Source organism: Lathyrus oleraceus, chromosome 1 (genome assembly GCF_024323335.1).
Source record: "Lathyrus oleraceus cultivar Zhongwan6 chromosome 1, CAAS_Psat_ZW6_1.0, whole genome shotgun sequence".
Lineage (NCBI taxonomy): Eukaryota > Viridiplantae > Streptophyta > Magnoliopsida > Fabales > Fabaceae > Lathyrus > Lathyrus oleraceus.
Genome location: NC_066579.1, coordinates 121,895,812 through 121,967,900, shown reverse-complemented (window position 1 = coordinate 121,967,900; position 72,089 = coordinate 121,895,812). Strand labels below are relative to the sequence as shown.

Sequence of the window (72,089 nt, the reverse complement as noted above, 5' to 3'; positions counted from 1 at the left end):
TTTTATATTAACGTACATGTCACTTATAGTTAAGTCAAAAACCACTTTTTGAAAACAGTAGAATCCGTAGAAACTCTTTTTAAGAAAACACTAATCGTTTAAACACCCTTATCTCAAACTCTCGCTCTGTTGACTTAGGTTATATAATTAAATTCAAATGCTTAACTCTCGTCCTCACATTCAATCTTTAAAAATACTTTTTGGAAAAGGTTAGAATTTAATTAACTCTAAAAATTGCTCTCGCCCTGATCTAGAATTAATGTCCAATTTACACTGTCCAGTCAAAACCTCAAACTCTCGCTCTATTGATTTTAACTTCTTTATGTCTTTTACTTTCGTACAAAAACTTTGTTATTAAACCTGTAAATTGAGACCTATAAAGAGTGATTTTAATTTTAAACTTAATTAAACCAACTTAGTTTTGATTCCTTCATTCCGCTTACTTTACATACCGATACCTAAATAAATCAGTCAGACATGCTAAACAGACTTAAATAAATAACATGCATAAACAGATTCATCACAGGCAAGCAGCAAAAATTAATAATAAAAACAAGCATATATAAATTCAACAAATAAATAAAGAACCTGAATAATTAAATAGCAGTCTTGAACACTCCACCACAGACCGGTTGGATTTGTTCTTGAGTTCTTCAATCAGGCAGAAAAATAAAACGAAGGAATAAAAAAAACTAGATTCTAACGTAAGGTTAGATCCGGTAAAAGGTACACAATAGTTTCCAGTGTAGAAACTATTGTGCGAAAAATTAATTAAGAGCTGGAAAAGAAAATAGAATTGCAAAAGGAAAACAATATAAAAATTTGTCAAAGTAATACTGTAAAAATATGCCTAAGCTGCTGGAAGAAGAGAAAATGCGAAAACGGCAAAAATCTGGAAAAAGCGTGGTACCCTGAGCTTTCCAAAAAACTACTATTTATATGCCACCTCCTGCAACTGCTTCCGCGTCAAAAGTCTTCAACGTGCAGAATAGTTGGGCGTGGAAATAGGGCTCAACTCTCTCTCAACGTCTCTGAAGCGTTCCTTGTGCCTCAACTATAGGGGAATGGTGTGACGTCCGTCACACCATGTGTGACGCTCGTCACACAAGTGCATATAGCGTGACGCTCGTCACAACCTCTGTGACGCTCGTCACAGGCACAACGCCTGTGCCTTCTTTGGGCTGGGCTTGGCTTTTGCTATTTGTTTCCAGAAACTTCTTTTTGCACCTCCTTTTCTTCCTTTTTTTTACTTTTGCTTCAAATAGATACCTGAGATAAATAGAAAGGAAATACCGCGTAATATCTGATAAAATGAAATAAATTAGAGTAAATAATAATATAATTTAATTGAATTAAGTCCTAAAATGTGATACAATTTCATTTTATCAAACTCCCCCATACTTAGATATTTGCTTGTCCTCAAGCAAAATACGGTATAGAACTTAAAAAATTTAGCCAGATGAAATTTCAAAACACGCATCAATTCGTATTAGGTTGCATGTAAACTTTGTTTAGAAGTGACCTGAGTTTAATCTTGACATTGACAACCACCGCCACAACCTCAGATAACCTCACCTCATGCAAAACCAGTTCAAGTAATGCCCTTATAGCTGTCCTAGTTCCTTTACTTTATTTCACCCGTTTTCATTCTAGCGAAATCACATTAAGCCCTTTATCTTTTCGCGCACATAGTGGAGTAACCGGTTAGTGATTCTGATCCCCTTTTAGCTAGAAGTTCTGGTACATAAGTCGGATAACTTCGTTATTCAGTCCATTGCAAATTGCGGGGGATCGGACCGTAGTCCGCCCTACCAAGTTCAGTACCAGATACCTACTGAACCAACTCATAATGGATCTCTCGTATTATGCTTTTGTACGATCTGCAACCTTTAGATTAAATGATCTGGTAAGGATCACCTAACTTAATTAGTGCATTTCCTGATATATATATATTTTTTTATGTTACTTTGGGAATCATTCACTTATATTCATCGGCTCTCCACGTAGTTTGCTATTAAGATGGTGCTGACTTCTCATATAAACTACTTGGGGTTACTATAAGGTTAAAAGTCCATGGACTTGGTATAATAGGTGCTTATCCTGATCTAACGTGTTGAGGTTCTCAGAGCGTTGTTATGGTAATAATTTTTGTTTTTGATTTCACTCAAGTTTTATAAAATAAGCAACCTTTATACTTATCGGGTGTGTTGAATTTCTGTTATGGCTCATGAAAATTTGAGGGGAAATAGATAATAGAAAGTTTTTTTCACGCTAGGGACTTAACTTAAAATAAATCTATATTATTATTATAATTTTTTTTTTTTTTAAATTAGAAAGGGAAATAACAATGAAAGGAAAAGTACATACTTGAAAAGGAAAGTGGAGGATAGAAAGAACATGGTTTCCCCCCCCCCCCCCCCCATACTTAAATTAAACATTGTCCCCAATGTTTTAAGGAAACGAAGTGAAATATGAAAGAGAAAGGAAAAAGGAAAGTTAAGGTTGCCTTCCGCCTCTTGTTCTTGGGCCTGGTGATCGCTGACGTAAGTCTAAGTTGTCGAACCTGCTAAACAACTCAGTGAACCGCTGATTGGTTATGGTATTCCTCTCTTCCTGCTGTTGTTGCATTTGATGCATCATTTGCATCATCCCGACATTCTGTGCTTGCATACCTTCAATAGCATCCATGATGTCGTCGTTGGTTGCAGGCCTTCTTCGTCGACGACGTCGGGAGGATGGGCCAGCTGCAGTATCGGAAGGGTTGAGCGGAACTGATTGTTGTGCAGGAGCGTTATCACCTTGCTCCATTTCTTCGAACTCGTCTGCAGACGGGTTTGTATGCGAAGGCTCGGTAGCTTCGGGAGCATTCAGATCATAGAGGTGGCGGTTGGGATTGGTGACATCGGTTAGGGAAATGTTGGGGAGAACAACGCTTGGGACGGCCTGGTTATTCACCATAAGGTAATATTTTCCGCCTATTCGGTTCTTTATTAGGCGGCTAGACCGACAGTAGCCTATATCCATAAATAGGGGAGGTAAAGATTCTAAATTTTGGAGTCGGTCCCCTAGGTTTAAGCCAAGTGCTATGGTGGTGATTAATCCACCAATTATAAAAGGTTGTCGGCCTCTAGCACATAAGGTGCGGATATGATGAAATAGAAAGGAGGCGGCGTTTACCTTAGTATCCGGTTCGAAGACGCAATGGAGGAAGAATAACTCCTTTGAGTTGACCTTGCTGTTGTTCGGTCTTCCAAAAACGGTGTTTTGCAAGATGCGGATAAAGTACCGGATAGTTGGGTTATGTATGTGGGAAAGAAGGAGCTATTCCCAGTTGTTGGCATCAATACCGGAAATTCGCTTGAAAAGATCGAAAACGGCAATTGTGTTCCAGTTTGAGTTTGGAGGTATTCTGGGGTGTACCTGACCTTCTATGGGAAATTGTAGCATGGTACTCAATTGGTTTTGGGTTAAGGAGTACTCGGTGTTGAACATACGGAAGGTTGCGGTACCGGTTAAAAATTCGTCTTCACCGGCGGGAGTGGTGTAGTCGTATGAACTTAAGAATTCTAAGGTTAGGGAGGGGTAGGTGGGTTGATTATGAGTGCAAAGGAAGGTTAAGTCGGCAAGGCGGAGCATCCACTCGATACCTTGGAGTAATCCTAATTGTTGTAAACAAGTTAAATCGGGATACCTGGTGGAGACGACGCCTCGCTGTTGGAAACGCTCGAATTGCTCCCTTTGATAATTTTCATCTTCGGATCGGAAGATGATATTTCCGAAATTCTGGTTTTCCGCCATAGTGATGAATGAATTTGAAGGAGTAATTTGGAAAGAAAAGAAATGTATTTGATATTAGAGAATGGTTTGTGGTGAATGAAGGGAGGTTTGGTGGGTATTTATAGGAAAGAAATTTGGAAATTGGAAAGGAGGTGGTTGAAAAGTAAATAAATGTGGGTAAATGTGAATAAATGGGGAAGATAAAAAGTTGAAGGGTGTAACGTTCGTCTCCAACGGCACTGTAACATTCACCTAGTCTGGAGGGTGTTACGCTCGTTACAGATGCATGACGGGCGTCACAAGTACTTGGCGTGCCGTTCGTCATAGATTGTGTGACGCTCGTCACACAGTCTTTTTGGCAAGGCTTCAGCTAGCGTTCTTCATAGTTACTTTGGTAATATATTTATTTTTATTATTTTGTTTTGCTTTTGATTATTTTATTTTGCTATTTAATTTTCCTGCACGTCATTCTACTTTGCACAATGATGCATATATATATTGTTCTTTAATAAGTCATGTAGGCAGCAACAGTAGAGAGCATAATAGATATTACATAATAAAATGAATAAATAGCTTCAATAAAATAATCATAATGTAACAAGGAGAAAAACAAAAAGTGCGAAAGAGAAACAAATACGAATATAATTTGAAATAACATTAACGAATTAATCTAGCTTAAGACTAAATAACTAAGAAAAACAAATAAATTCTATCCATCTGCACGATCTCTGGCCGGAGGAGCAAAGGAGTTAACACGGTATAGCAACTCGTGAAACTGGTTTGTCATACTGTTCATGTATCCCAGAAATTCGTGCCTCAAGCTAGTGAACTCTTCTCTGAGGGCATCTTGTTCTGACATCAAAGCTTCCATGGCAGTGTTATAATCAGTCCCGGGCATATGATGTCTAAGGTCGGGTATTGCCGATTCTTCGGTCTGAGCAGGTTGAGGAGGAGGATCAATATCATGATATCCAGATGGTGTCTGAGGATCTGATTCAGCATAAGGAATCTGGTCATCATGAGTCTCATAGTCATCACAAATCTCATAGTCCTGGATGGATTCAGTGGATCTAGCAGGAGAGGGGGTTTCGTTCAGATTGTAGAGCTAGTTGTTGCGGTTGTGAACACTAGTCCTAGGATCGGGCATGGTGAATAGGCAAAGAACTTGGTTATCAATAATAAGCTCAAACTCATCAGACCCTAGGTTTGCTATAAACAAAGTGTTGAAGAGGAAGGGTATACTCATAGTAGTAATGCCACAAAAAGGGCTTAAGTCAAGTATAGGCTGACGTAATCCAATAGCATTACCTATCATAGTTATCAAATCGCCTATTCGGATTGGTGCTCGCTCATCCTGGATAAGGTGGTCCAAATTTGCTAACATAAAAGTGGCACCATTTACTGGACGGTTCTGGGAAGCACAAAATATGATGAAGAGTTCATCACGTGAAACTGTGGTACTGTTTGGCTTCTTCCCAAATAAGGTGTGGGTCAGGATCTTATGGAAATAGCGAAAGGCCGGGTTATGTATGTTTCCAGAGAGAAACTCATGTTCCTCGGGATCGTCATTTCCAGTCAAGTTACCCCAAAAGTGTTCAAGTTCTCTATATTCAAAAAGTTCCTCTTGGCTCACTGTGAATGTGTCAAAGGATGTAGGGAAGCCTAAAAGGTTGGTAAAATCTTGAATATTAAATTGGTACTCCATGTTAAGCATTCTGAACTGTATAAAACCTCTGCTTATTCCTTTTCCATGGCTAGGTAGATAGATCAGAGAACTAAGGAATTCTAGAGTCAGTCTCCGGTAAGTGACAAATTGTCTACGGATAGGAGCGGTTTCCCACCCTATCTGATTCAGCAAATACAGGACACTTTGTCTTAGTCCAAGGGCAGTCATTGCCCAGTCATCAACATATAGGCTAGGTAGCATCTCTCTCGTGGCTAGTTCCTCAAACTTTTGTTTCTGAGCTGTTCCTCTGAATTTGATACCCATACGATCAATATGTCCCATCAGGTTAGTGTTAGCTAGAGAAAAGAAAAACAATAGTTTTAGTCAGGATTTGGCCAAATGCCGAAAGAAGAGAAAAGTTTTTAATAAATTAAAATAAATTAAGAATGAATACTAAACAGAAATTAAAAGAATAATTAAGGAAGAAATAAAATAATAATAATAGTAGAATAAGGAAATAAGGAAATAATTTGTGGGTTGTCTCCCACTAAGCGCTTTGTTTAATGTCGCAAGCTCGACATAAAAACAATCAATTATAATCTATGATTTCTGGAGGCATTTCGTCTAAGTGCAAGATTTGCGAATCTTCATTGTTTTCTGCATAGTGATAATGTTTTAGACGTTGCCCGTTTACGGTAAATTGTTCCATAGATTTACCTTTAATTTCTACTGCTCCACTGGGAAAAACATTAGTGATTTGAAAAGGACCTGACCATCTAGATCGTAGTTTTCCCGGAAATAACTTTAGTCTGGAGTTAAATAAAAGGACTGTATCGCCTTGTTTGAAGATTTTCCTTGATATGCGCTTGTCATGCCATTGTTTTGCTCTTTCTTTGTAGATTCTAGCATTTTCGTAAGTGTCTCTTCTGAGTTCCTCTAATTCGCTTATATCAAGGATTCTCTTTTCACCGGCGGCTTTATAGTTTAAATTTAGATTTTTAATAGCCCAATAGGCTTTATGTTCTAATTCTACCGGGAGGTGACAGGATTTTCCATAAATTAGCTTAAATGGGGTTGTCCCTATGGGTGTTTTGTAAGCAGTTCGGTATGCCCATAAAGCTTCTGGTAATTTCAATGACCAGTCTTTCCTTGAAGTGGCGACTGTTTTTTCTAGTATCTGTTTGATTTCTCTGTTAGATACTTCCACTTGCCCACTGGTTTGAGGGTGGTAAGGTGTCGCTACTCTATGTCTTACGCCATACTTAAGCAGTAGTTTTTCGAGTACTTTGGATATGAAATGCGATCCACCATCACTGACAACTATTCTTGGGACACCAAACCTTGAAAATATTATATTCTTAAAGAGTCTAGTTACTACTCGTGTGTCGTTTGTTGGAGAAGCTATAGCTTCAATCCATTTTGATACGTAGTCAACTGCCACGAGTATGTATTTGTTGCCGAAAGAGGATGGAAAAGGTCCCATGAAGTCTATTCCCCACACGTCGAAAATCTCGACTTCCAAAACGCCCTTTTGTGGCATCTCGTCACGTCTAGATATGTTTCCTGTGCGTTGACATCTGTCACATTTCTTAATAGTTGCATGTACATCCTTCCATATACTTGGCCAATAAAAACCGGCTTGTAGGATTTTAGAGCAAGTCTTGGATGTACTTGCGTGTCCACCATAAGGAGCGGAGTGACAGTGTTGGATTATACTTTCTACCTCTTCTTCAGATATACACCGACGGAAAATACCATCGGGACCTCTTTTAAAAAGTAAGGGGTCATCCCAGTAATATTGTTTTATATCATAGAAGAATCGTTTCTTCTGTTGGTACGATAAGGTAGATGGAACTATTCCGGCAGCTAAATAATTGACGAGGTCAGCGTACCACGGTGTAACAGATATTGCTAAGGTAGTTTCTACCTGTTTATCAGCGTTATTTTCTTCTAAAGTAGCTATAAGCTTATCGTACGAGAAATCATCGTTAATTGCTGTTCTTTTCGGTTCAAGGTTCTCAAGTCTAGAGAGGTGATCTGCTACTACGTTTTCAGTTCCTTTCTTGTCCTTGATTTCCAAATTGAACTCTTGTAGTAACATGATCCACCTTAGGAGTCTAGGTTTTGCATCCTTTTTAGTTAAGAGGTATTTGATAGCAGCGTGGTCAGTGTAGATGATTATTTTGGCTCCGACTAAGTAAGAACGAAATTTATCTAGCACAAACACTACTGCTAGAAGTTCTTTCTCTGTTGTGGCGTAATTCATTTGTGCTTCATCTAGAGTTCTACTTGCGTAATATATAACATGAAGCTTTTTATCTTTTCGTTGTCCTAAAACAGCACCTACAGCGTAATCGCTGGCATCACACATTATTTCGAATGGTTCATTCCAATCTGGTGTCTGCATTATGGGTGCGGAGATCAGTGCTTGTTTAAGCGTTTGAAATGCTTCTAAACATTTATTGTCGAATATGAATTCAGCGTATTTCATCAATAATCCGGTCAACGGTTTAGTTATTTTAGAGAAGTCTTTAATGAATCGTCGGTAAAAACCGGCATGTCCTAAGAAGCTTCGTACTTCTCTCACAGTCTTCGGAGGTTGAAGGTTTTCGATTACCTCTATTTTGGCCTTGTCTACTTCAATTCCTCTATTTGAGATGATGTGTCCTAAAACAATTCCTTCTTGTACCATAAAGTGGCATTTTTCCCAATTAAGTACTACGTTTACTTTTACACATTGCTCTAGAACTTTCTCTAGGTTTTCAAGACATTCTTCAAAGCTTTGTCCGCATACGGAAAAGTCATCCATAAATACTTCCATGATATTTTCTAGAAAATCGGCGAATATTGCCATCATGCATCTTTGGAAAGTTGCAGGAGCATTACACAAGCCAAACGGCATTCGTCTATAAGCGAAGGTACCAAAAGGGCACGTGAACGTTGTCTTTTCTTGGTCATCAGGGTGAATTGGTATTTGAAAGAAACCTGAGTAACCGTCTAGATAGCAGAAGTGTGAATGTTTTGCTAATCGTTCTAACATTTGGTCAATGAATGGTAAAGGGAAATGATCTTTTTGGGTTGCTTTGTTTAGTTTCCTATAGTCAATGCACATTCTCCATCCCGATTCGATTCGTTTGGTTATAGTTTCTCCTTTTTCATTTTCAATGACTGTTATGCCTCCTTTCTTTGGTACTACGTGTACAGGACTAACCCATTTGCTATCAGATATAGGATATATGATACCTGCCTCTAATAACTTGGTTATTTCCTTCTTCACTACCTCACTTAGGATCGGGTTTAGTCTTCTCTGGTGTTCCCTAGAAGTTTTACAGTCTTCTTCTAACATGATGCGGTGCATACAAATAGAAGGACTTATTCCTTTAAGATCGGTGATGTTGTAACCTAGTGCGGTTGGATATTTTCTTAAGATATGCAGGAGTTTTTCTGTTTCGAGTGTTCCTAGGTCAGCATTAACTATCACTGGTCGTTCAAGCTCTAAGTCTAGGAATTCATATCTCAGATTCTTGGGAAGTGTTTTCAGGTCTAAGGTTGGTTTCTTGAGGCATTGCGTAGGGTCCGGTGTTATTGCTAAACATTGGTTAAGTTTGTCTTCTACAAGGTAATCAGATGATTTGTCTTTTTCTAACTCCGTTTCTTTTATGCATTCATCGATGATATCCATGAAGTAACATGTATCTTCTATTGCAGGTGCTTTCAAAAATTGGGAAAGGATGAACTCAATTTTCTCTTCTCCTACTTCGAAAGTGAGTCGTCCTCGTTTTACGTCTATGATTGCACCGGCGGTTGCTAAGAACGGTCTTCCCAGTATAATGGGCGTAACTTCATCTTCTCTAATATCCATAATTATAAAATCAGTTGGAATGTAGAATTGACCTATGCGCACTGGAACGTTTTCAAGAATTCCTACAGGATATTTTACGGAACGATCTGCTAGTTGCACAGACATTTTAGTTGGTCTTAATTCTCCCATTTTAAGTCTCTTGCATATGGATAAAGGCATAACACTAATACCGGCTCCTAAATCGCATAAGGCTTTGTCAATGACAAATTTTCCTATGTGACAGGGTATAGAGAAACTACCTGGGTCTTTAAGTTTAGGAGGCATATTCTGTATTATAGCGCTACATTCAGCAGTAAGTGTAACGGTTTCGCTATCTTCAAGTTTCCTTTTATTAGAAAGAATTTCTTTTAAAAACTTGGCATATGAGGGCATCTGCGTAATAGCTTCTGTAAACGGAATAGTGACGTTTAATTGTTTTAGTAGGTCGACAAATTTTTTAAATTGGCCCGCATCTTTGGTTTTAACAAGCCTTTGAGGGTAAGGGATAGGTGGTTTATAAGGTGGTGGAGGTACATAAGGTTCCTTCTTTTCTACGGTTTCCTTATTACTCTCTGCCTTTTCCTTAGGTTCACTTTCCTCAGTTGACCTTTCAGAGTTTTGGTTTTCTATCCTTGGGTCAGACGGTCCTTCCACTTCCGTTCCACTTCTCAGTATAATTGCATGAGCGTGGCTTCTTGGGTTAGGTTGGGGTTGGCCAGGAAATGTACCAGTTGGGGCAGCAGTAGGCGCTTGTTGTTGAGCTACTTGTGATATTTGCGTTTCCAGCATTTTGTTATGGGTAGCCAGGGCATCTACTTTACTTTCTAGTTGTTTAATTTGTTCGCCAGTGTGTACATTCTGGTTTAAGAAATCTTTATTGGTTTGCTGTTGAGAAGCTATAAAGTTCTCCATCATGATTTCCAAGTTGGATTTCCTAGGGGCGTTATTGTTAGATGTAGATGGGGTCGGCTTCTGATATCCCGGAGGTATAGCTGGGGCTTGATTTGGAGATTGTCCAGGTGCGTATAGAGCGTTATTACTCTTATATGAAAAATTTGGATGATTCTTCCAATTTGAGTTATAGGTATGCGAATAGGGGCTTCCTTGAGCATAGTTTACTTGCTCCGCTTGGATTCCTGTTAGGAGTTGACAATCTGCAGGAGTGTGACCTTGGATTCCACAGACTTCGCAATTCTGAGTTATGGCAACTATTGTGGCTGGAGGTGATACATTTAAAGTTTCAATTTTCTGGACCAGAGCATCCACTTTTGCATTAACATGATCAAGGTTACTTATCTCGTACATGCCAGTTTTCGTTTGAGGTTTTTCCACCATTGTTCGTTCGGTTCCCCACTGATAGTGGTTTTGAGCCATGCTTTCGATAAGTTGGTAAGCGTCTGCATAAGGTTTGTTCATTAGCGCACCACCGGCGGCGGCATCTATTGTTAACCTCGTGTTGTACAGGAGACCATTATAGAATGTATGAATTACTAACCAATCTTCTAAACCATGGTGTGGACAAAGTCTCATCATGTCTTTGTATCTTTCCCATGCTTCGAAAAGAGACTCGTTATCTTTCTGTTTAAATCCATTTATTTGGGCTCTTAACATAGCTGTTTTGCTTGGCGGAAAATATCGAGCAAGAAAAACTTTCTTCAACTCGTTCCATGTGGTGACTGAGTTAGAAGGAAGAGATTGAAGCCATCTTCTAGTGCTATCTCTTAGTGAGAAAGGAAAAAGACGAAGTCGAATTGCCTCTGAAGTGACACCATTAGCTTTAACAGTATCAGCGTATTGGACAAATACGGATAAGTGAAGGTTAGGATCCTCGGTAGGATTCCCAGAGAATTGGTTCTATTGCACTGCCTGCAACAGTGAAGGTTTGAGTTCAAAGTTGTTTGCTTTGATTGCGGGTGGAGCAATACTTGAATGCGGTTCATCTTGCGATGGAGCGGCGTAATCTCTAAGAGCACGAGCTGGTACTGCCATCTCGGGTATCGAAGGGAAAATATTTTTGAAATCAGGAAGTTCTACAGGAGGGAGATTGTTTGCAGCACGATATTCCCGAATTCGTCGTAAGACTCGGAGATATAGTTCGATATCGTTGATTCGTAAGTAGAGCGGTTCGCCTTGAGAGCGAGTGCGTGGCATACAAATCAACGAAAGAAAGAAAAGAAAAAAGAAAAGCCTTAGTCTCTACAGCGTAACAGGAGAATTACGATATCGACTAAATAAAAGTCCCCCGCAACGGCGCCAAAAACTTGATCGCGACTTTATGAGTCGAATTGGGGTACAAACTGCAAGTGCACAGTTCTATCGCGTAGTTTTAAAAGATATCGATCCCACAGGGACTTATGAATCGATATACCGTTATCTAAGGTTACTTCGTAAAGCTAAGGCAGATGATATTTTGATTGTTTGGGGGAAACGTTAAAACTAAAATAAGATCTAAAATAAATATCTAATAAGCGGATATCGGTATGTAATTCGTCGTAATTAGGGAATCAATTCTTTATTGGTTTCTTGGTTTTAAAGTAAATCTTTTCAGTTGACGCTATTGGTTAAAAGTTTTATCTCAAACTCTCGCTCTGTTGAATAAACTATGATTTTATATTAACGTAGCTGTCACTTATAGTTAAGTCAAAAACCACTTTTTGAAAACAGTAGAATCCGTAGAAACTCTTTTTAAGAAAACACTAATCGTTTAAACACCCTTATCTCAAACTCTCGCTCTGTTGACTTAGGTTATATAATTAAATTCAAATGCTTAACTCTCGTCCTCACATTCAATCTTTAAAAATACTTTTTGGAAAATGTTAGAATTTAATTAACTCTAAAAATTGCTCTCGCCCTGATCTAGAATTAATGTCCAATTTACACTGTCCAGTCAAAACCTCAAACTCTCGCTCTATTGATTTTAACTTCTTTATGTCTTTTACTTTCGTACAAAAACTTTGTTATTAAACCTGTAAATTGAGACCGTAAAAAGAGTGATTTTAATTTTAAACTTAATTAAACCAACTTAGTTTTGATTCATTCATTCCGCTTACTTTACATACCGATACCTAAATAAATCAGCCAGACATGCTAAACAGACTTAAATAAATAACATGCATAAACAGATTCATCACAGGCAAGCAGCAAAAATTAATAATAAAAACAAGCATATATAAATTCAACAAATAAATAAAGAACCTGAATAATTAAATAGCAGTCTTGAACACTCCACCACAGACCGGTTGGATTTGTTCTTGAGTTCTTCAATCAGGCAGAAAAATAAAACGAAGGAATAAAAAAAACTAGATTCTAACGTAAGGTTAGATCCGGTAAAAGGTACACAATAGTTTCCAGTGTAGAAACTATTGTGCGAAAAATTAATTAAGAGCTGGAAAAGAAAATAGAATTGCAAAAGGAAAACAATATAAAAATTTGTCAAAGTAATACTGTAAAAATATGCCTAAGCTGCTGGAAGAAGAGAAAATGCGAAAACGGAAAAAATCTGGAAAAAGCGTGGTACCCTGAGCTTTCCAAAAAGCTACTATTTATATGCCACCTCCTGCAACTGCTTCCGCGTCAAAAGTCTTCAACGTGCAGAATAGTTGGGCGTGGAAATAGGGCTCAACTCTCTCTCAATGTCTCTGAAGCGTTCCTTGTGCCTCAAATGTAGGGGAATGGTGTGACGTCCGTCACATCATGTGTGACGCTCGTCACACAAGTGCATATAGCGTGACGCTCGTCACAACCTCTGTGACGCTCGTCACAGGCACAACGCCTGTGCCTTCTTTGGGCTGGGCTTGGCTTTTGCTATTTGTTTCCAGAAACTTCTTTTTGCACCTCCTTTTCTTCCTTTTTTTTACTTTTGCTTCAAATAGATACCTGAGATAAATAGAAAGGAAATACCGCGTAATATCTGATAAAATGAAATAAATTAGAGTAAATAATAATATAATTTAATTGAATTAAGTCCTAAAATGTGATACAATTTCATGTTATCAGACTGTATGCGGGTGCACATACATTCCATAGATAGAAAAATATGGAATGTTATTCTCAATGGTCCAATTCAAATAACCATGACCAATGAGAACAACGAAGTGGTGCCTAAGCCTGAAGCACAATGGACCGATGATGATGAAAAGAAATACAATTATGATTGGAAAGCCAAAAATATCCTAATCTCCTCATTAGGTGTAGATGAATACTATCGTGTATCCCATTGTCCTACTACTAAGGCTATGTGGGATTCACTACAAATTGCCCATGAGGGGACGAATGATGTTAAATTGGCTAGAATCAATACACTAACACAAGAGTTTGATCTCTTTTTCATGGAGCAAGGGGAAACCATTGCTGACATGCAAAAGAGATTCACTCATCTTATCAATCGATTACATTCACTTGGTAGGCCTGTTTCCAATGATATTGCTACTAATAAGATCTTAAGATGTCTTAACAGGGAATGGCAGCCGAAAGTGACCGCCATCAAAGAGGCAAATGATCTTACCACATTGGACTTGACAACATTGTTTGGTAAACTGCAAGAGCACGAACAAGTTCTCTTGAGCCTGGAACAACACGAAAAGAAAGATAAGAAGGACAAAGCAAAGGTGAGTGAAAAGAAATCAATAGCTCTAAAGACTTCCTCCTCAAAGTCTCAAGCAAAAGAGCAAAGTGATTATTCATCGAGCGACGAAGAAGAAGAGGACAAGAGTGAAGATATGGGGCTGTTTGTTAAACGCTACAACCGTTACGTGAGAAAGAACGGCATCCAACATTCCGAGAAGAACTTGGTAAACTTCCGGAAGCAATCTAGGTACTCTAAAAATGATGACTCAAAAGGAAAAATAACTAGAGGGTCGTGCTATAAGTGTGGAAAGTCGGGTCACTACAAACCGGACTGTCCGATGAACAAGAAGACAAAAGAAAAAGAATCATACAAATCACACAAGAAACCATCAAAGCCAAGGAGGGCATACATAGCTTGGGAAAGCGATAGCGACTCCTCCGATGATGAAAGCTCTAGTGATGAAGATGAAAATGCAAACCTATGTCTCTCTGCTCATCAAAAGAACAAAAAAAAACAGGTACGACATGCTAAATATGAAAAATCCTCCAGTATGTCTCATCATGAATTGCAAAATGCTTTTGATACTTTACACTGTGAAGCGAAAGAGGCCTTTAAAAGGCTTGCCTCAAATAAGAAAACTTTTTCACATTTGGAACATAAAATTCAACAATCCGAAAGGAAACTTGAGGCACTTAAAGCTTCTATAGTGGAAAGCACAAAAACAAGTTATGAGGACCTTAGAAGTAAAATGATGAACTTTGGGTGTGATACTTGTTACATTTGGCAAGGTGAAGTAAGAAACCTAAAGGCCAAACTTGACAAGGCTCTTGAGCCCAAGATTACTTTTGCTATCGACAAATCAAACTTTCGAAAAAGTATGGTTAATCCATATCAAAAATATAAATATGTTATAAAGGATAAAGATAGCAAAAGCAATCCAAATGTAAATTTCTCTTATCTCTATTGTTGCAAGAAAGGCCATTCCATTGCTAAATGTAGATTTAGGAGGTTTTTAGTTCCTAAAGGCATTTATCAATGGATGCCCAAATGCAACCATTTCGTTCCTCACCATTCAGGACCCAATAAGCCATTGGGTACCTTCTCTTGTTAATTATATTGCCATAGGTACAATGCCTCGAGACTACCGAGAGAAGATGGGTTCTCGACAGTGGATGCTCAAGGCACATGTCCGGAGACATATCTCTCTTCATTGACTTCGTGGCTAAGAAGAAGGGATATGTAACTTATGGCGACAACAACCGTGGAGCAATTCTTGGTAAAGGTAGTGTAGGTAATCCCTCCTCTACTACTATTTCTGATGTTTTGCTTGTCGAAGGTCTTAAACACAATCTACTTAGCATCAGTCAATTATGTGACAAAGGATACAATGTATCGTTTTCAAAAGATTGTTGCAAAATTGTACATAATGATGATAAGAAGAGTATGTTTAATGGTCTACGTGTGAACAATGTCTATATGCTTGACTTAAATGAAGTATCGTTAACAAGTGACAAATGCCTTGTAACAATGAGTGAAGATTCATGGTTATGGCATAGGCGTTTAGCACATGTTAACTTTGACTTACTTAACAAAGTAGTCTCAAAAGATCTAGTTCTAGGTCTCCCCAAAATTAAGTTCACCAAGGATCACCTTTGTGATGCTTGTCAAAAGGGGAAGCAAACGAGGATCTCATTTAAATCCAAAAATATCGTTTCAACAACGAGACCTCTCGAGCTTCTCCATATGGATTTATTTGGGCCATCTAGGATTAAAAGTCTAGGAGGAAACTATTACGGTTTCGTAATAGTGGACGACTTTTCTCGATTTTGTTGGAATATTTTCTTAGTAAGTAAGCGCGACACATTCGCCGCCTTTGAACGATTTGCTAAACTTTCCCAAAATAAACTAAATACAAACATTGTTGCAATTAGAAGCGATCATGGGGGTGAGTTTGAAAATCACTTATTTGAAGAATATTGCGGTAACCATGGTATTGATCATAACTTCTCCGCTCCACGTACTCCTCAACAAAATGGGGTTGTGGAGCGTAAAAATCGAATTTTGGAAGAATTGGGAAGAACAATGATCAATGAAAGTGGCTTACCGAAATATTTTTGGGCTGACGCTATTAGTACGGCTTGTTATGTTCTGAATAGGGTGCTCATTCGCCCCATTCTAAACAAAACACCGTATGAACTTTTAAAAGGGCGAAAGCCAAATGTTTCTCACTTACATGTCTTTGGTTGCAAATGTTTTGTATTAAACAATGGAAAGGAAAACTTAGGGAAATTCGATTCCAAGGCCGACGAAGGTATCTTCCTCGGATACTCTCAATCTAGCAAAGCATATAGAATATACAACAAACGATTACTTACTGTAGAAGAGTCTGTACATGTCACTTTTGATGAATCCAATCCGAGAAACGTCGGAAAGGGTAGTGTTTTTCATGGTGCGGGTACATCTACCGAAGACATACTCAAAGGTGGCGAGCCGGGGATTGATCAACCCGACATAGTCAAAATTGAGGAGGACAAAGATATACACCATGAGGAAACTGAGGTAGTTCATCCGCCTTCAAACGATGATCTCCCTCAAGCTTGGAAGTCTTCCAAAGACCATCCAATCGACAACATTCTCGGAGATATCTCAAGGGGTGTAACAACTCGATCTAAGCTAAGTAATTTCTGTTATCACTTCGCTTTCGTTTCGCAGATGGAACCTAAAAACCCTAAAGAAGCCCTACTCGATGAACACTGGTTTTTATCAATGCAGGAGGAACTTAATCAGTTCACCAGAAATGAGGTTTGGGACCTTGTCCCTCCTCCGCGAGATCATCGAGTAATCGGCACCCGATGGGTGTTTAGGAACAAGCTGGACAAAAACGGGGTAATAACCCGTAATAAGGCGCGTTTAGTCGCACAAGGGTATAACCAAGAGGAAGGCATCGACTATGAGGAAACTTATGCGCCGGTTTCCCGACTCGAGGCTATACGCCTTCTCCTTGTCTTCGCTTGTGCGAAAGACTTTAAACTATTCCAAATGGATGTTAAAAGTGCATTCCTTAACGGTCACATAAATGAAGAGGTTTACGTCGCACAACCTCCGGGTTTCGAATCTCATGAGTATCCTGATCATGTTTATAAACTAAAAAGGGCTTTGTATGGCCTCAAACAAGCTCCTAGAGCTTGGTATGAGCGACTAAGCAAATTTTTACTCGATCAAGGTTACTCAAGAGGAAAGGTTGACACAACCCTCTTCATTAAACGTCAAGGAAAGCACTTGATATTAGTGCAAATTTATGTAGATGATATCATATTTGGATCTACTAACATGAATCTTGTGAGAGAGTTTTTTGACCTTATGCAGGGCGAATTCGAGATGAGTATGATGGGGGAGCTCACATACTTTCTCGGTCTGCAAATTAAACAGCTCAAAGAAGGAACTTTCGTGAGCCATACAAAGTACTGTTTGGACCTTATCAAGAGATTTGACATGGCAAAAGCTAAGGCCATAGACACCCCCATGCCTACTTGTACAAACTTGAACAAAGATGAAGACGGTAAGGAAGTAGATGTAAAACGGTATAGAGGTATGATTGGTTCACTCCTTTATCTTACTGCTTCTCGTCCCGATATTATGTTTAGCGTATGCATGTGCGCAAGATATCAATCATGTCCCAAGGAATCCCATTTAAAAGTCGTTAAACGAATACTTCGATACCTATCCGGCACTCCGAAGTATGGACTATGGTATTCCAAAGGTAATGATTGTTCATTGGTAGGCTTCTCCGATTCCGATTTTGCCGGCTGCAAATCGGATAGGAAAAGCACCAGTGGCACTTGTCACTTATTTTCAAACTCTTTGGTCAGTTGGCATAGCAAGAAACAGGTTTCAGTTGCTTTGTCAACCGCCGAAGCGGAATACGTTGCCGCCGGTAGTTGTTGTGCCCAAATCCTATGGATTAAGCAACAACTATTGGATTTTAACCTCAAACTTGAACATATTCCCATTTTTTGTGACAATACAAGTGCCATTAACCTGACCAAGAATCCTGTGCTACATTCTTGCACCAAACATATCGAAATTCGACACCACTTTCTTCGGGATCATGTAGAGAAAGGTGACATTGTATTTGAACATGTTAATACTGAAAATCAACTAGCGGACATTTTCACAAAGCCGCTAGCCACTGAACCTTTCTTTCATATCCGCCGAGAACTTGGCATTCTCGATATTTCGGAACGGGCACTATAATCTGTTGTTTTACCTTATTCCATATAAGACTTTAATCTTGTACTTCTAACAAATCTATGTTGTTGCAAGCACAAGTTTACCGTTCACCAAGTCACTCCGGCATCGAGGTGATACTGTTCCTCTCTTTCTCTCTCTGCAAAGTCTTATGATTAAAATAGTTATACCTCATAATGATGTTGTTTATATATACATGATATCTCTCTTTGGATGTTTATTGCTGTATGAATTGTTATTTATGCATAAAACCTGTCAACGCATGTGCTAAATAGTGAAAATTTGAAATTTGGACTGTATGAGTCGACCGCAGCAGGGCTATGGTCGACGCACGCTTAATAAATTCTGTATTTTCTCAAAAATCAAACAGTATGCGTCGACGCATACAGAGGTATGGTCGACGCATCGCTCGAAAATTTTGTTTTTCTGCAGAAAAATTTAAATCATTTCATGCATTTCCATTCAAAAATCATCATTAAGTGTGCATTTACATTCCATCACCTTTCAAACTACCCACTACATTGTAACTTGCATCTACCTAGTGGCTATTGTTCCTTGATCTTCCATCTTCCCAAAACCCTAACCTTTCCTCTATAAATAGGGAAAAACCTCTCTCTAGCAAAATCACTCTCAAAACCCTTCACAAACCTTCACTCTATACCCAAACACTTAGTTTCAAACCTGCTCAAATGGCTTCCACATCACGCAGACCTTCCGGCAAGAGATCCCGAGAATCATCCGCCGCATCTCTCCCCATATCTGTTGTATCGCTCGTTCCACCCGCTCGCGTCGAAGCCTTCAACAAAGATATCGGCAAAAGAGGAGTTGTGCAACAACATGCGTTCTACAAACTTACCGCCGAACGCATGCACCTCGCTGAAATCATGGCTTTGCTGCAGCATCAAGGCTTTATCAATTTCTTGGAATGCAACACTAAATACAGTGAAGACTTAGTCCGAGTGTTCTACGCCGGCCTTCATGACAACTTTCGCGGGCACAAGTTTCACTCCAGAATTGGCCCGACAAAGGTATCGCTTAAATCAAATATCTGGAACCAATATTTTGATATGTCTGTGGATGATGCTGAAAATCCTCTACCTGAGGTAACTGACTCTCACCAAATAGATGGCTACGAGTTTAAGAGTGCATTGAATGACATGCTGAAACGACCATATCCTGATCAGTTTGTGAACAGTGACGCGTTCCCACGAACTATCACTGCCGGCAAGCTGAAAGCCGGAGAACGGATTCTTCAGTGGATTGTCTCACGCATCCTGCGACCAAAGAAGGGCGGTCTCTCCAGAGTCGAACAGGCCGAGGTTCATCTCATTTACATTCTGAAAAATAAGAAGAAAATCAACTGGTCGTACTACATTGCCAGTAGAATGTTTAATCTACGTGATTCCGGACGAGGAACGGCTCTTGCCTACGGATCCTTCATTCAAGAGGTCCTTACTGCAGCCAACGTTAATCATCCGTCTTTCCCGTACACTTCCATCTCATCTGACAAAGAGTTCAGCACAAAAACTATGTCTATGATGGGATATCTTTGGTGCAATGAACGGAGGATGTATAAGTTTGTTCGAAGAGGAAATGTTCCTGGAGATGATGACAGTGATGAAAGTGAAGAACAAGAAGATGAAGAGGAAAATGAAGAAGAGGAAGCCAGGCACGCTTTTGATCACAATGGTGGAGATGATAGTCCTCCACCCGTTGACACTCACGACTACTCCGACTCCGCTTGGGCTCAGCAGTCGCATTCAACTGAAGAAGATGTTCCACGCTGGGGTGGCTGGGGTGACTGGCAACATACGGGCTGGTCAACTCAACGTCAATTCTACCGGCCGTATCACCAAGATGATGAAGAATCTCCTCCGTCCCTTCCACAGCAAGCAGAATCTTCAGAACTGTTGGATATGATGCGCAATATGCAGATCGCTCAACAGTCCTTCATGCAAGCTCAAGATGAGCGCTATGCTCATATTAACGAGCAACTTCAAGCCCAAAATGAGCGTCTCGACACCTTCTCTACAAGCATGAATGACCGGTATGCAGTCTTTTCGGCATCATTTGAACTTCAGGAAAGGTCGATCGACGAGAGTCTCAAGCATCTGAACGGTGTTACCGAATACCTATCATCTCTAGCTGACCCCTACAAAAACCCGGGCATTTGTTATCATCCAGGACATCGCCATTAGGACATAGACATTCACATGCACGTTGTAGTTTGATTGTTATTTTGGATGTATTCAGTTCTCTATTTTTACTTGTTCTTAATTAATGACTATTGCTCAGAAATGATATTCGTGTGATATTATTATCTGTTTGTGTTATTTCCTGTGAAATTTCCCTGTTATGTTGAATAATCATTCTGTGTCTCTTTTTGATGTTGTCAAAGGGGGAGAAAAGTGTAAAAAGCAGGCAGCCAAAAATGCCCACAACTAACTGTCGCTTTCTGCAGATAACCTTAGATTACAAAAGAAAGGGGGAGTGTGCAAAATGTGTCAATACCGCATGCTGTTTGTCACGTTGATTTATACAGGTTGTCATCATCAAAAAGGGGGAGTATGTAAAGACAAAGAGTCAGACAACATACGATCGCAAGTTTCGATGATGACAAAAGACCATCATGCACGTCTACAAACAAATGCTACACATTACTCATCATATCCTTTCCTACGCTTATCTAAACCTGTTATAATTTTTAAGAACATATGTGGACAAAGTGTGATCATGACGAAATGCATAAAAATCACAAAACACAGATTTCTGCAGATTTGAAGACTTTGAGTCAACCATAAGGGTCAGCTCAAAGCTCACGGGTCAACGCAAAACTCAGCCAAATTGGAGACTGGTCAGCGCATGCGTGTTTGAGTCGACCATAAGGGTCGGCGCATAACTCACGGGTTAGCGCATAAAACCCTTGAGTCGACCAGAGGTCGGCGCATGGCATAATGATGCTATCCATGGGTCAGCGCATGAAACCTTGGGTCGACCATAGGGGTCGGCGCATTTCCCACAGCTCAGCGCACGCCGACCTATGGTCGACCGCTCGTGCGTAAACTCAGTTTTCTGAGTACTTTCCACTGTTTGAAAAGCTGTTATTTTTGGTTGGTTTGTCAGTTACTATATATAGAAGTCAAAACACTTTTATCAACTAACATTTGTCAATTTGAATTCAAGTGTTCAAGGAAACAAGAAAGAGTGAAAAAGGTGTCCAAGACTCATCATCTTCATCTTCAACGTTTCACAACACATCAACTACACACAATCATTTTTGATGTGGTTCGTGACCGATTAAAGGTGATAAGGTTCGAAGCTGTGATCGAAGAATCCGGTTCGGGTTGAAGCTTGTGGCAGGTTCTTTCTTGAATAAAACCGTTAGGGTTTTGTCCTCCAATACCGGTTTGTGTTTGGGGGTTTTTTGGACGAATTGCTTCATCAATATTCAGCCGAGCGAAGGTGATTGAGAAGAGGAAGTCTTCATCAGTCTAGTAGCGGATTCGGTGATATTGAAGTGAAGGATTCGGGTTCGATTCGTTGTGTTTGAGATCAGTCGGGCCGAGGGTTTGAAGAACGGAAGATTCTTCAACAAAGGGGCTGGAATCGGAGGTCTAGCAACAACGATCGAAGGTCTTGATTTATCTTGAATCAAGGAACAAGGATAGGAAGCATCATTCAACACATTGGAAGTTCTGTTGTTTACTTGCTTTGCAATCCTTGTATAAACGGTTAAATTTCACAGGTGATATCTAATTAAATCATCTCAATTCTAAGTTTAGAATTGAGGGCAGACGTACCCCGAAGCGAGGACGGCGGGGGAACTGCCTCATCAAATCTCTGTCTTCTTTAATCTTCTGCATAAGTGTTTTTCAGCTTAAAAATTAAGTGATTTTAGTTTAAGCAATTTTACCAAACGTTGATATAAGTTGAGTAAGAGATTAAGACTGTTGTTTGAATCCAAAGTACAATAGTATATTGTACTAGATAAATTTGAATTACTTACTCAACTCAAATATCACTTGGAGTGTTTATGTACACCAAGTGTTTGTTAATTTGCATAAGCCAAAGTTGTCTTAAGTTTGCATCCAGTTTAATTTGGTATTTTGGATCATTGGAACTAGGCTTGCTAGTTAGTGAAATATATCATTGAGTGTGCAAATAGTGTAGTGATTTGTATTTCACTTTATCTCTAATCCATTAGCTTAACGCATATCCGGTTTTCCAATAACGGTTCGTTTTAGACTAAAATTTTCCTCGGCCGCTTCCGCACTTAAAACAAATTTTCAAAACCAATTTTCTTTTAAATTGGTAGCGCCGACTCAAGTTTTTAATTGGGATCTATTCAACCCCCCCTTCTAGATTTGTGCCATAGTCTAACACAAGATACATGTACCTCCAACTCTCCTCAAAGTTCTCTCTTCTCCATGGCCTTTCTCTATGTGGGGCATCAACATGATTGGTATGATTGAACCCAAAGCTTCCAACGGACATCGTTTCATTCTGGTGGCTATTGATTATTTCACAAAGTGGGTTGAAGCAGCCTCATACACAAATGTGACCAAGCAGGTAGTGGTTAGAGTTATCAAGAATCATCTTATTTTCCGTTATGGTGTGCCAAGCAGAATCATCACTGATAATGGTTCAAACTTGAACAATAAAATGATGAAGGAAATGTGTGAAGAGTTCAAGATTGAACATCATAATTCCTCTCCCTACAGACCTAAGATGAACGGTGATGTTGAAGCTGCCAACAAGAACATCAAGAAGATCATCTAGAAGATGGTAGTGACTTATAAGGATTGGCATGAGATGCTCCCTTTTGCTTTGCATGGATATCGTACGTCCGTCCGCACTTCAACAGGGGAAACCCCTTTTTCTCTTGTCTATGGCATGGAAGCAATGCTCCCAATAGAAGTAGAGATCTCGTCAATGCGTGTCTTGATGGAAGCTAAGTTATTTGAAGCCGAATGGTGTCAAAGCAGGTATGACCAACTGAATTTGATTGAAGAAAAGAGGATGACAGCTTTATGCCATGGTCAATTATATCAGCAGAGAATGAAGAAAACATTCGACAAGAAGGTTCGACCTCGCGTATTCAGAGAAGGTGACCTTGTGCTTAAAAAGATTCAATCTTTCATATTTGATTCTAGGGGAAAGTGGATTCCTAATTATGATGGCCCATATGTTGTCAAGAAAACCTTCTCTGGGGGAGCCTTGGTTCTTACAAATATGGATGGTGAGGAGCTCCCACGTCCTATGAATACTGACGTAGTCAAGAAATACTTCGCCTAGAAAAATAAAAGAATAGCTCGCTAAGTCGAAAACCCAAAAAGGCGGCTTAGGCAAAAATGAGCGTCTCGGTGGACTGAAAACCTGAAATGGAGGTCCAGGCAAAAATTAGAGACATAAACAGAAAATGATTATCCTGGTAGATTGAAAACCTGAAAAGGAAATCTAGGCAAAACAAAGGATTATGGCAAGTAACTGCATTAGATCAGATTGGATCACTTGAAGAAACGTTTACGTGTCAAAGCTCTCAATTGGCTCTTATCAGAAGCCCAAATACATCTGGAATTCAAATTTGTTAGGGAGAATAGTTTCATTGTATTTTAATGTAGCCTTTTCCCATATTACCATTTTTCTAACTTTGTAAATATCCATGGGCTCACGCCATTTGCGGATCACCATTCTATCAATAAAATTCGAGACTTATCCATTTATTGGCAATCCTTATTTTATTTCTGCTCCGCAAAAATATCATTTTTACTTTGATAAAAATTCTTGAAACGAATATTTGAAAAAACTTGTTTTTTCAAAATAAGATTTTGTTTTGATTTGTGAATGCAAAAAAAAAAGAACGTCCATAGTTAAATCCCCAAGCGACGAGTAAGTTGTGAAATGTTGGATATTGGAACTCAATGTTCCCCAACAAAGTGCTAAGCCTGGATTTTCTATCAAGTTTTAAAATAAACAGTCAAGCTTTTTCAGCGATCTTCATTATCCCCGGTGGAAGCTGCAAATTTTGATGATGTCCCCGGAAGAATCATTTTGAAGGTTTTCTTGACCAACCTAGACCCGTCTTTGGTAGAGTCTACATGTTTTGTTTTATTTTCTAAGTGAAGTCTTCTTCTCTAGAGAAATTAGAACCCTGCAACAAGATCTTTGCTCCATCAAAGGTTCACATTTCATCCCTAGACGAAGCATCTTCCTCTCCCTAGAGAGAATTGGACCTCGTGACGAGACTTTTTCTTTTGATGACTTTTAACTCATCTCCAATGATGTTTTCCACCTTAACGAGATTATCCAAGCTCATGTTGAGATTTTGTTTTTAAAATAACCATGTTTTTCAAAAAAAATACGAAAATAACCAACTTTTCAAAAAAAATTCCAGAGGATATGCCGGGGGAGTTGGCGCACCCCCCAAAAAATAAGAGGAGGCGCCAATGCCTGCATGGTGTGTGTGTTTCTTTTGAAAATAAAATTTATTTTTGCTAAAAACAAGAATCGAAAACACAACCTTTGGATCAATAGTGAAAGACGTTACCATTGCACCACAAACTCTTCATGTTAATTTATTTCATCATATATTTAATGAGCCATTGTTCAATTGTATTTTTTAAATTGTATTAAAATAAAACACAAAATAATTTTATTAATAAAACACAAAATACATTATATATTAATAATGTATTTTGAATACATTATAAAATAGGAGTAACATATTTTGGTGCCTGCAGCCAACAATTATTTTGTATTAATATAAAAAATATATTGTTCTTTTTTCATTTTATTAAATTTTATCTCTATTCTTTAATTTTTAAAAATATTATATATTAATATATTATTTTATATTTAATGAGTCATTGTTAAATTGTTTAAAAAATATTATTTTGGAGATTTTTTTGAAAAGTTGGTTATTTTCGTATTTTTTTTGAAAAACATGGTTATTTTAAAAAAAATCTCATGTTGAGCTATGAAACATATTATGTCACCAACGTGTCTGTTTTGTCTGTTTTTGTTAGCATAAATATAACGTGCATACATGCATATATACATACATGCATATATATCATGAATAACCAAATTCACATCCATTTTGCATTCCTTGATGATATTTACCTTAATTTCTTGGAATATGTCATCCTTGGGTGTTATGTTTCCTTCCCCATAGGAGTCGTCAACCTTAAGCAGAGAGTTTACATCCTTTCTAATTCCCCACTGAGTTCATTCCTCGTGGAAGATGGTTGCTTTAGTTGCCCTTTTCCATCTTTGGATAGGACAAAAATCCCAATTGAGCTTCACTCCCCATTGGTAGAGTCTTGCTTGATTTCTTTTCCTCTCAAGTTGTTCCTGGAGTGATCCAAATATTTGGAAATTAATGGTGAATCTCTCTAGGTTGTTAAACCTAGACCGAGAGTGCATTTATTTTGCACTGTCTCCCCAGGAGAAGCATTTTTTCATTATTGCCAGTGAAGACATATCCTTTTCCCCAGTATGAACACAAGTGGTTATCTCTTTTGAGAAGCTTGTCTATCTCGAAGTAATTATCAATATAGAAGTTTTCTTCCATCAGATGGTTTTCTCTCCAGAGAAGTTTGATGAAGACTTCCAACACATAGCTGTCTCTTTATTTGAGAAGCTTGTTTCATGATCTCTGATCCCTAATAAGTAGCTATCTTTTCCCGAGAAGCTTATTGACTCCCATTTTGGATAATAAATGGCAGCCTCTTTTTGAGAAGTTTGTTTATCCCCAATGAAGTTATCAACATATCAAACGTTATTTCCAACAAATGGGCATCTCCCAAGAAAATTTTGTCAGAGAAGTTTGTTGAATACTACTACAAGCACCTTTCTTTTATCACATGACTTTATATCCCCAGCGAGGTATTCCGTTACAAGGACTTATATCACCAGTGAGGTGTTAGTCACAGCCCGTGGTACTTTCCCCAGTAAATCACGGTGGAAGTCTGTTGAAGATCCTTACTGCGATTTTCTCTTTATTTGAGAATTCCAGTTTTTTATAAGATTAACTGACCCGCATCCTTCGAAGATACCCGGTGAAGTTACTTTCTCTTTGCCTAATAAGTCGTCACCTTTTTAGGAGCTTGTTCATTAATCCTTTCCGAGAGAAAGACTTGGTTAAAGAAGAAACCAAGGCCCGTTCGCTGGTTTATGACCCAAATCGCGGATAAGTTTATTTTGCCTTTTCTAAGTGGAACACTTAAGTAAAGAAGAAGTTGACTCATGTTTTGATCATGTAAGCATATTTTGACTCGTTATTTGGACAGGCAGTCATCTCTACCTTTGAGAAACCTGTTGCGAAGATATTTCCTCAGTGAAGCGTACTTTTATTTTGACTCGTTATTTGAACAGGCGGCCATCTCTACCTTTGAGAAATCTGTTGCAAAAGCTAGAACTCATTATTTGAACAAATTGTCATCTCTACCTTTGAGAAATCTGTTGCGAAGATGTTTCTTCAGTTGAAGTCATGATCATTTGGAATGATCTATTCCCCAGGGAGCCCAGATCCATCGGAATTTGCAAACTGAAGTTGTAATCTTTTCCTCGGTGGAATTTCCTTTTGTCTGTCCCCATAGTGGTGTTCCTTTATCCCTATGTGTTTTATCAACTAATATTACTCCCCTGTGACATTGTTCCTCACATAATTCCTGAGTCCTTCATGCATATCATATCATAAGCATTTGGTGGCCTCTTAGGGCCAAAAACCGTGCATGTTTGTATTTAAATCTCTTCAATCACGTCGAGATGAAAAATCCAATATTCATATCTCCAAATTGAAGAAGCTTAAATAGGGGCATCTGTCATACCCTAATTTTCAACCCTAAGATGCCACCATTGTTTGTATCATTTTCATGACATCTAGCATCTTTGCACTACTAACCTATTGAAAATACAAAAAGATTTTCTACTTTGTTTGTCTTAAGCTAGGGTTTTGCACCAAGAGCTTTCAAAGATTGATCAATCAAGACTTGGCATGAGTTTTAACATTTCAAACTCCTCATCCTTCCCAAGTAATCAAGTGACTTCCATCAATAAGAATCAATTTCAAGATCATTCCATCTCAAGTTCATCAAGCCACAATTCATCTGACACTCAAAGTTAGGGTTTTGGTCAAAGTCAGTTTACTGTTGGCTCTTTGACCAAAGCATGATTCTATGGCTTGAGGCATGATCCAAGGTATTAAAATGTGTACTCATAACTCACTCATACAATTCTTATGGCTCAAGAGGTTAGGTTCATAAGCAGATGAAAGTTTGAACACAACTAATGAAAAAAGTCAACAAATGCTTAAAGTCAAAGTTTGACTTTTAAGATTTTTGGTCAACTATGGACTTTTCAAGTCAAGGATTATGAAAATATGATCATTGAAGTCATTTGATCAAGAGTAAACAAGAAATTTGAGGTTACTTGCAAAAAGGGCAAGATTTGGTTTTGAAATTTTTTCTAAGTTATGAAAAAATACATGTCCAAGTACCCAACTTTCCAAGGCCATAACTTTTGATCCAAACCACCATTTTCTTTGCTCCAACGATCATATTAAATATCTTACTTCATACTTCAACTTTTTCCTAAGTGATAAAACCTCAAAACATGCACGAATAAGGAGATATGGGGCCATGAAGTGGATGATTCATTTGTTTGTCAAGTGGTAAAACACTTAGTGAAATTTTCAGCATGCTAACCTAGTCAAATGACCAACTTTATGCCAGTTTTTCACCCAGATCCCAACTGATTCAAGAAAAGTGATTAACATGAAATTTGTAGAGCATGGTCTTAGATTTCCAAAAAGTCCAATAGCATGAAATTATCATATTTGAGCTAGGAGTTTTGAAGAGTTGAAGTTGGCTCTTCAAATCTGAATTTTGGGTCATTTTCATGACAAATTCATCATGTAACCTTGAGCCAAAGCTACATTATCTTACTTTACAGACTATCTTGCTTCTAAATCTCACCTTAATCAGAATATTACACAAACATTTTATGCATTACACAAGGGATTGAGTCATTAACCAAGTCTTGATGCCATATTGGGAAGGTTTTGCAAAAAGCTTCATATCCATTTTGATAAAGGCCAACTTTTCCAACCACTCTTGCATTGAGCTTCTAACTTGTTTCTTCTGATCACACTTAACCTCTAAACCAAAAGTAACATCCTAAAATTACCTCTAAGCTCCTTCTTTCACTCCATCTTTTCATCATGATCCATTATGTTTTTTTGTGCAAAATGAAACCAAGTCACCAAACTAGCATTCCAATTGAACCAAGATTGATTTCTACAAGTTACATGAACCATATGGAGTCCCTATAAATAGAGATACAAGCCTCATAACTTAACACACCAGAATTGGCACAAAAACTCCATTGTAGCAAATTCTCCAAACCTCAAACTTCGAAATTCCATTGTGCTTTTGTTTTCTCCAAACCAACACTTCAAGCAACTTCTAAACATCCATTAGAAGTTGTCCAAACACTTGAACAACTTCTGTAACAGCCCTAATATCATCTTCCAAATCACATTTTCATAACTTGCAACTTGATTTGGAAAGGAAGAACCAAGCACTCTCAGCTCAAGTCAGGCATTCAAACACCTTCCTAGAGGTGTAAGGAAGCTGTTCAAATCATAAAATCACATCTGGAACACCCCTACTCAAAAAGACGATTTTCATTTTTGAGGTATGTATTCATTTCTGCAATTTATGATTTAAGGTACCATTTTGCATCATTCTTGTTACCATTACACTTGCCAAGATGTCAGGAACAAAACCCCTATGATCATTGGTCTTAATCGGTGATGTTTGGAATTTAACTTTAAATTCAATTTTTAGGGTTCATATGCATTTTGTTTGATTTCTGGATATTTATGAAAAATAAATGAAATTGGTGAGTACCATTAGATTCCTTGCGAAATTCTAAGCAGTTTTGGTCTTTACAATTTTTGATTTCGTTAAGAATTGAGAGAGTTAGAGCTTTAACAATATGTGAAAATGGTGGAAAGTATGGACTACGGGATGAATGAGGAAGATGAAGTTTGAAGCCATTTTTTAAATTTTAAAATTCACTTTAATATATATTTTAATTGATGTAACTGAATACATGAATTGGCATTGTGCCCTAGTGGTAAAACATTGGTTTGTTAAGTTATTGGGTGTGGGTTTGAATATGGGCAGTGTAATGATTTTTTTTGTTTTCACTTGTTAAATGTTCATTTTCTTCATAACTTCAAATATCCATAACTTCATGATCCCTTAATATTTTTGACCCATTATTTTTGCCATGTGTTCATGAGAATGTCTATTTTATGATGACACCAAAAAAATCCCAAAAATATTATTTATTTCACCATTTTTGATTGGATGGAAAACATGTGTTTTAAGTCTTTTTTTAAGGCTCCTAATTGATTCTTTTGACTTATGTCTTATTTGTTCTTGATGTTAAAAGTTTATATGATTAAAACACACTCTTTTAAATATTGATTGTTATCCTTAACATGTTTGAACTTGATTATTTTCATACAATGGATCGATTGATTCACCTTGAAAACATGTTGAATGATTGGTTAGGAGGTGATTAGGTTTCCACTTAAGTTTGGTCTTATCATGAACTTTGATTCAAGTCTAATATTTATTTTGTGAAGACTTATAATGTGATGCATGTTTGACCTAAATTGATTCATGTTGTGTTTACCATGTACCAATGAATGCTTTTACCATGTCAAGTATGATTTTGTCTTCACCATCAATATGTTGTGTCTTGTGATGTTGTGTGAAACTTCGTCATGTCTTGTTTATGCTTATCTCAATGCCTAAAAAAACCATGTTTAATTTTGTCATCCATACCTTGTGATTGCCATTGTATTTAGACATATTTTATGCCTTAATGTTAATGCACGTTCAACCTTGTTATTGTTTATATCCAAGGGAAATGAATCATGACATTTGTCATTTTGCATGTGTGTGTTCATCTGCATTCTATACAACTTTGCTTCCCCTTAATCCAAAAACTTCTAGATACAATCTTAAGTTCCACTCAATTTAAACCTTAGGATTCTATCTCTCTCTCCTTTTTATAACCACTTTCATAATAAACTTTGACTTAGGTCATTGTTTCCCCTTTTATTTCTTAATCAAATACTTCAAAACACTTAAGCATATTCAAAGATCTTTTCATAAGACCTAAAAAACACAAACTTAATTCAAACCCTTTTGCCATTTTGGCTTTTCCATGTTTAAAACCTTTTCATAAAAGGATTAGACATGAGTCATCCCTAGTTGAGATTTAAATCTCCTACCCCATAACATTGTTGAGATTGATATTGATTCTTTTCCATTTGGAAGAGGTATGTGGCATACTTGTTGATTCTATATCCAAGTGAGAGCCCTTCTTTCAATTTGATGCAAAGATCTATCTTTCATATGTTTGTGGTGGTTTCAATGTGAGTTTTCTCCTTAAGATGACAATTTGTCTCTTTCTCATAAAATCAACCCCAACAAATCCCTTCTTACTTTTGAACCCGAACTACGAGGTTTTGATCCTTCACGGGTACGTAGGCATAAGACTCAATGTCTTTCCAAATCAGCAAACATAAAAAATGTTCTTTTTCTCATCTCCCCAATCAAATAGCAAACAATTTTAAACCAAACACATATATCCAAAAGGTTTCTGTAGACTACTACAGATGATTAGGGTGTTAATACCTTCCCTTTTCATAACACACCCCCGTACCTTTAGAATCTCCCCCCCCCCCCCCCCTTGCTTAGCTTAAGTCTAATCTTCTAGCTTTGCATATACATATTGGGTTTATTTTTGAATCTTTTCCCCTTCCCTTGGATAAATTAAAGTTTGGTGGTGATATTTTGATTCATGAGTCAAGTCTAATCAATAGCTTGGTCTCCGATTCTTCACCGTGATAGCGCGCAAATGACTAATTCAAACCTGTTGACTTGGACAAGTCAACAGGGAGATATAGTTGGGCTTAACTTTTTAGGCCCACCAATTTACTCTTTACACCACCGTTTCACTAACACACTCCCAATGACTAATAAGGAAAATGAGTTTGGGCTTAACCTTTTAGGCCCACTGATTTACTCTTTACACACGCGTTTTCACTACTACACCCCCCTGTCCGGAGTGTTAGGACGCTGAGTGGGCTCAAATGGCTCATTTCCATTTATACTGCGTGCACCCCCTTGTTTTTGGAGTTCCTTGGCTGTGCAAAAAACCAGCAATGGGCTCAATTTGCAGCCCATTAACCTGAATTCCAATCCACATCCCACTTGACAATTGCACCCCATTTTCTTTTTATTTGTTTTCTTTTATTTTCCTTTTTGTTTTACATTTCAATTAGACTAATTAGGATAATATTAGATTAATTAGGTTAATAAATCTTGATTTTAGGATTTAATTAGCATATTAGAATTTTAATTAGGATTAATTCATATTTTAGAATTTTCATTAGAGTTTAATTAGGATTTTAATTAGGAATGAGATTAAATTCTAATTAGGCTCTTGTTTGAATTTAGAACCATGATATTTCTCAACATTAGGATAGAATCAATTTTAGACCATAAAATTTGACACATTTTTGCAAATGACCATTTTGCCCTTATGGGCTTATTTTTTTGTATTTTGTGTTAGAATTACATGATCCCCTTAGGATTAGAATGTGACCTAGAATTTAATCAATTCCTTACAATTTTAGGACTCAACATATGCCTTTTAATCAACATTTTGACCAATATGCACATGCTCCCTTAGGACTTCTAACTTAGAATTTTCAATCAATTTCTAATGCATGATCCCTTAGGGTAGTTTCTAACAATTACTAACTTTGATTAGACCCAATCCTAGTTCCTAAAATACCAAAACAAAACTCATGATTAAATTGATCAAAATAAATTTTGATTGATTAAATCCTTTGAACTTGTATAATTCCACAGTCTAAATTGAGTGACCAAAAGACCCTTGGTCACTTAATAAGACTTTTCTTTCAAGTTGTGGAGCTCAAGGCCTCAAGACAAGATCTTTAATCAAGTCATCCTCAGTCATACCAAGCAGCGGATTATTCAAGCATATCAAAGATGACATCTTCAATACTTTTTAAATCAAAGTTAGAAGAGTGTTACACGAGCCTTAAGCAATAGAGAAGGAGTGAGACTGGAGTATTCCCACCCCCATTCTGAGTATCTTTGGGTATGGGACGTATGACCCAACGCTCATAGTATTCACCTCTATTCATAGACTTTAGCATAATCCTAATCACAATTTTGCCAAAATAATTATTTAACACCAATATAACTACTACACCAATGAGTTTACGTAATTCTAAGACTAAGTGTTGTTTTTTTGGTATCATTTCCAACTTATGTATTTTATAAAAATAACGTGTCTTGTGGAATTTTTTACTATTATCAAGTTTTATTTTATGGTTAAATACACTTTACCCTCGGTAGTATGAGAAAATTTTGGTTTATCCCCTATAAAAAAATTGGATTCCCTCCTTGTAATGTTTAGATTCCGTTTATTTGACCCCTTAGGTGACATGACCTATTTACATGGATTTTTAAAAAATAATTATTTATGTTTTAAAACCACATGGATTTTTTAATTTTTTTTAAAAAAATTAAATACGGAGGGGGGTAAATCAAAACTCACTCAAATTTTAAGGGGTAAACCAATACAAACCAAAAAACCAATTATACTTCATCTTTTTTATTTTTATGCAGGTTCAAATCACCTTTTGTGGTGTTGTAAATCTTGCATTCGTATTTTTCCCAATCTTATATTCATGTGCACCTAATTTACAACCCACATTGTATAACATTTTCATGGCCCAAATCTTATCTAAGTCAGTTAGGGTTTAAGATAACCAACAACATTTTACTATACTAATCAAGATTATAAAAAGGATAAAAAAAATAACAACAAACAAAAAATAATTTATTCTTAGTACATTCAACATTATCCATCATTAGATAAGTCGAGTTCCACACATATTAGATAAGTAGAGTTTCATACATTAAACAATATTCATCACTTTGCACATCACTTTTTATTAGATAAAATTTTGGCACTTCCATAGATGCATTATGAACATAAGTTAACATATGACAAACGGTTACATGACTTGGACATTCGTTTATATAACTTAACAAAACAATAATAAATAAGAAAACCTAAACACTAGTAGATGATATTGGACATTTCAACATCTTGATTATGTCATCGACAGGTCTAGTAATTGTCGCATCAAAATTGATTGATCCCTTAGTTAGCCTAAAATGATATGTTCTCAATATAACCTTCAAATATTCATCACTCTTGTTATTATTTGTTTATTTAACAAAAGGTTCGATCTTCGGTCTGGTTTTTAAAACATTGATTGTAATATTTTTTCCTTAACAACAGATAACCCCTACTTATACAACTTTAGATTCATTCTAGACGACACAAAATGTTTGGTCCAATCACAGTCGTAGAAAAGTGTCGACAAAATATGAACCCATGAAATAATAAGTAATAACAATATATATATATATATATATATATATATATATATATATATATATATATATATATATATATATATATATATATATATATATATATATATATATATATATATAGGTTTTGAGGGAAAGCTTGACAATTTGAAGCAATTGGCCTAGTGGTAAGGTGCTCCTGCAAGAGGAGGCTATGGTAATGGGTTCAACTCAACCCACACCATAAATGAACGGGTCGGTTTGGTCGAATTTGACCCTGAAATTGCGGGTTGGATGATGAACTCAACCCATTAAAATTTGAACGGGTCAGATAATGGGTCAGGTCAAACCCAATCCAACCCAACCTATATACACCCTTAGTCGTATCAGAGGTCAACATAATCGGTTTAGGATTCCTCACCATTAACATACACCTAATTTTGGTTCCGGAATAGAACAAAAATAGATTGATAAAATTTAGAGTGATCAAACTCCCCGTCACATGAGTAGAGAGTATACTCTACTCCTTTTGAGAGTATACTTCTCCCCATTTGACAAAATAAAAACAAGGCTAGAAACAAATATATCACATAAATCACATATTATCATTTAGAGAAAGGGAAAAAGAAGAAGGAGAATAGGCAATTGAGCATGCATGTTTGATTTAAGATTCATAGATTGATTCTTATGAAAAATAAGCTTTCTTTAGGAAGTGGTTTTGTTAAAATGTATGCGAGATTATCAGATGAGGTCATAAGCTCAAGTATGCATTCCATTTTTTAACACGATCCATAATAAAATGGTGCCTAACTCAATGTGTTTAGCTTGAGAGTGAAGTATTGGGTTTTTCGTGAGGTTTATGACGCTATGTTGGAACAAGTTTGGTTCTCAACTATCCTTGAGTTTTGATGATATCAAAGCTTATTTTGTATAGAGAGAAATTGTGTACTCTAACTATTTTGTTAAGTGCATAAATCATAGAAAACAGGTTATGACTCTGAAGAAGTCAAGTGGTCAAGCCAGATTATGAATTAAAGATGCACTCTGAACCAAATGAATAATCAAAAGTATGTTTACAATAAAGTCAAGCATCTGGATTGCCAAGTCAATGCTTCTACAAAGAAACTATCCAGATAGACTTTGATGATGTCTATGATAATTCAAGCATCTGAAATCTCAAAAGACTGAACTCCAAAGACTTTGAAGTCTCACTCTCATCAAATTCTAAAGATAGGTTTTGAACTCTATTCAAATTTCATCAACTTATACAAAAATCTATTGACTAAGAGTTGTTATCTAAAAGTCAACGACTGAAATAAGTTACAAAAGTACAAAAACAAATATCATTTCCATTGAAAAGTAGGAAAAGGATTTTACTATGTACCTACAAAGTTCCTCACATCCCATCATCCTCACCAACTTTCTTCTGCAAGCGTCACTCTAATGTTTGAGAATGAAGTGACCTTCATACAACTGTTATATTGAGGACATTCCAACTTAACCCTCCAACGAATCTATTCTTCCCTATATAAATAGGTCTTTGAATCTTAGAAAGACAATAACATAATAAGAAAAACATCACACAATATTGAAATATATTGATCATACACTCATTTGTGAGAAAGAAAAAGAAAAGTGTTTCACGCTAAGAACATTATCAAGTTCTAACACTTATAACATTTTTTTGAAAATATTTCTTAAGTGTAATATATCTTTTAATCTTGTGTATTAGATTTTTAGAAGCATCTTGTAAACACAACCTTGTTTATCTTAACCTTTGGTTAATTTCCTTGAGAGACTAAGTTAGTCAGAATTCTCAAGAAGTCATTGACAACCGGTCTTTGAATTGTATTTCCTTGAGAGACTAGGTTATGATCAGAATTCTCAAGAAGTCTTAGACAGTTTATCTTTAAGTTTTTATAATCATTTTGATTATTAGATTAAGTCCTTATTGAGAAGGAGAAATCACTCGGGCGAATGGACTGGACATAGCTAGCGAACTAAGATAAAAAAACTTATGTTGGTTATCTTTGTCTTATCTTTGATGTTTGAGTTTTTGGGTTGCAAAAAGTAATAAATCTAGAAACCCAATTCAAACCCCATTTATTGTGTTTCTTAAACCTTCAATTGGCATCAGAGTGTCGGTTCTGGTATTGACTACTTTTTGTTAAACACTTAACTGTGTCAGATAAAGATCCATATTTTTTAAAAAAACATAATGGCATATGCAAACAATGATAAAGATCATTATTCTGCAAAAACTCATATCTTTGGTGGAGAAAAATTCAACTATTATAAATATAGAGTCGAAAGTTTCTTCATAGGGTGTGATGTTGATCTATGGGATATAGTAATAGATAGTTACACACCTACATATGCAGATGGCACTAAGCTTGAAAGAATCAAAATGAATGAACAACAAAAGAGGGATCATAAGAATCATCATAGATCCAGAACTATATTGCTAAATGTTATCTCCTACTATGAGTATTAAAAGATAACAAATAGAGATTCTGCTAAGTCTATAATTGATTCTTTGAAAATGACTCATGAAGGAAATGACTTGGCTTTAATCCAGAATTATGAATCCTTCAAAATGGAAAAGGATGAAATAATTGAGGAGATATTCTCAAGATTTAAAACTCTTGTAGATGGATTAAAAATCCTGAATGAAGGTTATACCACTTCAGATCATGTAAAGAAAATCATCAGAAGTCTGCCTAAGAAATGGAGACTAATGGTGATAGCACTTAAGGTGTCAAAAGATCTTAACAAAATAACTCTGGAGGAACTTATAAGTTCTCTAAGGAGTCATGAGATTGAACTTGAAGAGGATGAGCCTCATAAAAAAGTCAAGTATGTGGCTCTGAAGTCCAAAGTTTAGCTTGAGAAGGTCGGAGCTCTTCAAGTTGTAGAAGAAGAGTTTAAAGAAAGCTTTGAAGAATAAGATGGGTATTCTCTACTCTCTAGAAGGGTACGCCAACTCTAGAATAAAAGACAGACGAAGTTCAGAGGCTATAGAAGAACAGGTGGACAACTTGATTCAACCTCTAGGCAGAAGAAGTCTGGAGTTGGCAATGATGTTATCTGCTTTGAGTGCAAATGACTTGGTCATTACAAAAATGAATGTCCTAAACTCATGCCTAAAAAGATTTTTTTTCAAAAAGAAGATGGTTTCAATGGCAACCTGGGATGACTCAGAAGCTTTAGAAGATGATTCTAAAGAAGAGCAGGCTCACATGGCGTTGATGGAAAACATTGAAGCATTTGACGATGAATCACGATCAGAATCAGATTTAGACCCCAATGAGGTATTCTCTAATTTAACTTGCTCCAATTAGAATCTTGTCTCACTGAAATTCTTGAAAATACTCTCTAATTTAAGTACCTCTGGTGTAATTTTGTCTAATATTTTTTAAATGATGAGCAAATATAAAATCACTTATTTAGAAAGCTAGTTAGATTTTCTGATTTTTCCACCTCTAATAATCTTAATAAAACCTCCTCTTTCAACAAAATGAAAAAATAATAACATAAATTCTTCTATGAGAATCATTCGATACGAGAGTTGAAACGACGAGATAAATGAATCCATTACAAATTTATCATATCAACCTACTAAGGGGTTAATTAATCATTAAAAACCATGAGTTTTGAGACCATCTTAACTAAAGGAGCTTTGATCATGTCTGTTGAACCACACCATTAATGAACATTCTTGGATCACAAGCATCAAACTCCATCCAGCACACATTGTATACTCAAAGGTATACATCTTGCTTTGCATAACTTCTTTTAACACACATTAAGGTTTCATTTAAAGCTACAAAGCATTCCTACAAAACAAACTAGGTTTTTATCTTTGGTACCCAAATCTTTTTGGGTCCTGGTGTGTTAGTGGTTCTATGAGGTCTAGAGTTACCATATTTATACTATCTTAGCTTATCGAAACAAAAGGCTCCAAGTGGACAAATTTATCATTGTAGGAACATTTGTAAACAGGGTGATTCACTTCTTCTTTTTCCTATTTAACCCTTTTACAATACGATCTACCAACTTTAAACCCTAATCTTGTTTTATTAAAGGAATACCTTTGATTGATATAATAAAATCAAGGTTTTATTTACCCTTAGTAAGTTTACTTAGGTTTCATGCAAATATTTCACTTCATTTTTCATTGAGACACAACTATCTTGGTTTCTAAGATTAACCATTTCATATTTTAGCGTTTCATTACTCTTCTCTCGAAACTCAACATAGTTTGAAATATCTAAGTTACACTTTTTAATCTTATCATTTTCTTCAATTAACTTTGAGCTTAATTTAAATAGTTGTTGTTGGTGTAAGCCCTAGAGGCCAATACTTTTGGTACTTGTATCGAATTATTTATTAATAATAAAAGGCTTTTTCTTTATTACGTTTGTTTAATAAAGTCCCTAGAATAGCTAGTCCGTTTAATGTATCAAGTGTGACTTAATCATGAGATCACATTAAACATAAGGACACTATTCTTAAAGTATCCATAGTCGAGCTTTATTGTGAAGTGGGATAACATTAAAGCATTAAGACTATTATGTATATAAAGTGATGATCACATCTCATGGATCATGGATAAGGAGTTATCAAGTCTTAAACATAGGTATGAATGTTAAGAGTAATATTTATACTGGATTGACCCGCTATGAGAATACTATATAGAAAGTTATGCAAAGTGTCATAAGTTATTCTCATGGTGATAATGGTGTATACCACCCTTCGACCTGAAACCACTATGGACCCTAGATGTAGAGTCGAGTGCTTTATTGTTGATCAAACATTGTCCGTAACTGGATAACCATAAAGACAGTTGATGGGTACTCCACGAAGCATGCTGAGGGACATGAGTGACCTAGATGGAATTTGCCCATCCTGCGTAACAGGATAAATGTCTATGGGTCCAATATTGAACTGGACAAGGATGACATGGTCTATGCCTTGTGTTCAATATACACATAAGGGCAAAATGGTAATTATACACATAAATATTATCACAGAAGGATTTGTCAGATCACATGACATTTTCGTGTCTTGGGTAGCAGTGACGTGTTGCTAGATACCGCTCACTGTTTATTATGTTAAATATGTGATTTAATATAATTGTCAATGCCGCGAAAACCTACAGGGTCACACATAAAGGACGGATTGATGAGAGATAGAGTAACTAAGGAACACCGTAAGGTACGGTGCACTTAAGTGAATTGTAGAACATCGTAAGGTACGGTGTACTTAAGTAGAATATGAAATATGATAAGGTACCACGCGCTTAAGTGATTTTGGCATATTATAAAATATGGGCCACATACACTTAAGTGAGCTTTTTAGCTTGTAACCCACACAAGTTTTCGTTGCAGTTGCATTTTTCGTTTCTCTCTCTCTCTCACTCAAAGTCTTCATTCGTAGCAGCTAGCACTGAGATTGAAGGAATTCGTTCGTGTGGACTGAGTAAAGGCGTTGTCATCGTTCAACGTTCGTGATCGCTCCGTAGGTCTGCATCAAAGGTTTCAATCGTCACAAGAGGTAATGATTCTATCACTAATCATGCCCATTCGTAAGGATCACTAAAGGAGAAATTTTAAATTCCGCCGCATTTTGGATCGCCCTTCTCCTTCAGTTGCTTATATGATAACTTTGTTAGCTCACAATCATCATCTTCATGAAAAAGTTTCAAGCAAAATTCATCTTTTTCGTTGGAAGAATATTCTACCAAGGGTTGATTCTTCGACATTGTTTGTTAAGACTTCTTTATCATTTCTTCTTTCAAAGATTCCATTGGATGAAACTTCTTATTCTCTATAATCTCTTACTGGTGAAGTTCCTTCATTGGGTGTTGAGTCTTATGAGGGTCATTCAACCACCAAGATTATTCTCTTAAAAGAATCTCATATAGTTGATTTTTATTCTTCTTCTTCAAAAGACTTCTCTGATGAAGTTTTTACAGATTCTTCAAAATTTGAACTCGTCCTTTCATTCTTTAACAGTTGAATCAACTCGTTCACTTTCTTAATGATTTCATCCTTCTTGGATTTTTTCTGAACATCGTAAACATTCCATCTCTCGATTTAAGGATTAGACTAGGTTTGTGATTCAAATTCTAAATTTTTAGATACTTGTTAGCGACAAAGGTTCTAACAAAGCTTCCAAGATTTCTACATTTTGAATTTTGTTGTGAAAGAGGCATTCATCTTTTTCGCCTTGTGAGTTCATTTCCTCTTTATTGATATTTGGATAAACTCCATAGGCCATTTCAAGAGTATCCCACATTTCCTTGGTAGAACTACAATTAATAGCATAGAGAATTTATTTTCATTTAAATACATACCTAAAATGTTTTTAGTTTGGAAATTAATTTTTAATTTTCTCTTTTCTTCTTTGGTCCAAAGAAAATCAATTTTATCTACTACTTCACCATTAATATAGTGAGTAGGGATAAACAAATATTTGATTATTATTTTCTATAATTAAAGATCAAAATTTTAAATAAATATATTAAATCTAGATTTCAACAATTCAAACCTATCACCACTAAATGATGGAGGTGTGTTTAGGAAAGTCCTCTTGTTAAAAACAATGTTCCAAGTTATCTTCCTCCTAAGGCGATTAGTCTTTAAATAGAAGTTATATTGTGATGTCACTTGATGGACATGTGACTCCGTACACAATGGGGGAGGGGGTTGAATTGTGGAGGTGTGAAAATCATTGATTTAAATCAAAATAATTTTCAAAATCAGAGCTTGAAAATATTTTATAAAATGTTTGAATAAATAAGCAACAAAAAGTCAGATTAAAAAAATTAAGTGGAAAATAAAAGAGATAAGGGAAGAGAGATGACACCAGAAATTTATAGAGGTTTAGTCTAATGAAGCGACCTAATACTCTCCCCAAGAATTGATCTTTAGAGTGTCCACTATTATTTGAGAGCTTTTAGATTGTTAGCACCACGAACCCTCTCATACAAGGAACTAAAGTTTCAGGTTGACTTCTAACCAAACAACGAACAAGGCTTGAAGCGGTTAGTCTCTAAACTAAATACCAAACAGGCTTGAAGTGGTTAATGTTCTCAAATTTCGAATATCACAACTCACCCCCCTCTTGTGTTTGGAGTCACTTGGTCAACATAAATTCATTGGAGTTCTTGGAGTTTTTGAAACCTTTGGAGGTATCTAAGGGGATTGAGAACCACTTCTAAATACCTTTGACTTGTGTGATTAAAATATAGGGAGCTTGAGAGATTGAGAAACATTTTGGTATAAAATAGGATTTATTCTTGGGAACTTGGTTGACTATTTTCTTGAAACTCAATTAACAGTCTTTTATAACAACTTTTGGAAGTATAGTAAATCCGAGAGATGCTCTCTCCCTCATATTAGATTGTTGGATTTAGATGGGTAAAAAAGTTATTGTGTTATTGTATTTTATCCTCTTCTTTCTTGTTTTACATTTGGTTTCACTCTTTACAGGTTATTGTTTTACTTGAGGCCATTTATTTTGGTTGTCATTGTTCTTTGTCCCCCAACACATAAAATTTCTTGGTGTGTTTAAACTGTTAATAATTCTACCTGGTGATTTAAAATATTCTACAAGTTTTTCACAATTTTTTTATTTTGTATACTTAGGTTGTGTTTATCTACTCGCGAAGATGTAATGGCCAAATATTTCTTCACTCGATCATTTTCCCTACTTACAAAATTGAAAAGGAGTATACCGCATTAAAGTGGTTGTTCATTTATATGGTGGCTAGCCATCTAAGCAAGGTCCCTATACCATCTTTGTTATTTCTTGGACTTCACCTGTTCTCCTCTTTGGGATATATTGTACCTCTGTTGTCGACTATGGTAGGTGCATTTTGTTGTGTTTTGTTTTTTTGTAACTGAAATATGAGAAGAACAAATAATTTATTGGATCCTTTATTCGATCAACATAATAATTTGTAGGCTTGTTATAAATTAAATATATACCTTTTTCAACTTGCTAAATTCCAATTTTCTTTCCCCACCAATGTTTCCAATGTATATGCCCCTCCCCCGGTGGTGGTAATGACATTATATGGTCCCTTAAATTTAAGAGTCAATTTTCTTGCCACTGTGTACATTTTAACCAATTCGTCCCTTCAAAGAAATAAGTTTCCGAGACAAAATATGGATCTATGTGCTTGGAGATATGGATCTAATACAACCTCTTCTAAACCAATGATCCTATTATTGGTGACTATCTTAGTATTTTGATCATGACAACAGTGATGCTTTTTGAAATCGGTGGTGATATATTTACAACTCTCTAATGATGGTGATTAACTTGAAGATATCTCAAGTCACGTCAAGTAAAAAATGCAAAGTTCTAGCGAAGTTCTTATACGATCGGTGTATCAAGAAAAGGAACTTGAAGCTTCAGAGTTGTGAAAGAGAAAAAGTGTGAAAGCTCATTTGATCATGTCTGTCTGAGAGACCAGGGTCTTGTGAAAGTAGGAGAGTAAATCCTAAGCTACTAAGGTAACTAACACAACTTAAAACCTTTCAGGAACCTCTCTTTATTTTCTAAAATCACCTAAAAATATTTTTAAGGTCTAGCTAATTGATTAGAGAATTGTATGATCAATTGAGAGTTATTTTACAATTAAATAATCTATTACCCCTAGTGCTATAATCAATTATTTTGTTTGTAACATTCAAAATCGATTGGAACAGGTTTCTTAATGATTGGAAACAATTAAAATAAATATAAAAATAAAAACTCAAGAAGAATATAAGACAATTGTAATGTAAGCTCAACAAAAGGAGAAGCATTTCTAATTTAAAGGTGAAAGTTGGAGATCATACCATTTCACAAGAGTACAAAAAATATATTTTATGATAAAACTTTCACCTCAGTCAACCTAAATCCGAGGTATAAACCTTAGGAGCGCAACATTCCAAAAATTAAAAAAAAAATATAATCTATTGCCTCGGTTGGGACATCCAACCGAGAGAAAATGTGACAAGGGACCAAGACTCAAAACTCACATTTTATATTTTTTTACATTTATTTTTTAAAATTGGCGTATTTATTTTATTTTATTTTATTTTATTTATAATTTATGTATTCCTTTGTCCTACGGAGAGGCTCAAAATCCAATTTTGTCATTTTTACTTTTAATTTTATTTAAATTGGCGTTTTTTTTTGTTGTAAATATGTATAATTTATCTATTCCCACGGTTGGGACTTTCAACCGAGAGGAAATATCAGTTATCTATTTTACAATACTCTTTTTAATTTATTTTAAATTTATCTATTCCCTAGGTTTGATTATCCAACTGAGAGGAAATCTCTTTTGCATGTATTTACTAGAACTAGCCTCTAGCTATTCATTTACTATTCAACTCTTTGATGTTCAGTATAATCAAAAGTAAGTATTGTTTGTATCGTATCCACAGAGGCTAATGCGATATCACAATTGTTCAATAATTTATATGATTTTAAGTAGAAGTTTGTAAGATGTTTGATGGTTTATAGTTACAGAATGTAGATGTATAAATGATAGATAACGTTTCAGAGATATGAGAGCTTGTCGGGATTGGATTTCATCCACCGATTGAATAAGTAATTTATTGATCAGTTATACAAAATCTAGATATTCATCATGTATCGCTAACAAACAGAGTTTATGTCTAAACTTCTAATGAGAGTTTGACCTTATTGTTTAATCGACGATTTCTCAGCCTATTAAGCAATAAGGTAGCATTAAGAATCGAGACTTGCGGTGAATGTTAAATCTAAATCTATGTCTAGCATTTAGAATCTAACAAATGATTATCTTAGATCCAGATTCGAACCGTATTTCTCAATATCAATTTTATTCTATAAACTTAAATAGTGAAACAAAGATAACATCAATATCAATTTATAAATAGATTGCATATAACTCCATGATCAATAAACATACATACTGTTATGGTGAGCTACATCCAATCCTAACAAGAAATGGATTTAGATGCTCATGGTAGCTTGGTACAAAATAGAAGAATGAAGATGAATGAGCATCAAATGCGATTTCCCGATAATCTGATGTGTATCAAGTTCCTGTTTCTATTTTACTAGTGTGTTTCAAAACTGAACAAAATATACCTCCTTAAACGACTTGGCTTCTATTTATAATTTTTCCAAAGTATCATGACCGCGCTACAACGCCAAAAACTGTGTTGCATCGCACCCAATTGCTTAACTGTGAATATGAGGTCTATATCATGACCGCCTTTGGACTTAAGCCGCCTTAGTGCCAAAAAAGTATCATGACCGCCTTTGTACTTAAGCCGCCTTAGTGCGCTTTGTGCAAAAAGTTGTGTTGTAGCACATTTGCACTCTGTGCAAAAAGTTGTGCTGCAGCGGACTTGCGCCCTGCCTAGCATGGAACGCATTTCCTAATTTTCTCGCCCTGAGCATGCTGGCAGTGAGCCTCCACTAAAAAATGACTTTTTAGATTTTCTTGTGGCGTGTTGCAACGAGCTTGTGGCGTGCTGCTCGTGTTTTGCTTCTTTTGCTCGCTGATTTCCGCTGCAACAAGCTTGTAGGGAGCCAGCTTTCTTGTTTTGCTTTTTGGACTTTGCATTAGGTGATTTTGCCTGCATTAATTCAAATCAAAGATCAACAAGTAACCATTTTATTACCTAGTTTCAGTTTCTAATTAAAACAATGGTTTTTGTCAAGGAATTCCTATTAATTGACCTTATAAGTGTCAAGATATGGTGCTCTAGTACTCATTCTTGGCAACTTATTAGAGAGATAAATTACTTCCTAAGTTTGCAAATCAAACAACTAAATGAAGGCACATTTATTTGTCAAACCAAGTATTGCAAGGACTTGCTAAAGAGATTTGGCATTGTTGATGCAAAGTCGATTGACACTTCGATGGCTACGAATGGTAACTTGGAAAAGAACGAAAATGGTAAGGATGTGGAAGTGAAGAAATATAGAGGTATGATAGGTTCTCTTCTATATCTCACTGCATTTAGGCCAGATGTCATGTTTAGTGTTTGTATGTATGCTCGATATCAATCGGCCTTTAAGGAATCTCATCTCAAAGTCGTCAAAAATATGTTTAGGTATCTTCGCGATACTTCAAATTATGGGCTTTGATATTCCAAGGGGAGTGATTATAGCTTAGTTGATTACACCGATTTCGACTTTTCCAGTTACAAGTCGGATAGGAAAAGCACTAGTGGGACTTGTCACATATTTTCAAATTCCTTAGTTAGTTGGCATAACAAGAAACAAGTTTCAGTTGCTTTGTCAACTGCTGAGGCAGAATACGTAGCGGTCGGTAGTTGTTGTGCTGAAATTTTATGGCTTAAACAATAATTACTTGATTTTGATATAAAACTAAGTCGTATTCCGATTTTGTGCGACAACACTAGTGCCATTAACCTAACTAAGAACTCGGTGCTACATTCTCATACTAAGCATATTGAGATTCGTCATCACTTCCTACGCAATCATGTTGAAAAAGGCGCCATCATTTTTTAGCATGTTGATAGTAAAAATCAACTAGCCGATATTTTTACAAAACCACTTGCGACCGAACCCTTCTTTAACATTCGACAGGAATTAGGAGTTCTTGACATCTCAACACTTGCCTAAATGTTATGTTAATGCACTTTGAATATATTTTGTCTATCTAACATTTCTTGACAAGCATACTTCATAAGAGTGTGTTCCTCATCATTTCACAAGCAAGATACTATCGTTTCACTTTCCCTTTTTGTGTGTTAGATTTCTCTTTTCGCATGTTATTTATGGTTCATATGATTGATGTTCTTGACATATAATATAGTTCACATATGATCACTTACAACAATGTTCAATTGATGCATGTCAATTCATATGATTATAGTGACGTTATGTTATATTCATTCTCCTTGAAATATAATATTTGGTGAATCAATTTGTTATCTATTTTTCCCATGATCTATGATTGAACATGTTAGATTATTATCAATATCCTTGATTATGTGGCATTATTATGTTTTCATCTATGTTTTTAGTTTGCATGATGGTACTTTATTTACCTACTTGCTATAGCATATGCGTGTGCATCATTTCGGGAGCACCAAAGGCGTTTGTCACATAATCATGCCATTTCTTTTAGCATATCATGTATTTTGTGTTCACTTTGTATACTTCATTTTTCATGATTATGTTATGTTTATGTAGCATAAATTGTGACAATTTGTTTTATTGTTGCATTATTGTCTTGTATTTATGTTTAGGTATTTCTTTTCAATATACAAATCATTCTATGTGGGTGTTATCATATTGATGTTCTTATCTTTACAAACGCCTCTCTGTGTTATATTCGCTTATGCGTGATTTTAGATTCTTCTCATGGATTGTTTCGTTTCTTTTTGAATTTGTCAAAGGGGGAGAAGTAAGATGAAGATGAATGAAATTTTAGGGTACATACATTCAGAGGGAGATTTTAATTACAAACGCATACACGTCGTCTCAAGTTTTGCCATCATAAAAAAGAGGGAGTATGTGAGTGCAACTTTTCTTAGATGTGTTTTGTATGATGTCAAAATTAGGATACTTTAGCGAAAATGTATATTGGACGGTATCCTCTGAATCTCTATATGCGTCTTAGGATTAGGAAGCATAAAAGTATTTGGAAACAATATGGGAAAGGTCTCATGCATCAAACATTCATAAAAAAATCATGTTTTATGAAAAATAGCAGTACAGGTCGACACATAGAACTATAGGTTGACCTATTGAAACAATATTTTGGCTATAGCTCGACACATAGAACTACAGGTCAACCTATGGAAAAAAAAATTGGCTATAGGTCGACACATGAAGTCTATAGGTCAACACATATGCTACTGTATTAAAGCTTATGGCCTCTGTTTCATGTGTCGAGTCTTCAGGTCGACACATAGGGAGCACACAACTGTCATAGGTCGACACATGACCTTGGACAGGTCGACCTATGCATCGAACAGGTCAACATATAACCTGTATAGGTCAACCTATCCGCTATTTTTATTCAAAAAAATATATTTTTCTATCCTCATTTGCATTCCTTTTTAAATGACTCGTGCATATAAATACTTCATGCATGCATCATTCTCTAGTAAGGTTTCTAGAGTGAGTAAAACCTACATGAATTCAGGATTTCAAAGCATCTCATCATCTTCAATTCAATCTATGCATACACATAATCATTTTTTGATTAGGTTCCATCTAGATTAGGATTGATAACGTCCAATTAAGTTTGTTATACCAAGAATATTGAGTTGTGATCTCTGAGGGATTCAAATAAGAAAATCAGTTTTGGGTTTTCCTTCAAGATCTTTAGGGTTTTAAGGTTTTTGTCAAGATTGTGCAATTCGGATCCGATCGAGTGAAATCCTTGAGACTAGGTGTGTCGGCAAGGGAGTAGCGTGAAATGGTGGATCACATTGACAAAACTTGGTTTAACAAGTTTGTGCTTGGTATTAATTCAATCGGGTGAAAGCCTTGAGACAAGAAGGTCGTGCAAGGAAGTAGAAATAACAGGTGAATTGAAGCGACATTGTTGGTGACTTGATCAAGCTTTGATCAAGGTTTTTGGAGGTGCTAGGTCAAGAACAAACCTAGGGTTTGTGGGATTGATTTATCATCTCTTGTATTGATACTTTTGCAAACTAAGATTTATTATGTTAATATCTCAATTCGAATTCGAATTGAGGGCAGACATACCCATAGCGAGGTCAATTAGGGAACTACCTAAACAAATCCTTGCATACTCTCTCTCTATCTATCTCATTTATTTTTCGATTCATAAATTATTAATTACTTTGATCTCTTGATCAACATTGTTTAGATAATAACTTTTGAATTTTTTGTTAAATTATGTTGTTGTAGTAATCATTTACCATTTGATATTTATTGGTTTTTTAAGAACTACAAACATTATACTAATATCCAAACTTTGTTGATTGCACGCAAAGTATTTGACGAACTGTGTCAACTAGTCTTAAGTGTATTGTTGACATTGGAGATAGATAGTTACTATAGTAGAGTATTCAATTTAGTGCTTGAAGTATTGATAAATTAATTTGTGAATTATTATCATACCATTGGTACTCATACGCATATCCAAGTTTTCCAATAGAAGGTTCTGTTAGACGATTTTGGATCCGAGAAATATTTTAAACTTGCTTTCGTGCGATAAAATTTTCTAAATCAAAGTTTTGAGTAAAATTTTAATTTGGGATCTATTCACCCCCCTCTAGATCTAGGCCTATCGTCTAACACTTTTCTTTCCCTTTATCCTTTCGCGAGTAACCTTTAGATATAACACACATCCGAGCTTAGAACAATCAAAATGGTTTCCGTTAAGTACAATGAATGTTAGGGGTGTTAATATCTTCCCCTTACATAACCGACTTCCTTACTCATTTTCTCTTTCCCTCGGGTTTTATCAATGTTTTCCCTTTTCTTCGGGAATAAATAAAGTTCAATGGTGACTTTGTTGTATCTTTGAGCGTGCGATGCATTCGGTATATTTCCGCTAGCTTCAGTATTCACAAGGATGATGGAAGTATGATGGTGGATATTTATCATCTCCTTAATGTATCTCTTAGTCTTGGCATGATTCGGAATACCTCACATTATTGAACTCAATCATCAAAAATGTATTATTGAAATAATAATACTGACAAACCAGGTTAATTAAGTATAGTTTAATCATGAATAAATTGAATTGACTGCATAGCAATAATACCTTTTGTATGAGCATTTGCGGTTTACCATAATTCCACTGGCTAACTGCAATTACACTGTTCAACATTCTACCAAGCGATATATATATATATATATATATATATATATATATATATATATATATATATATATATATATATATATATATATATATATATATATATATATATATATATATATATATATATATATATATAGAGAGAGAGAGAGAGAGAGAGAGAGAGAGAGAGAGAGAGAGAGAGAGAGAGAGAGAGAGAGAGAGAGAGAGAGAGAGAGAGAGAGAGAGAGAGAGAGAGAGAGAGAGAGGTTTTCTTCCTCGAGAATCTTAATTAACAATCAAAATGGGTAGTTTTGCATTGCATTATGTTGAGGAGTCTTTTGAAGTTTTATTGGAGTCCTACACTATGTAGGTTCACAGACTGTTCGATGTATAAATATGTTTGGATAAGCTCATTCATCCACTATAGTTTAAGAGGAGATGTTACAATATGTTATGATTCTTCAATTATTGTGATTGATACATAATTATGTTAGGATCAGTTAGTCTTTATGTTAGGATCACTAAGCCTTTATGTTAATTAACATATTCGTTTCTTTGTGTCTAATATCATAATATAAATAGGAGTACATACGTGTATATAAAACATATGATGAATATAGAAATATTTATCATGTCTTCTTGGTTTTCTACATGGTATAAGAGTTGGGTTAATGACTATAATGTGAAAATTATACGTAGTTTTTGGGATGTGATCTAAATCTATTTAACATAATCACCATGTCCTTTATAAGATTGATTTTACATATAATGAATGAAGAATAATCACCCCAAGTTTAATTGGTTCAATTGTTGTTTCAAGAGTAACATGTTCCTCTCTTATAAAGTCTGAATCATGTTTTATTTTATTATTTTTACCATTGGTTTTAGATCTTCCATGCTTGGGTCTTCTCATTACACACTTGAAATTTCTTATAAACCCTATGAGAGTCCAAAAATGTCTTTGTTCAAAAGTTGTCATCCAGATGCACTCATTGCACTCCATTGTTTATTTGGCCTCACTCAGGGAAATTTAAAGGAGTGTGTCTGAAACATAACATTCAAACACACCATGCTTGAAAGATAACGTCTAGAAAATTTTGAATTTTTCATAGGGTCTATGAGAAATACATAGGGTATAAGAATAAATGCTCGTTGTAAATTGGTTTAAGTCCATTTTAAGAATAGCCCACGATGCCTTTTACCTTTGGGGAATTTCTTATCCCACCTTATGGGGTGAAAAAACACCCTATGAAAAACCGAAAATGCCTCTCAGTTTCCGGAGATTCATCTCCAAATGCATCGTGCACCACCTTAGGACACACCAAATGAGTGCCACCCGAGAGTAAAACAAAATGTTATTCTAGAGATGTATCTCTGAGTATATTCAACAAATACATTGATATTTGAGAAACCCAGTGGATATTCCAGTTATGCATCTATGGAGGTTTGGGGTGAGATTTTGAAATTTTTATCACCTTTGCATGTCAGATATTTTCGGAGATTCATATTTGGAATAAGTTGATAAAACACTCACCTATATGATCACAGATCCATACTTGCTTTCCACTCCAAACCTTTCCAAAAAAACCTTCCATTCTCAATCAATATTTTCACTCCAAATCTTCATTCTTGTGTTTTATCACATCAAAGGGAGAAAAAGAAGCTGGAATTCCAGGTAAAAATTATTTATATCAAGCCTCATTTCTCACATTAAGCTTGTTTTTAGTCTGAAAAATGTCCATTTAATCTGGAGATGCATCTATGGATTCCATATGAACCTTTCGGAGATGCATCTCTGTAGGATGTTTGTTCTCATTTTTCCAGCTATTTTTATAATATTAGCATTTTTTGAGTTTTTATTGTAATTATTTTCATTAGATATGGTGCACCCAATGTTTTCCCCAAACATGTTGTGTCTTTGGATGCCAAAGGTGTTGTTGTGAATGAGGTAGATGTTGGCAATTAATTTAAAAATGAGAAAGAGTTTGAATTTTGTGATCACATGCTTCAATGGATTCGTACAGAGGCTTCAAAACTGGGATTTAGTGTGGTAATCGGAAATTCTGATAATGGTTCGGATAGAAGAGGTGCATTTATGACAATGACATGTGAAAAAAGTGGGAAATATAGACCTCCTCTATGGAATTTTAAACGAGATGACACGGGTTCAAGAAAATATGAGTTTCCCTTTAAGTTGTGTGGTTATATGTTGACAAATAAGAAATGGAAATTTAATGTCATATGTGGTTTACATAACCATGACTTGTGTGAAAAGTTAGTTGGTCATCCAAGTGTGTGTCGCCTCATGCCGGAAGAGAAGGAATGTGTTTCAGACATGACATTGAATTTGATTCAACCGAAAAACATACTTGCAACTTTAAAACGTAAAATACCCGAAAATATCTAAAATATCAAACAAGTGTACAATATTTTGTACCAAAATAACAAGGCACTAGGGGGGATTGAAGTGAAATGCAATAACTATTGAAACTTTTGGATGATAACAATTATGTTTCCAGGTACCGAACGTGCGAGGATATAGTAACCGTTAGGGATATACTTTTGGATGATTTTATGTTATGAATGGTAATTTTATTTTGTCAAAATATAACTTTTTGGTTTTTTGCTTCTGTTTTTTATTTCAGTATGCTACGGAGATACATATATGGACAAGTTACAAAGATGCATCTTCAGATCTAAAAAAAACTACAATCCTAGGGCGTGACTCAGAATTGACCTAAGATGTGTGTGTTTGGGGTGCGCCAGGAGATACATCTCCGAAATCTGTTAGCATTTTTGTATTTTCACGTGGTGCCCTAATAATATATAAATTGCATTAAGAAACCCCCTTACCATTGGATTGCTTATTCACATTTAGCTTGGGCTTAAAATGTTTATTTTCCCTGGCCTAAGACTCATGGGGTGTTTGGGAGGTATGATATTTGAAAGTCGTTTCTTTTTTCGCATAACGATAACACAATTCCCTTAAGTTTCAAATTTACGATACATTTCATTGGAGTGTTCCTATCCACAATTAATGTGTCATTACTCATTTCCATAATTATTCTAGTGTCATTATTTTTCTCTAGTCAGTTACCATAACTTGTTCAACCAAATATCCATCCACATTAATTTCATCCATATCATTGTTCACGTGATTCTCAAGTTGAATAATTATTTCTGATGGCGACTTCCTTTGCATGTACATGTAACTTATTCCATGATACATATATCTCCCACATGAAGAACAAATGATATGAAGTTCCTCATACTCCCCCTTATATCAGTAGTCATTAAGTCAAACTTTTTTTACTACTAACTCATATAGATCAAATTCGATACAAATACAAGTAAACATTCCTCTCTCACCAAGTTCAAAGTGTTTGTATCCTCCTTAATATATTTCCCTACCGCGGTTGCCATAGATAATATAAATCTTTCATCATAATAAATAAGATTAAGCTTTGAAAAATAAATTCATACAAGTATTTAATCCACCTTAACATTAGGGGAAATAAAGTTTAGCCTTCAATGATAAACTACTAAATAATGGTCAAAGATCATCAAAATGCCCTTCATATCACTTTTTATTCATATATAATTTGGTCAAATTTCACCGCAAAGAAATTATTATTCACATCCCATATATTAAATTCGCCGGCTAGTTTCCAAACTTTTTGGAGACGGTCCTTTATAATATTATAACATATGTCTTCCCTAGAAACTTTACCATCATCGAATTATTTTAAGAGGAACACATTCCTTTTAAGACATGTTGTCAAGGCACACATTTGGCAGCAAACGATTGTTATCACCACACTCTATTCCAACTTACTTTTGAGCTATGAGATCAATTTCTTCTCTAGGAATAAACGCAAATTGAGTTTCTCCACTTAGATTTTTGCTAGGGTTATGTTTTGATTGATGGATTGGAATGAAGCAGAGCAGAATGAAACATTGATGGAATGGAGTGGAGTGAAGTTGATTGGAATAAACATTATATTTCGTTGTTTGGGTATGTTTTATATTTTGAGGAAACAAAACATAACAAATTAGTTCATTCAATTGCATACACCTCAAATTGTGAGGAATGAAAATTGAAGGATTGAATGGAATATAATAGAATGGATCATGCTCCATCTCGCTCTATCAATTATTTCCAAATTCAAATAATGAAATTTGATTATATATCACTTCATTTTATTCCATCACATTCTACCGATTCAAACATATCCTAAGACTGTGATTCAATGAGTAATATTGGATCGAATGAAATAAGAATTTAATAGAAATGTACTGACAGTGTAAATATATTTTGCTATGTCAATTAATTACAACCCTGATTTATTAGAGAAATTCAACTTTTATTATAATAACATATAAAATACCACAAACGGATGGTTGTGATGGATAGTGCATAACTGAAATAAAATGATAAATAATTAAATTTTATTATTTAAAATTTCAAAGTTCTGATTACTTTGAATTGATTATTACTTTTAAATTTGATCAAATGCTTGTATTGGTCAAACTAAGTCAAGCCAACATAATTGAAAGAAAAAAAACTTAAAACAAAACAAAAAAACGCGTTTAGACCAAAAAAGAAACAATAGAGTTTCCATTGAGTCTTCTTTCTCTTCTTCTTTCCTTTTCCTCTAATTAGGGTTTTCAGAAAACCCCTTTCTCCTCTCACTTCAATCAAAGTGTGAAGAACAAGGCTTTTCTTCAATTCATTCTTGTGTGAGATGTTTTCTTCTTATTTTACTTCAATTATCATCAAATGGACTTCCTTTACTCAATTCAACTCCTTCTTCTTCTTTCTTCTGTTCTTAACCTCTCAATACGACGCCGTTTCATCCTACTCCGACAAATCAACTCTTCTCCGTCTCAAAAACTCACTCTCCGACCCTGCCGGCGTACTATCCACGTGGAACCCTTCATCCGGCCACTGTTTATGGTATGGTGTCCGTTGTGATTCAGATTTCCGTGTGGTTGCTCTCAACATCACTGGTAACGGCGGCAGCGGTGATGGTCACCGGAGTTCACATCCTTGCTCCAATTTTGGTATGTTTCCTCTTTACGGATTTGGAATTAGGAGAAGCTGTGTTGGTGTTAAGGGTTCTTTGTTAGGAAAGTTTCCATCTTTAATCAGTGAGTTAACTGAGCTTAGGGTTCTTTCTTTACCCTTCAATGGGTTGGAGGGTTCAATTCCTGAAGAGATTTGGAGTATGGAGAAACTTGAAGTTCTTGATTTAGAAGGTAATTTGATTAGTGGATATCTTCCTTTTCATATTCAAGGTTTGAAAAATTTGAGGGTTTTGAATTTGGGGTTTAATAAGATTGTTGGAGTGGTGCCTAGTGTTTTGTCTTCTCTTGATAGTTTGGAGGTATTGAATTTAGCTGCAAATGGTTTGAATGGTTCTGTTCCTGGTTTTGTTGGGAAGCTAAAAGGGGTGTATTTGTCTTTTAATCAATTCAGTGGAGTTATTCCTGAAGAGATTGGTAAGAACTGTCGGAAGCTTGAGCATTTGGATTTGTCTGGTAACTCTTTGGTTCAAGAGATTCCGAAGAGTTTGGGGAATTGTGTTGGGTTGAGGACACTTTTGTTGTATTCAAATTTGTTGGAAGAGGAAATTCCTGCCGAATTTGGCAACCTTAAGAGGCTTGAGGTGTTGGATGTTTCGAGGAATACGCTAAGTGGTTCTATTCCTGGCGAGCTTGGGAATTGTAAAGAGCTTTCTGTTGTTGTGCTCTCCAACCTTTTCAATCCGATTGGGGATGTTGAGTTTGTTACTTTGAACGATCAGTTGAATTATTTTGAAGGTGCAATGCCAGAGGAAATTGTGTCGCTTCCTAAGCTTAGGATTTTGTGGGCACCCATGGTGAATTTGGAGGGAAGTTTCCCTAGGAGCTGGGGTGCTTGTGTTAACTTGGAGATGGTGAATTTGGCTCAGAATTTCTTCACTGGAGAGTTCCCGGACCGGCTTGGTTTATGCAAGAAGCTGCATTTTCTTGATCTGAGCTCAAACAATCTTAACGGGGAGCTGTCTGAGGAACTGCATGTTCCGTGTATGACTGTGTTTGATGTTAGTGGGAATATGTTGTCTGGTTCAGTTCCTGATTTTTCCAACAATGTTTGTTCTCCCTTTCCTTCCTGGAATGGGAATCTGTTCCAAACTGATGACGTGTCATCTCCTTATTCATCATACTTTTCATCAAAAGTTAGTGAGATAACCCTTTTTGCATCACAAGGTGGAGTTGGTCTTTCAGTTTTTCACAACTTTGAGCAAAACAACTTCACTGGCATTCAGTCATTGCCAATAGCTCATGACAGGATGGAGAAGAGTGGTTACGCACTTCTTTTGGGAGAGAACAAGCTCACGGGACCATTTCCTACGTATTTGTTTGAGAAATGTGATGGATTAAATGCATTGCTTTTGAATGTGAGTTATAACATGCTTTCCGGTGAGATTCCTTCTAATATTAGTGGAATGTGCAAATCACTGAAATTTTTGGATGCATCTGGAAATCAGATTTCAGGAACAATTCCCTTTACTCTAGGGGATTCAGTCTCTCTTGTTTCCTTGAACCTTAGTAAAAACCGGTTACAAGGTCCGATTCCCGCCAGCCTCGGACAGATGAAGGATCTGAAGTTCCTCTCTTTGGCTGGTAATAACTTGAGTGGCTCAATTCCTCCCAATCTGGGGCAGTTGTACTCTTTACAAGTCTTAGACCTTTCTACAAACTCTTTTACTGGTGAGATTCCAAAGTTTATCGGGAAAATGAGAAATCTGACACATGTTTTGCTCAATAACAACAACCTTTCTGGACAGATTCCTGTTGGTTTGGCTAATGTTACTACACTCACTGCATTTAATGTGTCTTTCAATAATTTATCTGGATACTTGCCATCAAATAGTACCTTGATAAAATGCAACAGTGCTGTTGGAAATCCATTTCTAAGTTCCTGCCGTGGAGTTTCTCTAACTGTTCCATCAGCAAATCAACAAGGGCAGTTTGATGACAATTCTTCTAATACATCACAAACTCCTGGCAAAAATAGTGATAATGGTTTCAATGCTATTGAGATAGCAGCAATAACATCTGCTTCAGCCATTGTTTCGGTTCTTATAGCACTTATTGTTCTGTTTTTCTTCACGCGAAAGTGGAAGCCAAGGTCTAGGGTTGGTGGTTCTGTCAAAAGAGAAGTTACCGTGTTTACTGATATCGGTGTGCCATTGACATTTGAAAACGTTGTCCAAGCCACAGGAAATTTCAATGCAAGCAACTGTATTGGGAGTGGAGGATTTGGTGCAACTTATAAGGCAGAGATATCACAAGGAATCTTGGTGGCAGTGAAACGTCTTTCAGTTGGACGTTGCCAAGGTGTTCAACAATTTCATGCAGAGATTAAGACCCTTGGACGGCTTCATCATCCAAACCTTGTCACTCTTATTGGTTACCATGCTAGTGAAACAGAGATGTTTCTGATATACAATTATCTTTCAGGCGGTAATCTAGAAAAGTTCATCCAGGAGAGATCCACAAGGGCTGTAGATTGGAAAATTCTGTACAAGATTGCATTGGACATAGCGCGTGCACTTTCCTATCTGCACGATCAATGTGTACCCCGTGTTCTTCATCGTGATGTCAAGCCTAGCAATATCTTATTGGACGATGGTTTCAACGCTTATCTATCCGACTTTGGACTAGCAAGACTTCTAGGAACTTCGGAGACACATGCTACAACAGGTGTGGCAGGAACATTTGGTTACGTTGCTCCTGAATACGCTATGACATGTCGTGTTTCCGATAAAGCTGACGTGTATAGCTATGGTGTGGTGCTTCTTGAGTTGCTCTCTGATAAGAAAGCATTGGACCCTTCATTTTCTTCTTATGGAAATGGTTTCAACATAGTAGCATGGGGATGCATGCTTCTGAGTCAAGGAAGAGCGAAGGAGTTTTTTGCGGCAGGGTTATGGGACGCAGGACCAGAAAAAGATTTGGTAGAGGTTCTACACCTAGCTGTTGTTTGTACTGTTGATTCATTATCAACTAGACCTACAATGAAACAGGTTGTGAAAAGGTTAAAGCAACTTCAACCTCCATCATGCTAGCCCCTTGCATGTCCTATGAAGCACGGACACCAGTCACACGCCGACACTTCAACACTGGTAATAATTTGAGAAAATTAACCGAGTGTGACACACTTTTGATCAGAAGTGTCGGTGCTATAGAGCTGATGTTACAGTGCTCTTTTGAAATCATTGTTAATTGTTAGTAATATTTTGTTCCACTTGTAATATGTGATTTATTAGAATAGGCTCATTTTTTATGGACTTGTACTAGGTTGAGTTCCCTATTATGTACTTAATCACCCTCATGTAAATTTTAATATAGTTGTACAACCCAATTTTCCAGAAAATGTGTTCTTCAATTTTGATCTTGTCCACTACTTTATTGAATAGCTGAAAATTTTCAATTAGAGCTTGTGGCTATGGTTTAACCTTTAGATACCTTACAATGATATCTGTCAAACAAAAAGTATTTATTATCAATTTTGATAATTTGATATTCGAACAACCTCACTATCAGCTAGCTATGAAACTTCACAGAAAGTATTCATTTTATTTTCTTGGGTTGAAAAGTCAATAGCATAGATTTGAAATTAATTCTGATTAGACTGAAGGAAAATAAAAAGGCACTATGATGTTGGTTAATGATTTTTTTCCTTCTGATAGTGATGTTAAAAATGGGCAGAGTATAACTTAAATTGAGAGTATTTAAATCAACAAATTATAATAAAATTCTTTTTTAATTATAAATAATAAAAGGGAAAATTATCCTAATCTCAAATATGATACCGACGCACTTTTAATTTTAAAATATATACTAACTTTCTTTAAAAATTTATATATAATAAATATATTTTATATTTACAGTTTTAGCTGTCATTAATTTTTAGAAGGAATGTGCATATTTCAAAATTAAAAGTAGTGTTGGTGTCATTTTAATAAAACTATAAATAAATTTTCCCCATAATAAAAGTTGATCTTTAGAACCCCTCCCTTCCTTCAATATTGGTGTGCCACATCACTATTTCATTGCCACTTGTTTGACAAAAACACTAAAAGAAGAAGCTTCTATCCTTTTCTCAATTGGGCCCCTCCCTTTCCTATGGTGGACAGACAAGACATGTCTTCTAAAGTTCAACAACGTCTTCCTTTCAGTGATGGGGATTAGGTGTCCTTTTATTTATTTATTTAGGGAAAGAGATGATAACTTTAATGTATTTAGGTTTTTTATATAAAATTTACTTTTTCCAATTATTGTTTTTAAATGTTACTTTTAAAAATTATATATATTAGGTGTAATTTTAAAATTCAAGATAGTATTGACTGTATTTTTGTCAAAATTATTTCTATTTATTTATTAAAAAAATGGTGAGATAATACCTAAAATGGTGCGTCGTTGGACTTATATATGATAGACGATTAAAATGTTTCTATCTAATCCAACATGAGATGCGGGGATCGTTCGATCATATCCAATGGAAGACGACGCATTAGTAGCTGAAATCAAGTGTTATACTTTTGACGATGTCCCACATGTTCGTTTATCTGTTGAACAGACACTATGCGGGGGATCATTCGATCATATCCAATGGAAGACGACACACTAGTAGCTGGGATCAAGTGTTATACTTTTGAAGATGTCCCACATGTTCTTTTATCTGTTGAACATACACTATACAAATTGGGCCTCGTTCTTAGGCATTTTCTTTTGGGCATGTGGTCAGGAACAATTGTCTCCCAAGTCCTTGTTAATATTTGGTGAAGCGAGGATTAACATTATCGGGCCGGCCTTTTCCTTTGGGCATGTGGCCAGGAACAATTGTCTCCCAAGTCCTTGTTAATATTTGGTGAAGCGAGGATTAACATTATTGGGCCGCCCTTTGATGTTTTCATGTTCTTCTCGAGCTAGCTTCGATTCACGAAAGAGGAAGTGAGAGTTTTAAATCACCTAAAGGTTGCTCTTTCTTAGTTGCATTCGATGAGTTGGGCATACGTAAAGATATTTCAAGCTTCTATGCCACACCCATTGTTCTTCATTAACAGACATCAAGAATTTCACGTTTTGGTTTTTCAAATCCAAAGGTGTTATTTTATAAATGTTGTTTTTCCTCTTTCCAGTGAAAAGGATTGTGTCATTTTTCTAATTGACAGCCTTGGACGTTTTTTGATTAAAAATAATATCATAACCGTTATCACTTAATTGACTTATGAATAACAAATTATGCATTAATCCCTCAAAATAAAGAACATCATAAATAGAGGGAAGAGATATATTACCAAATGTTCCAAATCCTCTGATTCTTCCTTTCTGATTTCCACTAAAGCCTACGAAACCAGCATCTTTAAGTTCCAGGTCTTGGAACATATGTTTTCTTTCCGTCATATGTCGCGGGCATCCAAAGTCTAGGTACCATGACTAGTGTTCTAATTATGTTGCATAGGATATCTGTAACGTACACTATTTTATCTTTTGGTACCCTGAATCTTTTGGGTCCTTTAGGATTAGTTTTCCCAAAGTTTCTGAGAATTTTGGGTTTTCTAGCGTTATTGAACTTTTCTGTCAGTGTCAATGAATAATGGTAAGAAAAAGGAGATTTGGGTTTGTTTTCTATAGAAGGTTTCTGATCATCTTCATCGGATTCATAACCAATTCCTCTTTTTCTATTATGACTTACAACGTAGATCATAGAAGTCATTTTGCTTCTATCTAGGTTGTTGTTCAAAAATTTCTGAAAGGATTTATCATATTTGTATATGATAGTGTCAGAAGTAAGTGGAGCTTTAGAAAGAGTTTCCTCAAGTTTTGAACATTTCTTAGTTGAAAAATCTTTTTCTCTTTCAAGAATAAAATTATTTTCTTTGAGTTCAGAACTTCTTTCTCAAGCTTATCACATTCTTCAACAGTCTCTTCATGAACCTTTTTCAGGTTCTTGAATTTCTATCGAAGCTTCTGATACAAGCTCAGAGATTCTGACAAACAGGATTCAAGATCAGAACGAGAAAATTCAGAGAATACCACTTCAGAGTCAGACTCTGTTTTAGATGAACTTCCAGAGGTAGTGTCCATGAATGCTACGTTTGCTTGCTCCACTTCAGAATCAGCTTATGGAGCTTCAGATTCAAAGTCGTCACATGTTGTCATGAGTCCTTTCCTCTTTGCTTTGAATGAGTTCTTCTTGAAGCTTTCTTTTCTGGAGCTATCCTTCTTTAGCTTTGGACAATCATTTATGTAGTGTCCAGGATCTTTACATCCATAACATGTTACTTCCTTGTTGGGTCTGCCTCTGGAGGTTGAATCTGGACGGTCTCCCTTCTTTCTAGGCATTCTAAAGTTGTTTTGTCTCTTTCTCCATATTTGTTTGATTCTTCTGAAAAGAAGAGATAATTCTTCTTCATAATCAAAATCTTCATTCTCAGAGTCATCAGTTTCTTCCTCTTCAGCTTGAAAGGCTTTGTTCCTTTCTGGCTTTCTTCTTTCTGATCTAGACTTTAGCGCAATTGATTTGCTATTCTTCCGAGGCTCATTTTCTTCTAGCTCTATTTCATGACTTCTGAGAGAGGTGATAAGTTCTTCATAACTTATGGTGTTTAGATCCTTGGATAGCTTCAGAGCAGTAACCATAAGTCTTCCCTTCTTGGGAAATCTTCTGATTATCTTCTTGATGTGATATGCTGTAGTATATCCTTTGTCCAGAACCTTAAGTCCTGCAACCAAGATTTGGAACCTTGAGAACATCACTTCAACATCTTCATCATATTTCATTCTAAAGGCTTCATACTTTTGGATTAAGGCCAGAGCCTTAGTCTCTTTAACTTGGTTGTTTCCTTCGTGCGTCATTTTCAAGGAGTCAAAAATATCTTTGGTTGTTTCCATGTTGGTTATCTTCTCGTACTCGTTGTAGGAAATAACATTTAACAGAACCGTTCTAGCTTTATGGTGATTCTTGAAATCACGCTTCTGATCATCACTCATTCTACTTTTTGGAATAGGAATATCAATTGCAGAGATGGGTAGCTCATAACCATTTATAACCATATCCCAGAGATCAATATCATAGCCTAGGAAGAAACTTTTCATTCTATCCTTCCAGTAATCAAATTTTTCTACATAAAAAACTGGAGGTTTTATGTTGTAGCTATCTCTTTCATTTGTGTCAGCCATGAAGTTTTTCTCACCCTGGGTCTCTCTACACGGTTAAGTGTTTAATTTAGAAATCAATAATAGAGCCGAAGCTCTGATACCAATTGAAGGTAGAGAAAAATGAGAAAAGGGGGTTTGAATTGTTTCCACAGGAGTTAAAATATTTTTGCAGCATCACACACAAAATAAATAATAACAACACAAACGATTTATTCTAGTTCGCTTGAAATTCAAAGTTACTCCAGTCTACCCGGCCAAGGTGATTTCTCCTTCAACAAGGACTTAATCCATTAATCTTAATAGATTACAAAGTTCGTCTAAGAGTTCAACAACCTCTTATCCCTCTCAAGTCTACAGACCTAAACAAGTCACTTGAGGTATCATAAACAATTACAAGAATTACAAAGTGTTTGGCTAAATGCTTTTAGATAAGGAGTAAAGACACAATTTAAGAACACTGAAGGATAACCATACAATATTGAGCAACAACTCTTGTATGGAAACTATTTATTACAACAATAATGGTAAAGAATATTCAGAGTATAAGAATGTTGTTGTATCAAAGTTGTTTATTTCAGCAAGTTGTGAAGAGGCTCTTATATAGCACTTGAGATGATACCGTTGGGGGAAATCAATAAAGATTTTGTGCCAGCTGTGGGAGTTAAATGTCGTAAATTCCTTGTCCTTTCCATAGCAGACGTGGAGCATAATCAAATGTTTCCTTAAAAGGATTGTACTATAATTTTAAATGCTTCCAACTTAAGTTTCTGACCAGGTGACATTTGATGGCGTGTTTCTGAGCATGTGTCAGAGTGAGGTGAGCATGATCAGAGTCTTCAGAGTTAGAGTCTTCAAATATCTTTTGCAGAGTCCTTAGATAGAGTTCTTAGAATCAGATCATCAGAGCTTGAACTTCAGAGTCAGAATTCTCAGGTGATTGCTCCTCAGATGCATTTCATTCAGAGTCAGATCTGATTTCTCTTTATGATGGGTCAACGTTTCTAGGCTAATTCAAATGCCAGATATTCATTTCATCAGAGTCATGTTAACTTAGAATCCTGCACACTTAAGAAAATTATTAAGGTACCAAATTGTTTCATTCTTTGTTATCATCAAAACTTAGAGACATATTGCAGAATCAAAATCTTGTTCTAACAATCTCCCCTTTTTTTATGATGATAAAACTTAGAATTTTGATGAAACAATAAGTATTTTCAGAGATACTAAATTGAAAACAGATCAGAGTCAGATAGAAAGGTGACTCCCCCTGAGATTAGCAATCTCCCCCTAAGTCTGATATTTGAAGAATTTTTAAAAATATTTAGTATCAGATATGGGTTTCCGGGCTAGAGAATTTCTTGCCAGATTTTCTTAGGTTGATTTACTTGATTTAGTAATTTCTCAGATAAGGATTCAGTTTCCCTTGGTTCAGATAGATCCTGAAAAATGTCTTAGAACTATGCAATAAATTTATGTTAGAATGTAAGTAGTGCATTTATGATATTTAGATAAAATAATTCATCAAATAATTTCTATCTAATTCTCCCCCTTTTTGTTAGACTAAAAAAGTAAATAATTCAGAAATTCATTGATGAGAAGAAAAACTTCAGAGATTACATCGAGAAAGGAGCATAAACTAAGCCTTAGAATTAAAAACACTTATAAAAATATTACATAGAAACCCTAAAGTGTCTAAGGGTTAGGTGGAGGAGGCATCCTTTGAAGTAGCTCAGCTAGCAGGCTCTGAATGCTGGAGTTGACCTGATCTTGTTTGTCGAGTCTGGCTCTGACTAGTTATTGTTCCTTCTGCAACTCTTATAGAGTTTTGATGACCAGAGGGATAAGATCAACTATTGATGACTCTCCCTCAATTAGAGCAACCTCAGTAGCTATATCAAACACAACCTTCTAAGAAGCTTCCACAACCTCTTGCTCAACCTTCTCTTTGGCAACAACTTCTGCAGCTGCTTTCTCAACAGCATCCTTGGCAACCTTCTTTGTTGCTTCCCTTTCAGCCTTCTCAGTCTCTTCCTTCGTCAACCGTGCCTCTATCTTTTCCTCAACACCTATAATGAAGTCATTTCTGACTTGTTCATATAGACCCTTCAACTTAAAGATATCAGAAATCACCCATCTGATGAATTTGTTCCAGTTAGTCCTTACTTTAGAAGGATTCCCACTAGTGTTGGATTCGTCAGAGAACTTTTTAAATCTGGAAGCTAAACTCTCTGAGAATTTGGATAATGCCTCATCAAGGGTGGGTAGTGTGAGTTCAGGTTCAGAGGGTTCAGGTACAGAAGGAGTCTTATCAAAATCAATTGTGGCCTGAAGGCCTTCAAAGTTTGGGGAGGTTGGGTCAGGGTAATCTAAACCAGAATGTTCAGGGTCGGAGGTGAGGTCATAGTACGGATAGGAGTTGTGGGTGGTGGAAAGGGTTGGTGATAAGGGTTCTTTGAACATGAGAGCTTCGGAGTAGGGGATGAATGCTATTTGGAGGTTGAAGAGAGGTAAAAGAGGAGAAGGTGTGATGGTTTTGAGAGGGATGGGGTCAGAGGTTGTGGGTTATGATGGAAAAGTTTGGTGAGATGGGTTTGGTTCAGAAGGATTTGATTTGTATGGTGTTGGTTCAGATGAGGTAGGGAGTGAGGTTGTTGGTTGTTGAGATTTGGATTTTTATTTAGGAGCTATGATGTGTGTGGTAGGTGTAGTGTAAGAGGTTATAACTATGGTTGAGAGTGTGGAGATGGTAGAGGGAGTGATGAGGCAAGTTTCCTAGAGTCAGAGGAATTTAGAGCTTCTGAGATATCGATTTTACCAAAAGGTGGTGAAGAAAAGATCAGAGGCAATGGCTTCTTCTTGGTCGCTGAAGACTCTCCTAGCTTTAGAATCTTCTTCTTCTGAACAGTTGTCTTCTGAGAAGGTCCCTCTTTCTCGTCAATAAGTTAAGAGGATAATCTGGGAGTCAGTCCAAGCTGAAGCCAGAGATGTCGTAGCCTTCAGCTTCCAAATCTTGTAGATAACATGCTATAACTTCTGAAGGATCAATCTTTGTAAAGAGATACATCTTATTCGCTTTCTCTCTTTGGTCCTTCAGAGCTTCCCAGGAGGTGTTTCTGGTGGGTTTGACAAGGACCTTATCAATCAGTCTCATACTCTTTAGATTCCTCCTATTGAGAGGCTTCCCAACGTCCACAGTGACGTCTTCCATCAGATTCATCTGAATGAGATGATTGATCGGCCACCAGTTCCATTGAATTCCCGCCGTTAATCCGACATATTTTCATCACTTTGGTAAGATTTATGTTGATTTTTAGTTGCTTTGGAGTCAATTACATTATTTTGTTGATTCGGTATCGCATTGCATTTGATTACAAGTTTATGTCAAAAAGATCTCGTTTATGCTTCGTTTGGTAGTGTCATTGTTACAGGCCTTTGCACAGGTTTAAAAGCAAGAATGGTGAAGTTATGGACACTCTAAAAGGCAAAAATATGAAGAAACAGCAGGTCAACACGGGCACCCGTGTGCCACAACACTTCCCGTGTTGTTGGTCAGGCAGGGAAAGAGAGGAGAAGAAAAACAGAGATCGACACGGGCACCCGTGTTCCACCACACAGCCGTGTTGATTAAAACAGTGCATCAACACGGGCACCCGTGTGTAGGAACACGGCCCGTGTTGTTGCCTCTGTAGCTGATGCTGAAAATAATTAATTATGGTGATCAACACGGCCACCCGTGTGGTGACACACGGCCGTGTTGATTGGACACAACATGGAAAACCTAAATTTTGCTTTGTGAACCGATCCTGCTCATTAAGGGTAGTTTGGACCTTTTGCTTGGATGAAAGTGATATGAAACTATAAGAAGGCCTAGAAGAGAAAGAGGAGGGGACCTTTTGACAGACGAACGAAAGCATTTCATTGGAGAAGATAGCGAATACGACGGAGTTGAAGACGGCGAGATTCAAGGGTATCAACCATTAAAGATCAAACTCTTCTAAGTCTTTGTAATGTCTAATCTTTACTTTATGCTTTCTTGGAATACTATGAGAGGCTAAACCCCCTATGTTAGGGGGGTGGTCCTGATTTGATCGTATGTTATGAATTTGAACAAATGATTTCCTTATTGCTAAGTTACTTATTTCAATTCAATTGTGTGATGTTATTATGCTTTTGTATCGGACAAATACAAATTGATCTATGACTATCAATAACAGGATTGTGATTGTTAGGGTTTTCACACAATTAGGTTTATGATTGCATCATCTAGGACTAGTAACTTTTGTAAACCACCGCAAACCTTGATATTATTTATGATTAAAACCAATGATTAATTGAATGGACATTTGAGTAAGAATTGGTAGCTTAATAGTTTCTTCCTTAAGGACTTAAGGAAGAACATTCTGAGGTTAGGTAATTGAATGTGTTTCATATGTATTAAGGAAATCTTGACTGAATTCATAACTGGTTAAATCAACCACTTCCCCTAGCATATTTTATATTAATCAATTATATTTTACTGTCTATTGTGTTTATTGTTAGAATTCCAAAACAACCAAACCATTATCTTTTTGTTCTGATAGAATCAAAGTAAAATAAGTATTTCCTACGCAATCCTTGAGATCGATACTTGGAGATAAAACTCCTTATTACTACATCGGTAAAAATAGTACACTTGCTATTTTTCCGACCAATGATCCACCAGACCACTCTAAATCAGAACATCTGGAATCAACCTGCCTAGAGGGATGTATTTCCTTGGCTTCATATTGTTTATGGTGTCTTTAACAGAATCTCTTAGGTACTTGAAGAGAAGAGAAGGTAAGTCAAGCTTCAGACCCTTGTGCACACAATAGAGGATGCACTTCTAATTTGTGTTGACATAGTCAGAAGAGATGGATGATGGACGGTGGTGGATGCATCCCAGAATTATCTTGAGCCACACCCTCATATTAATGTGGAGCTCTTGATTCTCGGAGGATGTTCGTCCTTCAGGGTTCTGAGAGAAGATTGTGGGGATGATTTCTTGGCACATGTACTTATCCCTAGGGTTTATGTTGTAAATTATTCTTCCCCCGGCCTTCCCCATGTTCATAAGTGCAACAATAGACTTCTCAGTAATGACTATCTTGATACCCAGAACATGAGAGATGATGTAGTGATCATCGCAGTCAGCAAATCTCTAGTTCACCAGATTTTTGTAGATAGGGCTATAGAGACGATTGAAGTAGGTGAGCCCAATCTTGATTCTTCAGTTCTGGTGTTAGATCCATATCATTTTCTTTTAGGTTCTCGAAGTCCACCAGCAACTCACAAAGGACATCCAGTTGTTTAAATGGTGTGGATATATTAATGTGGGTTAGACGATCAAGAACATGAGGTTCTTGACAAGAAGTTGTTGTTTAAAGTGCAGTAGTGGAGGCAACTTGTTATGGGGATTCAACCTATTGTTCTGGGGCATTCATCTCTTGAGAGAACTCGAATACTTATTTTTCTCGAGCATTCATGATGAAGTTGTTCTTGATACCAAAAGAAGTTGCAGAGAAATAGATGAAGAGAAGTTGCAGAGAAATAGATGAAGAGAAGTTGCAGAGAAAAAGGTTGGAAGTTTTAGGTTTGTGTAAGTAGTGAAGAGTGAAAGTGTGAGAGTGGGAGTCATGGGAGTATATAAACCCAATTAACATTTTGCAAAAACAATAGCGGTAACTTGAGAAGGAACACAAAATTAATTGTTGCTAAAACCTAGTTTTGACAATCATGGGAAAAATTAAATGCAGCTAATGATGAGATTCCAATCTCAAGATTTGCACACTGCTCGAGGGGATCTCAACATTTTGGCCATTAAGTTTTGAGCTAGACAGGTGTCTAGAAGAACTAGAGCCACACGTTTGAGAGGCCACATGTCGATGTATTTGGAATCAAGAATACCAAAAGGTTTATGACTTGAGATTTTTCTGATAGAGATGTCTTCTAACTTGTAGAAGTATCAGAATCAGATAGACATCATATGCTTGAGTTAGAGTCTAATTTTACATTAGAGATGAGAAACACATGTTCAGAGTCATTCTGGGCAATCTTCAGAATGAATAGAAATCTATCTTCAACTAAGGGTTTTGTAAAGATATCAGCCCATTGATGGTCTGTATCTATAAATTTTAAAGCAATTGTCCCTTTATGAACATAATCTCTAATAAAGTGGTGTTTAATTCCTATGTGCTTCTCTCTAGAATGCCAAGTTAGGTTCTTACTTAAGCAAATAGCAGCAGTATTATTATAAAAGATAGGAATGTTACTCTCATAGATCTGAAAGTCCTCAAGCTAATTCTTCATCCAGACCATCTGAGTGTTACAAAGTGAAGCTGAGATATATTCTGCTTCTGCAGTTGACAGTGCAATGGTTGATTGTCTTTTGCTTGCCCATGAGATGATGTTTCATCCTAGAAACTGACAGTTCACAGATGTGCTTTTGCATTTTAACCTATCTCTAGCATAATCTGCATCATAATACCCAGAAAACTTGTACTCTGATGTTTTCTTATACATCAAGCCAATATTAGGTCTTCCTTTCAAATGCCTAAGAATTCTCTTAACAGCAGTTAAGTGAGATTCCCTTGGATCTGACTGAAATCTAGCACAGAGACATACACTGAATAAAATATCAGGACGAGAAGCATTCAAATAAAGGAGAGAGTCTATCATACCACGATAGAGTTTCTGATAAACCTTTTGACTTACCTCTTCCTTCTCCAGAATGTAAGTAGGATGCATGGGAGTCTTGGCTGGCTTGCTTTCTGACATGTCAATTTTCTTCATAAGATCTTTTATGTATTTGCTTTGATAGACATACATGGCTTCTGATGTTTGATTTATTTGAATGCCCAGAAAGAACTTCAGTTCTTGCATTAAGCTCATCTCAAATTCTGCCTGAATTAACTCAGAAAATTCTTGGCAAATAGAGGGGTTAGCTGAACTAAATATTATACCATCAACATAAATATGACAAATCATAAGATCGTTTTTGATGTTTTTGCAAAAGAGAATGGAGTCCACTTTGCCTCTGATAAAATCGTTTTCCAGAAGAAATGAACTAAGTCTTCCATACCAAGCTCTGGGAGCTTGTTTCAGACCGTAAAGAGATTTCTTAAGTTTGAAAACATGTTCTGGAAGTTTTGAATTTTCAAAGCCAGGAGGTTGATGGACAAACACTTCTTCAGAAATGTAACCATTCAGAAACGAACTTTTGACGTCCATTTGATATAATTTAATAGAATAATTAACAACAAAGGATACAAGGAGACGAATAGATTCTAACCTCGCGACTGGAGAAAAGGTTTCATTGTAGTCAATTCCTTCTTGTTGACTATAACCTTGTGCCACCAGCCGTACTTTATTCCTGATAACTTCACCCTTTTCATTTAGCTTATTTTTGTAAACCCGTTTAGTTCCAATCACATGGGTTCCCTTGGGTCTTAATACAAGATCCCAAACGTCATTTCTGGAAAATTGATCAAGTTTTTCTTTCATTGCCAAAATCCATTCTTTATCTTGAAGAGCTTCTTCACAGGATGTTAGCTCTATCAGAGATACTAGTCCTAGAAGTGTTTCTTCAGAAACTTTGAATGTTGATCTTGTTCTAACGAGTTCATCCTTGTTTCCCAGAATTAGTTCTTTAGAGACATTCTGCATGTTTCATTGTCTTTTCTGATTGATTGTGGGTTCAAGTGCTTTTGAAGTTCCTCTTTCTGCTTCTTCAAAATCAATTGTCTTTTCGTCAGAACCTACAAGTGTGATATCCAGATCTGCAAATTTCTCAACCAGCTTTGACTTTTAAGAGTCAAGCTTATCATCAAATTTGACATGAATTGATTCTTCCACAATTTGTGTTTCTGTATTGTATACTCGATATCCTTTAGAACATTATGAGTATTCCAACATAATACACTTTTGTGTCTTAGAGTCAAACTTGTTCAGATTGTCTTTAGTGTTCAAAATAAAACAAGAGCATCCAAAAGGATGAAAATAAGCAATGTTTGGTTTTCTTCCCTTGCACGGTTCATAAGGGGTCTTCTCCAGAATAGGTATGATAGAGATTCTATTATGAATGTAACATGTTGTATTCACAACTTCTGCCCAAAAGTGCTTAGCTTCTTTAGTCTCATTGGTCATGGTTCTGGCCATTTCTTGGAGAGTCATATTCTTCCTTTCTACAACTCCATTTTGTTCTGGAGTTCTAGGACAGGAGAAATCATGGGATATTCCATTAGAGTCAAAAAGTTCTTCAAAAAATTTGTTTTCAAATTCGCCACCATGATCACTTCTGACTCTGATAATCTTAGAGACATATTTATTTTTCACTTTTGAACAAAAACTTGTGAATACAGAATGTGACTCATTCTCGTGGCTTAAGAATTTCACCCATGTCCAACAACTGTAGTCATCAACAATGACAAATCCATACTTCTTACCATTTATTAACGTTGTCTTAACATATCCAAAAAGATCAATGTGTAGAAGTTCCAAGGGTCTAGAGGTGGAAACAACATTTTTGGTTTTGAGTGGTTTTATAAAATTTTCCTTTTTGACATGCTTCACAAAGAGAAATTTAAGAGAACTTAAGCTTAGGCAGTTCTCTGACTAACTCAAGTTTATTTAGCTGAGAAATCCTCTTCAAGCTAATGTGAACCAAGTGTCGATGCCATGCCCATTGTTCTTCATTAACAGACATCAAGAATTTCACGTTTTGGTTTTTCAAATCTAAAAGTGTTATTTTATAAATGTTGTTTTTCCTCTTTCCAGTGAAAAGGACTGTGCCATTTTTTTTATTGACAACCTTGCACGTTTTTTGATTAAATATAATATCATAACCGTTATCACTTAATTGACTTAGGAATAACAAATTATGCATTAATCTCTCAACATAAACAACATCAGAAATAGAGGGAAAAGATCTGTTACCAACTATTCTAGATCCTCTGATTCTTCCTTTCTGACTTCCACTAAAGCCTACGAAACCAACATCTTTAAGTTTCAGGCCTTGGAACATATGCTTTCTTCCCGTCATGTGTCGCGAGCATCCAGGGTCCAGGTACCATGACTGGTGTTTTAGTTCTGAGAACTTTGGGTTTTCGAGCGTTATTGAACTTTTGTGTCTGTGCCGATGTATAATGGTAAGAAAAAGGAGATTTTGGTTTGTTTTCTATAAAAGGTTTCTGATCATCTTCATCAGAGTCATAACCAATTCCTCTTTTTCTATTATGACTTACACCATAGATCATAGAAGCCATTTTGCTTCTATCTAGGCTGTTGTTTAGAAATTTCTGAAAGGCTTTATCATATTTGTATAGGATAATGTCAAAAGTAATTAGAGCTTTAGAAAGAGTTTCCTCAAGTTTTGAACATTTCTTAGTTGAAAAATCTTTTTCTCTTTCAAGAATAAAATTATTTTCTTTGAGTTCATAAACTTCTTTCTCAAGCTTATCACATTCTTCAACAGTCTCTTCATGAACCTTTTTCAAGTTCTTGAATTTCTATCGAAGATTCTGATACAAGCTTAGAGATTCTAACAAACAGGATTCAAGATCTGAACGAGAAAATTCAGAGAATACCTCTTCAAAGTCATACTCTGTTTCAGATGAACTTCCAGAGGTAGTGGCTATGATTACTACATTTTCTTACTCCTCTTCAGAATTAGATTTTGGAGCTTCAGACTCAGAATCATCCCATGTTGCCATGAGTCCTTTCTTCTTTGCTTTGAATGAGTTTTTATTGAAGCTTTATTTTCTGGAGCTATCCTTCTTTAGCTTTGGACAATCATTTCTGTAGTTTTCAGGCTCTTTACATTCATAACATGTTACTTCCTTGTTGGGTCTGCCGCTAGAGGTTGAATCTGGACGGTCTCCCTTCTATCTGGGCCTTCTGAAGTTATTTGTCTCTTTCTCCATATCTGTTTGATTCTTCTGGAAAGAAGAGACAATTCTTCTTCATCATCAGAATCTTCATTCTTTGAGTCATCAGCTTCTTCCTCTTCAGCTTGAAAGGATTTTTCCTTTCTGGCTTTCTTCTTTCTGATCTAGACTTTAGCGCAATAGATTTTCTCTTCTATTGAGGCTCATCTTCTTCTAGCTCTATTTCATGACTTATGAGAGAGGTGATAAGTTATTCAAGACTTATGTTGTTCAGATCCTTGGATAGCTTTAGAGCAGTAACCATAGGTCTCCACTTCTTGGGAAGACTTATGATTATCTTCTTGATGTGATCTGCTGTAGTATATCCTTTGTCCAGAACCTTAAGTCCTGCAACCAAGGTTTTGAACCTGAGAACATCACTTCAACAACTTTATCATCTTCCATTCTGAAGGCTTCATACTTCTTGATTAAGGCTAAAGCCTTAGTCTCTTTAACTTGGTTGTTGCCTTCGTGCGTCATTTTCAAGGAGTCAAAATTATCTTTTGTTGTTTTCCTCTTGGTTATCTTCTCGTACTCGTTATAGGAAAGAGCGTTTACCAGAATAGTTCTAGCTTTGTGGTGATTCTTGAAATCACGCTTCTGATTTCCACTCATTCTTCTTCTTGGAATAGGAATACCAATTGCAGAGATGGGTAGCTCATAACCATTTGTAACCATATCCTAGAGATCAGCATCATAGCCTAGGAAGAAACTTTCCATTTTATCCTTCCAGTAATCAATTTTTTCTCCATCAAAAACTAGAGGTTTTGCGTTGTAGCTATCTCTTTCATTTGTGTTGGCCATGAAGTTTTTCTCACCCTGGGTCTCTCTACACGGTTAAGTGTTTGATTTAGAAATCAATAACATAGTCGAAGCTCTGATACCAATTGAAGGTAGAGAAAAACAAGAAATTGGGGTTTGAATTGTTTTCACAAGAGTTAAAATATTTTTGCAACAACACGCAAAGAATAAATAATAACAACACAAACGATTTATCATGGTTCGCTTGAAATTCAAAGTTATTCCAGTCCACCCGGCCAAGGTGATTTCGCCTTCAACAAGGACTTAATCCACTAATCTCAATAGATTACAAAGTTTGTCTAAAAGTTCAACAACCTCTTAGCCCTCTCAAGTCTAAATACCTAAACAAGTCATTTGAGGTATCACAAACAATTACAAGAATTATAAAGTGTTTGGCTAGATCCTTCTAGATAAGCAGTAAAGACACAATCTAAGAACACTGAAGGATAACCATACAATATTGAGCAACAACTCTTGTAAGGAAACTATTTCTTACAACAATAATGCTGAAGAATATTCAGACTATGAGAATATTGTTGTATTAAAGTTGTTTATTTCATAAAGTTATGAGGATGCCCTTATATAGCACTTGAGATGATACCGTTGGGGGGAATCAATAAAGATTTCGTGCCAGCTCTGGGAGTTAAATGTACTAAATTCCTTGTCCATTCTAGGGGTGTTCAGATCCAATCCAATCCAAAAAAAAAACCAAAAACC

General features: G+C 36.2%; 1 protein-coding gene and 1 non-coding gene across 2 annotated transcripts; both read left to right on the top strand.

The window, feature by feature from the left end:
- The first annotated feature begins 10,788 nt into the window (after positions 1-10,788).
- On the top strand, positions 10,789-10,895 carry LOC127116100 (small nucleolar RNA R71). Its single transcript, XR_007801083.1, has one exon. It is a non-coding gene; the product is annotated as a small nucleolar RNA R71 (small nucleolar RNA).
- A 42,097-nt stretch (positions 10,896-52,992) lies between these two features.
- On the top strand, positions 52,993-56,851 carry LOC127121291 (LRR receptor-like serine/threonine-protein kinase RPK2). The gene has a single exon (XM_051051833.1). The coding sequence runs from the start codon at positions 53,160-53,162 to the stop codon at positions 56,529-56,531; it is 3,372 nt and encodes a 1,123-aa protein (XP_050907790.1). The 5' UTR covers positions 52,993-53,159; the 3' UTR covers positions 56,532-56,851.
- Positions 56,852-72,089: the final 15,238 nt, after the last annotated feature.

Excerpts from the sequence above, each read along its gene's own strand:
- LOC127121291 (XM_051051833.1), top strand. The coding sequence starts at position 53,160 with ATGTTTTCTTCTTATTTTACTTCAATTATCATCAAATGGACTTCCTTT.